Source organism: Cryptomeria japonica, chromosome 2 (assembly GCF_030272615.1).
Source record: "Cryptomeria japonica chromosome 2, Sugi_1.0, whole genome shotgun sequence".
NCBI lineage: Eukaryota > Viridiplantae > Streptophyta > Pinopsida > Cupressales > Cupressaceae > Cryptomeria > Cryptomeria japonica.
In genome coordinates, this window is record NC_081406.1 from 643,782,332 (window position 1) to 643,854,420 (window position 72,089).

General features: G+C 35.1%; 1 protein-coding gene across 1 annotated transcript; it reads left to right on the plus strand.

Annotated features, from left to right (window-relative positions):
* Positions 1–27,005: 27,005 nt before the first annotated feature.
* LOC131054951 (protein EDS1B) lies at positions 27,006–52,734 on the plus strand. Its single transcript, XM_057989559.1, has 4 exons — positions 27,006–27,478; positions 27,730–28,057; positions 49,576–50,316; positions 51,598–52,734. Exons 1-4 carry the CDS (start codon positions 27,447–27,449, stop codon positions 52,405–52,407), a joined length of 1,911 nt encoding a protein of 636 aa, XP_057845542.1. The 5' UTR covers positions 27,006–27,446; the 3' UTR covers positions 52,408–52,734.
* Positions 52,735–72,089: the final 19,355 nt, after the last annotated feature.

The window sequence follows — 72,089 nt, forward strand, 5'->3', positions numbered from 1 at the left end:
TCGGCATTAACGTGACATTCTCAGGGTCATTCCTCTTTGCTTGTAATTTACGTTTCCTTCATGCTCCAAAAGATCTTCCTCTCCAAACCATTTTCTATAAGCGCTTTTTCAATTTGAAAGACATATACCCATTTTCACTGAAACAAAAATTTACGTGGCCCTCATGCTGGAAGACACCTTCCTTCCTATACAAATAGTTGCTGTGTACAAAGAGTAAAGCTACATTAAAAATTAAAATTTGTATGGAATAATCTAGCTGCCTAAATTTAAACATGTAAAGCAATCGCATTGAAACATGAGGTTAGAAAACAACCTTTACCATTTAGATCTTATAATACAAGGTTCTTCTTGTTTTGTTGAGTCTTGACTTATGTTATTAGAAATGAGAAGCTAAAATAAAATATTTATATTCATCATAAAATTTTATCTCAAATAAGATAATCTATATTATGAACTATTTAACAATATATTATATTTGTTTATAAGGTTTCTAACCATAATTGTGTTTCTAACTCTAATTCCATCTCTAACACTAACCCTAACCTTATTGCTAACTCTAATTCTATCTCAAATCCTAACCTTGTCCTAATCTTAACCCTATCTATAACCCAAACCCTAACATTAAGACCAACCTTAACCCTGATCTATTTATAATCCTACCCCTAACCCTAACTTTATGTTTAACCTTATCTTTGACCCTAACCCTAACCCTAATTTTAACACTAACCCTAATTCATTTAATGTCTTACATGTTAGAATTAGTATTAGGGTTAGGATTTGTATTAAAGATAGGTTAGGGTTTAGATTAGTGTTAGAGTTCAATTAACTTTTCGTTAGGGTTAACTTATCAAACCCTAACCTATTGCTAACCACAATTTTATCTCTCACCCTAACCCTAACCCTAACCCTAAATCTAATTAATTCAATGTCTTACATGTCGTACACACACACTCATGTGTGTGTGTGTGTGCGCTAGTCTAGTTTATTTGTAGAGTTGGTGATCTCATGAATATTTAATATTTTCTTTGTATGAAAGAAATTAATCATCTCTCGAAAGAAGAGAAGAATGTTAGGCGAAAGAGGAAATATGAGAAAAGAGAAAAAGGGTTAGTAAGAAGTGAAGAATGTTAATTGATTGTAAAAAAGGGTTGACTGACATCAAATGAAGAAATTCTCGATTGAGTAGGTAGAATAGATAGCATGATCTTGGTTGACTTAATGAATAGATAGAATGGGATAAAAGAAATGCAAGTGAGAAGTGAAAAATGATTAGTGTGATGAAATCTTGCTTTCACAAATGCAAAAATGTAGGTGAGAACCTTTATTTGATACGGCAAAATGGATGTGGCGCGTCATGACATTGAAGGCCAGGGCGATAATGCAATCCCTTTCCGTAAAACAAACATGTCGCATACAAGGAATGGTTCGATCATGATAAGACATTTGGTGTGTCAAAAGTCGAGGTAAGTGCAACAACCACAATGTGAACATGCCAACACATACACCCAAAACATACTTGCCCTAGAATTTCAGAAACATCCCACAAACAAAAGGCAAAGCAAAAAATGACCATGAGACATCCAAACCTCTCTAAATCACTCAGTGACATCCTTGAGTAGCATAGGAACATGGTCAAAGAAAAAGATAAATCAATGAAAGATAAGACTTACAAATTCAAACAAGTTAAATAACCATTCTGATGTTGTTGTAAAAAGTGATAATGTTTGTTTGATGATAGGATGATCATGCTACCTGATTTCAAGGAATGCATTTCCCCATCTAGGATAGGACACAGCCTAGTTGCGAGTATACCACACCCTATATAAGACCCATGATAATTGACAAAGGACCAATAATGTTAATGTTGTTTAATTGATATGACAATTTTGATTAGGTTTGAATGCTTGGTTGATTGAAAAGTTCATCTATTGATATGTGATTCGTTAAGTGTAGTGGTTTTTGTGTTTTTTGTCTGATGTCCACTCAAATGTTTGTCTATGTACAAAAGGGACAATTTATTAATGAAATGAAAACGATTGTTTTGTAGTTTTAATATTTTCCAATTTTTAGGTTTTTTTGAACTTTTTTATTTTTTTGTGTTTTTTTCAGGACATTTTTTGAATTTTTTGGATTATTTTAGGATGTTTTTCGAATGTTTTTGGATTATTTCAAGATATTTTATGAATTTTTTTGGTTTTTTCAAGACTTTATTTGTTTTTTAGTGATTTTTTCAGGACATTATTTGATTTTTAGTGATTTTTGCCCCTAGTGTCTATCAAGGAAAGGAATATGATGAATGTATAAATAATCTTGTTGAAATGTTGGTGGATAGAGGGAAGACAGAGGCCATTTGGTATGGAGACAAAGCAGATTCAATTTTAAGGGCTATTGCATGATGGGATAAGGGACTGGATATGAAAATGTAAAGAAGTGGAATGGCATGAGGGACATGTCAAGAGGTTTTTGAAAACCATGTTTTGCATTTTACGTCCTTATGTCAAATCAAAGATCAAGGGATGAAAAAAGAGTGTATAGAGTGTAGTAGGATATGGATAGGATAAACAAAATAAAAAATAGATAAGGGATATGAATTGAAGGTTGTGATAGGATAAGAGATAGTGACAGAAGGTTGCAATCAACCAAGGAATATGGATGAAAGGTTGTAATAAGCCAATAGATAAAGACCCAAAACTGTGATAGATTGAAAGCTGCGAACAGGATGCATGACGTTTATGAAGATCCTCAACCTTGTCAAGATCAAAGGTGGGAAAGGGGATATGGGTATAGATAGGATAATGGAGGGTATGATAGGTGTACGACAGGATAGGATAAAATGGACAAAACCTTCCCCCAAGTGTGGAATGCAAGAAGATGAAGAACTATGCATGACGCCTGTTTGACATATTTTCATTATGGTACTTGCCCAAGGCGCTTGTTTTCCAGGTTTTCACTAGAGGACTAAATATTTTTCTTTACTCTTCTTTTTTTCTTTTTTTTTGACTTTTTTTAAAACTTTTTTTTAACATTTTTAACTTTTTAGCAGAAAATGGACACATGATAGGGGATGGAAGAAGGACTCAATAATCATGTTATGTGGATAGAAGCCTTGAAAAATGAACCATGACTATTGAAAGTATGCTCAATGATGTTGGTAGGATAATGCCATGGAAATGAGATGGGGTTAAGGTAAGGATTTATGCAAAAGATTGGATCAGAGGAACAAAAGGATGGAAAATATGCATTGGATAATGGATGGAATATTGGAAGAATTGTTTGTGAGTGGAGGAAAATGATAAGAAGATCAACATTGACACACACCTTGAGGGGTGGTGGATTGATGGAGAAAAAATGGATTTCAGATTTTGAGATTTGGATGGAGGAATAACTAGGTATTTTGGGACATAAGGACCCAAAATAGATAAAGGAGGTGATTGAGGAATAGAGTTGGAAGGTTTGGATGGAGGAATAGAAATTTTGAATGCCAATCTAGATTCTTCTGTAGACTGTTATGCTTCAAGGGAGCAACATGGTTTTTTTTTTTTTTTCATTCTTTTGTAGTTCCTTAGAATGCATTGCCTGTACAAGGGATTTAGGAACCCATATAGGTTTTGAATTTTCTTTTTGAGCAATGGGCCAATTTGGCCTTTTGGGTATTTCTTTTTCTTTTCAGATCATATTTTTCTTTGTTTTGACATGTCAATTAAACTGGACATGTTGATCCTTGAATACATGTGGATTGTTGGACTTATGACTTTTATGCTTGGCATGCAAATTGCTTGGAAAAGGAAAAGAATGTGTGAATGGGAAGGAATAAAATGGAGGTAATTTGGATGAATGGAAGGTGCTTGAAGATGTGTGCCTTTGCTGACCCTGCATAAGGGATGAAGGGATATAAGGACCTAAAATGGATGAAAAGAGATGAAGGGTTAAGTGTATATTTGGATTTAAGTTTGGTAGGGATACCAATGTCTTGAGGAATGTCACTAAGGCCATGACCATTAATATTTTCTTTGATATGAAGGGGTTCTTTCTTGTGAAGGTCTACCCCTTTGACTTTGTAAATATTTTGACATGTACGATACTCTTTGCTTTGGGAGGAAGATGTAGGTCTATTATGAGGTGGATATGATATGAAAGAAATGATGGGATCATGAAGTGGATTAGATTGGACCAAAGTAGAGGAACCCATTGTACATGTAGGGATTCGTGAACATCTTGCGTAGATATGTTAGAATCATGAGGGGGATGAAGATCAATGACAGGCTCTTTATGAGATGGAATGAGAGGAATAATGGGATGATAAAAATAAATGAGATCTTGGAGTGTATATGGAGGATTAGGACATGGAGATGAAGAAATGGTAAAATATTTTGGAGGATTTAAAGGGATGACAGGGTCTTGTGATGGACATGAATCTAAAAGAATAATTTGATCTTGACAAGGAGGAAGATCCTTGGATTCCTCTTTAAAGGTTTTCTGCTCTTGGATTTGAATGAGATCATTGGAAAGAATGGAGGGGATATCTTGATCTTTCTTAGGGATTGAAATTCCAACCAGACTTGAAAAGGTGTTGTGTTCTTGGATAGAATGGACAAGACTAGGGGGGTCATCATGAGTGTTTGGGAAGATGGGATCCTGGTCAACAGATGGATGGCTTGTTTATTCTTGGTATCTTGATTTTGATATGTTTTTAGGACTCATTTCTTCATGCTCTAAATTATTTTCTTGACATGGGGTTGGACTTTATGGATATGCATGGGGGATTCTGAGAAGGAATCAATGTTTTGACATGAGTGACATGGATTTTGAATGGGATCCTCTATAATAGTTTTGATAGGAAATGAAGCACATGGTGGCATTGGGTCTAGCATTTCTGAAGCATGACATTGAAGTGCATCATGAATTGGATTAGCATGGAAATTAATTATGGATAGCCCTTGGGTAATTTCATCCTTGGGTGTATTGTTTGATGATGATGATATGGAAGGTTCTTGCAAAGCTTCGAAAGGTGTAGGAATAGAGGCCACTAGATAATCAATTTGTTTATGAGGGGATGGTGAGCCATTGTTAGACATAGGTGCACATTTTTGTATCTTTCTTGGAAGAATCACTTAGAATTCTCTTTAAGAGATACATATAAAAGAGTTATCTTTCTTAGAAGAGGCATTTGAATCATTGCTAGATTTTGACATGGTTGAGTTTTGATTTTGGATTTGTTTGAAAGTGGTTTGGTGTTACATTTTGATTTTGATTCAAGGGTTTTGGTTGAATTTGGGACTTGGTGGAATTGGTATGACATGTTTGAAATTTGGTTTTGATTGAATGGTTTTGGATTTTGGACTTGGTTGAATTGGTCTGACATGCTAGCCTATTGAGGTTTGTGGAAAGGATGTGTGAGTTGGAAATTTTGTGTTGGAGGTTGGGATGATTGGAACATGGAGATTGGACAATTTTGAGCCATGTGTAAGTTGAATGGTAGGAAGAATAGATTACTTGTGAAGGTTGAGTCTCATAAGAACATGAAGGTTGGTATGACTCTAATATCGATTGAAATGGAGGAGAAATAATTTGATTGGAATGTGAAGGTTGATATGTTTGTCTAGCATCATAAGAAAATGAAGGTTGGCATGGTTCAAATTCTAAAATGGAAGATGAATAATTAGGATTAGTCGGTTAAGATCAAAGATTAATTAATTAGAAAGAGATAATGATGAATATTAATTAAATAATGAAGATTATTTAATTAATGGTTTAGGAGAACAATAATTAAATAATTAAGAATTATTTAATTATAGGAAATTAAAGAAGAAAATTACTACAATTAAATAATAAAAATTATAGACGAAAAAGGTTAGTAAAAAGTGTCATCAAAGACCTGGACAATTTTCAATGTCTACATTCTTTATTTTAAAAATTTGAAAAAAAAAACAAAAGAACCAAATGTTAAAAAAGAGGGAAAGAAATTTGTGGAACCACATCAAATTTTTGACAATATCACATTTTTCCATAACTTATTTTTTATTCCTAAAGAGCAGCTCCAATTTATCTTTTTCCCATAATTAAATATGTGCATGAAACACTCTAATTGCTTAAATTTAAACATAAACCACACATAAGAAATCACATAGAAAAATGAGATTACAAAACAATCTTTACTATTTAAACCTCATAAACACAAAGTTATTATTGTTTTGTTGAATTTTGATTTATGTTACTAGAAATGAGGATGACTAAAAATAAAATATTTAAATTTATTATAAAATGTCATCTCACATAAAACAATCCATATTATAAATTAATAAATAATATATTATAATTGTTTATAGTGATTTTTATTTTATAAAAATATAATTAAATAATTTTATATTTCTCTTAATTAGGGGAAGAGTACAAATAGCCGTCATAGTTCCAATATCCGCCATCTTATTGTCATAGTGACCCCCCAATAGTCGTCATAGTGAAAACACCATTAATAAATTTGTTTTGATAGTCGATCATTTTTTGTCATTTTTTGTAATTTTTTGTTCATAATTGGCCCATTTGTGCACCACTATTGGAACATTTGTGCAAAACTATTGGCACATTTGTCCACAAGTACTGGCAATTTTGAGTGGACGGTTACTGGAACATCTTTAGTTAGGTATCAAGCGACACTTTGAAATGTGTACTTCTTGACCTTTGTGCTCATAACTGATTCCACAACGTGCATTGTTACTACCCAAAAGCCAGATCAATAGCTTTAAGTAGTAAAGTCACATACGAAGACAACCAAAAAATAATAATCAAAATCCGATGTATTGTTTAAGATCTGTGGGTGCGTGAAGTTAGCTTTGACGGCTATTGGTGCTCCTCCCCTAAATTCATGTAGTTTCCACAATTTATAAAGATCATAAGTAAATTTGTAGATTCAATTGTGTGTAGATTTTTCTCATCAACGTTTCCCATCATACTACATGATCCATCATCAAATAAAAACAAGAAAAGAAAACAATGAGAATAACAACGGAACAAGAGGAATAAATTAATGTCAGACTTAAGTCCACATGTTTTTCATTAATAATCATAACTCCTCGAAGTAGGTAGGAAAAAAGCCTTTGACATTTTTGTGAGACTTCTGCAAAGGATTTTTAACAGCCTGGATGGCATAGAAAATGATCATTCACAACGGCAAAACGGGTTTTGTTGTTGTAATGCGAAATAACGCTTCACCCTTGTGTTTTTCTTACTAGAATTTGGAGCCTCATGATGGTTTACGTAGGTAGATTGAATATGCACCGGCTTCCTTTCGTCAACGTTTGCAAGAATGCTTGTTTGAGATTTTTCATTTTACCCTTTATTTGAAGGTAGAATTTATTCGATAATTCGGCTTTGATTAGGATCTGCTTGTCAACAAAAGAATATGCTACACATAGATTGATCAGATGGCTTAAATCACACACACTAAGCTTTAATTTTTAGACTTTAAAGTATTGAATGTTCAGAATTACTGGCATTCTCTAAAATTAATATATTGCTTAGTGTATAGTTTAAAAGCTCGTAATTAAGACCCGCTGTATTGCTGACCTCTATTAAAATGTATTTTGTTAGTTTTCATCATTTGTCTTTAATTTGACTAGATTTTGTAGCTGCTTGGTTTTCAGCACTTCTTTTGCTCAAGTTTATCTTCTTTTATTGGACACTTACATTGGTGACTTGATTTTAAAGCAGAATGATCATGCATTTCATGCCCTCAAAAGGGTGGAAGAGAAGAAAGGCACTTTTGAGATGAACATTGAAGAACCAAATGCCACATTGAGCAAGAACCAAAGTACCATGGCAGAGTTGGAATGGTATGAAGGGCTTTGCAAGGTCAAAGACATCGGTTATTATGATTATTTCAAACACCAAAACGACCAGAAGAATGTCAGGATATCTATGGATTCGATTGTTGAGATGGTGGAGCGATTGTTGAGATGGTGGAGAAGCATGAATTGCCCATTGACACCCAATTCCAAAACAATTGGATCAATGCTGGCACCGCATACGGAAGACTTGTGGAGCCTCTGGATATCGCATACTGGTATGGAAAACGAAAGGGTAATGACAGTTATCTGTCAGAGGGGATTAGACTACACCGTTCCATAGTCCTAGAAAAATGGATGAATGAAAAAGAACAAACTCGCATTGCAAGAGATGAGAAGCGCCGCACAAAGTTTGAATCCTTGACCCAGGACTCTTGTCTTTGGGCTCATGTAGAAGAGGCTTGTAAAGCCCTAAGAAAACTCCAAGAAGAAAAAGAGCAACAAAAGGTCACGAATGCCCAACTAAAAGAAAGCCTTGAAAAGTTTGAAGATTACGTGGGCAGCATATCAGAGATCGCAGTGTTTCTGTTGAGGTGTTCTGAATCAGAGTTATGCTATAGTGGCTGGAAATTCAGGAGAAATAAATTTTTCCAACTATGACAAAGATACTTCTAGAATTCCTAATTTCCACGCTTTCCTGGTGATCAGTTTTCGATTTTCACGCTTTGTTTGATGTTTAGAAGGCTTTTATTGAATCTTTCAAAGACTTTTTAAATTCAGTAGATTTTCCCTCGTTCAATTAAAAAAAGTAGTTCAAGTTTTATATTAAAAATTATATTTGAACGGGCCCTTGGTCTACTGGTGAAGTTGAATGGTTTCAAATGAGTGGGATCAAATTTTGCTTAGTGCAAGGCTCCGACATCATAAAGGATACTCCTCAATCCTTGGCTCTTAACCCTTACTGAGCTGTCCTGCTCGCAAGTCTAGACCTCCATCAAAAAAAAAATTATATTTGAAATTGTCTTGAGATTTTCTTGGACTGAAAACTAAATAAAGTAAGTGGTTCCAATATTTACTTGAACACAACTAGGCTGCAATTAAAACAAAAATTCAGAGTGGGAGAGAGAGCAATATGCGAGGAGTTAGTGAGCAAGAACTTTCCTTCTGGGCTTTTACCAAATTGTGTGGCTAATTGCTTTTTGAACAAATCTAACGGAGATTTCTCTGTGCATTTGAATGGGTGTTGTGATATACTTTTGCCTCCTGATAACAACCCTGCTTCTTTTTCAAAGACAAAGAGGAAAACTCACAGAGTGATATATACAGGAGTTCAGTTGGAAAACTTCTGTATATATCACTCTGTGAGTTTTGGAGGTGGGGATATTGGTCAGTGCTGAATACCCATCTGTGAATTTTGACGAAAGCACTGATTGTGAAGGCTTCGGTAAGTTTTCAGACTTCCTTTTTTGTTTTTTTGTTTTTAAAAACTGATTTTGAATAAATCTGGGAAATCAGCCCATCTCATGAAAAAATTATAGTTTTCAACTTTTGTCTTCGGATATGGTCTTTTTAAAAAAAAATTTATTAATGAAAAACCAGACTTGTCAATTCAGACCATGTTAATGGAGCGAGAGAAAAGGTATGACTCATTTGAATGACTGAAAAACTTCTTGATAACTCTCATTATAAATCTGTTGTTGCCTTCTCCAATGAATGGCTATAAACTATGCTCCAATGAATGGCTATAAACTATGTGGCTTAAATCACAAACATTTGAATTTTCTGCTTCTTTGCATTCTAAAATTTCTAAAATTTGAATTTTTTTATAAAAGAACATTTTTATTTATAATTATTATTTTCTACTTCTTTTCTTTAATAATAATTATATAAATATTTTTTTTTTAAATATATTAAAAAAATAGTAACAAATATAAAATAAAAAAACAACAATTTAAAAATATAATATATATTTTTTGAAGATATTTATTAGCGTTCTTGATATAGATTATTTATAAGATATATATACTACTGATACTTAGTAACCCTAATAGCTCTGATACCTTCTACACACCATATTAAATGAGGAAGTATTCCTATAATTTGTGTGTCTATAGTTGTTAATGGAACGTAACATCAATTCAAAGCATGGCATTATCAAATACTTGCAACATTGCAATTCCTTTCCGACATAAGGATGGTTAAATACATGCACAATGACACAAATTAAATACTTTGTTAGTGGGATATGAATTACATCATAAAGGATAAATACAAGAGCTAAATATGCATTAGAAAGGGATATGTAAGCATATAGGAATAACCAAAAATGTAAATTATGTTTGAATAAAGGTAACAAAAATATTTGTTAGGTTGGAAAGGGTGTGAAGAAGGGCCAAAAACAACTAGGAATACCTAAAATGAGTGCAAAACATAGTTAAAAATGTTGCAAAGTTTATAATTTATGTTATTACACCAAACAAAACAACAACTATTTCAAAAATAATTGGAAGGTAAAAAAGGCTAATACTTTGTATAAAGATAAAGATGTACAAAGAATTATTTTGTTCATTCTATAATTGATGGACATGTAAATTCCAAGTATTAGAAACTATATCCTAAAATACATCGTAAAAATAAAATAATATAAAAATAATCCAAAAATTTACATGTATAATATATAAGAGAAAAATTGAAATAGAGGATATAGTTCAAATGTAGATGAGAGGATAAGTTTCATGGTTCATGAACTTTAAGGAAAATGATAATGTTATGAACCTACATTAAATAATATAAGTTCTCTAGACGATATTTAGCATATCCAAAAATAGATTATCTTTTTGTTAGGGTTTCAAGCAGATCCGAAGCAAATATGAACTAACAATTATATGCAAATTTAAATACAAAAGATAAAGAAATAAAACAGGACACAGATAACACAGAGATTTAACGTGGTTCACCCAGAATGGGTTACGTCCACCATACACAGTCGTCCAATCTTTCTTATTATCCAGCAAAAATAGTACATCAACCTTACAATGCCTTAAGCATCCCAGCCGCTTATAACATGAGTTTCTAGGGCAACCAACAAAGTCGGCTTTTTTAGGGTTTTATTACAATGTCGGTTTTCATCAACAAAAAAAGGCAAAAAAAAAATTCTCGGGGGCTGCCGCCCCCAAACCCCTACCTGAGGCCCAGCCCAGTCCCAAACCCCGGCGAGGATACGTACTAAGTGTACAGTACTTTGCTAATCAGTCACCACATTTCAACAATCTCCCACTTGGAGACTGATCAGGCTCCACACCGAACAATCTCCCACTTGGTGACTGATACTACATGACACCACTGTACATGCAACATCCACTAGATAAAACACTAGGACTTGACTGGTATAAATTCCACAATTATCAATCAAAAAGACCAACAGAAACTGATGAAGAAATCAGCTTCTCCTATGGAACTGCCTTTGTGAACATATCAGCAGGATTCTCACTTGTGTGAATCTTCTCAAGCCGTAACTGACCCTCCTCCAAAACAGTCCGGATGAAGTGGTACATGAGCTGAATGTGCTTTGTCCTTGAATGAAAAGCAAAGTTCTTTGCAAGATGAATGGCACTCTAGCTATCAGTATACAATGGGCTATCCTCTTGTGTCTGACCCAATTCCTTCAGAAAACATTGCAACCAAATCATCTCCTTGCTGGCTTCTGTAGCAACAACATACTCAGCTTCAGTGGTTGAAAGTGCAACAACCTTTTGCAGCCTAGAAATCCAACTGACTGCAGTTCCTCCTATAGTAAAAACATACCCTGTAGTACTCCTCCGTGAATCAATATCACCCACCAAATCAGAGTCAACAAATCCACTCAGAGCAGCATTAGATCCTTTGAAACATAATGCCTTCGTAGTAGTTCCTTTCAAATACCGAAGAATCTATTTCACAGCATTCCAATGTTCCATACCCGGATTACTCATAAACCTGCTCACAACTCCCACTGCATGTGCAATATCTGGCCTTGCGCATACCATTGCATACATCAGACTGCCAACAGCTGATGAATACGGGATGTTAGACATTTTATTAACCTCTTCCCGTGCCTTTGGGCACATCTCCTTAGTCAATTTGAAATGACTAGCCAAAGATGTACTAACTGCTTTTGCATCCTACATGTTAAATCTTTTCAACACCTTCTTTATATACTCACTTTGGGACAAATTCAAGGTTCTATTTTTCCTGTCCCGTGTAATCCTCATACCGAGAATTTGCTTAGTTGCACCCAAATCCTTCATAGCAAATGACCTAGCTAATTTCTGTTTAAGATCATTTATATGTTGCATGTTAGACCCAACAACAAGCATGTCATCAACATAAAGTAACAGGATAATATAACTGCCATTATCAAATCTCTTAAAATATACACAATGATTAGAATGACATCTATGATAACCGTGTTCAACCATGAAACTATCAAATTTTAAATACCATTGTCGGGGTGCTTGCTTTAGGCCATACAGACTTTTCTTCAACCTGCACACCAAGTTCTCCTTACCTTTGACCTCATATCCCTATGGTTGCAACATGTAAATTTCCTCCTCCAAATCTCCATGGAGAAAAGCTGTTTTGACATCTAATTGTTCAAGATGTAAATCATCTGCAACCACAAGACTAAGTACAGTTCTAATTGAAGTCATTTTTACAACTGGAGAAAATATTTCATCATAATATATACCCTTTTTCTGTGCAAAACCTTTTACCACAAGTCTGGCCTTGTATCTTTTCTGACCTCCTTCCTCCTCCTTCAGCCAATAAATCCATTTGTTAGGCAAGGCTCTTTTTTTTGCAGGTAAAGGGACTAAGTCCCAAGTCTTATTTTTCATCAAGGAGTCCATCTCCTCTTTCATGCTTAGCTCCCACTGTTGTTTGGCATCTACCTGCATTGTTTCTTCATATTCTTCTAGTTCACCAAAATCAGTTAATAAAATAGAATACAAAGAAGGAGAAAATCTTTCAGGGGGTCTACTTGTCCTCGTAGAACGTCTAACACTTGCAGGAGTTTGTGGGACAATCTGTTGTTGCTGAGCATCAGGTACCTGTGGCATTTCATTTTCAGGAATCTCATCCAACACCACATATTCTTGTTTGTCATGTTCATGCTTCTTTTCCTGCATCTGTTCTTTATACATAACCTTCTCATTGAATATAACATCTCTACTTCTAATTATTTTCTTATTTTCAAAATCCCATAACCGATAGCCATATTCATCTATCCCATATCCAATGAAGGTACATTTATGAGATTTAGCATCAAGCTTGGTTCTATTTTCTTTATCAACATGGATAAAAGCTTCGCAACCAAAAGTTTTTAGAAAAGAATAATTTACCTTTTTACCAATCCATGTCTCCTCTAGAATACCACCATCCAAAGGGGTTGAAGGTCCTCTATTTATCAAATAGACAGCAGTATGTACAACATCTACTCAAAAATGTAAGGGCAATCCAGCATGCAATCTCATGCTCCTCGCACGTTCCATGATAGTCCTATTCATTCTCTCTGACACACCATTTTCCCGTGGAGTTCCTGGAATTGTCTTCTGCTTTCTAATCCCATTTAAAGAGCAGTAATCTTCAAATGCTTTGCTACAATACTCACCTCCATTATCCGATCTGAGATACTTCAACTTTTTTCTTGTCTCATTCTCAACCAAAGCTTTCCATTTCTTAAAAGTTTCAAAAGCATCTGATTTTTGTTTTAGGAAATATACCCATGTTTTTCTGGTTGAGTCATCAATAAAAATAACATAATAACAAGAGCCACCAAGAGATGATACCTGAGCCGATCCCCATACATCTGTATGTACAAGCTCTAACTTCTCACTCTTCTTCTCTTTCCCAACCTTGAGAAATCTGACTCTTTTCTGTTTACCATAAACACAGTTTTCACAGAACTCTAAATCAATCTTCTTTAGTCCTAGCAATAGATTTTTGGAGTGAAGAATTTTCATCCCTTTCTCACTCATGTGCCCAAGCCTATGGTGCCACATTATCGAATCTGTTCTTGCAACATTTATTGTTGTTGTCCCTGCAGTAACTTTATCTGTAGCAGCTAAGGTAGAGTAAGTGTTACCAGTACACAGATATAATGTGCCTACCTTCGCACCTTTAGCTACTACTAATGATCCTTTAGTAACCTTCCACATACTGTCTGAGAAGGTAACTATGCAACCTTCACTACCTAGTTGCCCTGCAGATATTAAATTTCTTCTTAGATTAGGAACATGTCTTACCTCCTGCAGAAACTACTCATTACCATTATGCAACTTGATCTTTATCTTTCCTTTTCCAACAATTTGACAGGGCTCATCATCACCCAAATATACCTGTCCAAAATCACCTTGAACATAATCTAAAAAATATTTTCTATAGGGTGTAGCATGAAATGAAGCCCCAAAATCTATTACCCAGGAATCATTAACATTATCCAAACATAAGATTAAAGCATCTTGTAAAGTATTACTTGCAATATTAGCTTCCTTACTGTCATTTTCATTTTTGTCTCCTTCTTTGTTTTTCCGAGACCAATAGTCTTTCTTTAGATGACTAGGCTTTCCGCAGTACCAGCAATCTTTCTTTCCTCTAGATTGAGAGCGTCCTTTCTTTGACTTCCCTCGTGACTTCTCATTCCCAAGGCCTTTTCCTTTTTCCTTTGATCTTCCTCTATTCTCCACATTCAAAACACTACCCGATGATGTTGGAGTCTCACCTGTGCTTTTCCTTCACATTTCCTCGCTTAGGATAACACCAAGAATATCATCAAATGCCAAAGTATTTTTACCAGAGATAGAGTTACTTACAGCCATAACCAAGCTATTCCAGCTTTCTGGCAAAGAACATAAAATCAAGAGAGCCCTAACCTCTTCTGCAAAGGTAATTTTTACCAAAGAAAATTGACTGGTAATTGTATTAAATTCATTTAAGTGCTCCGCTACAGATCCCCCCTCACTCATTTTCAAATTAAACAAATGCTTCATAAAAAATACCTTATTCGAAGTCGAGGGTTTCTCATACAACTTAGCCAATGTTGCCATCAAATCTATAGTCATTTTTGCTTCTGTTATATTGAATGCTACAGATGACGCAAAGCACAATCGAATGGATCCCAGTGCCTTTCTATCTAAAATGTCCCACTCTTCATCTGATATTGTGGTCGGTTTCTTTGCCTTTCCTTCCAATGGCCGCCACAAATCCTTTTGATACAGGTAATCCTCCATCTGCATTTTCCATAACTGATAATTCTGGCCGTTAAACTTTTCGACCTTGAATTTGGAATCCTCCATTGCTCCCACTCAAATCTAAAAGTCCTACCAATTTACAAAAAACCTCGCTCTGATACCAATTGTTAGGGTTTCAAGCAGATCCAAAGCAAATATGAACTAACAATTATATGCAGATTTAAATACAAAAGATAAAGAAATAAAACAGGACACAGATAACACAGAGATTTAATGTGGTTCACCTAGAATGGGTTACGTCCACCATACACAATCGTCCAATCTTTCTTATTATCCAGCAAAAATAGTACATCAACCTTACAATGCCTTAAGCATCCCAGCGGCTTATAACATGAGTTTTTAGGGCAACCAACAAAGTCAGCCTTTTTAGGGTTTTATTACAATGTCGATTTTCATCAACTAAAAATGGCAAAAAAAAAATTCTCGGGGGCTACCGCCCCCGGACCCCGGCGAGGATACGTGCTGAGTGTACAGTACTTTGCTGATTAGTCACCACATTTCAACACCTTTAAGGTAGTGCAATACCATACAATGGTCATTAAGAAACCACTCAATAGTATATCTCCATATGAGATCCCATACATATATAATAAACTTCAAATATCCTCCCTTACCTAACACCCATAATATATAAGAATCAACTACCTACAACTACCATTTCTCCACACATGTGAATAAATACCTTTATTCTAATTAGCTAGTGGAATGATTTATAATGCAATTAACAAAACAAATGTGTGTTGCATGTCAACATTCTATAATACACAAATAACCTATAATATCACAACCCTAGGTACCTAACAAAAAATCAAGACATGAACATATTTTTCTTCTTCTATAAGTTAAAAGTAAATAAGATAAGATTTAATGCATTAGTAGATCTTGGTTAAATTTTTTACTATGAAAACATATAAGCATCCTCACCATATCCATTGGTTGAGTGAAGAAGAGTGTAAAATAAATGTGTATAAAGTCAAGATAAGAGATAATGTTTGTCTTTCTTTAGGTAAGGAAATACTATTAGGAGAAGATAAGAAAAGTAGCATGTGCTAATGTATGGACCTTTGACTATTTTTGAGGCCATTGGTGAAAATATTTTTGGAAATGATCATAAGACCTTTCATGAAACTTATATACATCTACTTGAAAATTATAATATTGAAAATTATAATATTTGCATATTTATGATCATCTTATGCTGGATGAAGGAAGATGATACCTTTATGCAGTATTTTATTTCCTTAAAACTTTATAAACTTTAAGTTTATATAAATAAATATAATTAAGTAAAGCATTGTAAACATAAAAATATAATTATAAATATTTTCTTAAGATTATTTTCATGGTTTCAAAAAAATGTGGGCCATTACCATTTGTATTAAAGTTGAAAATATTACAAAACAAATTATTTTTAATAACAAAGGCTCATAGAAGTTTATATTTGAAACCAAGGAAAACTTGTCCAACTAACTACAACCTAATATAATAAAAAACTAGGTAAAAGCTATATGATTAGCCTACAACCATCAAAATAAAAACTTGTCTAACTAACAATGGCAAACTACTATAACAAAAAAACTAGGTAAAATTATAGTAATAGTTTTGAACCATCAAAATCCTTTAGTTCGATTCCACCTTTTCCTTGGTCTTGTTCTTAAATTATTGTCAAATTGTTGGCACCTCCTTTTGTTAGAAGCACCCCAATCATTCCCACTAGCTCCATTAAAGTTATGTGGGTTTGTTCTATGTAGGTTTTATCTAGAGAAAGAGAAGAAATATAGAACAAAGTGATGCAGAGGCACAAGGGAACACAAGAATTCTTGGACTCAACCCACACTAGACCCAAACCCTCAACTAGACAACCACTCGCTCACTTGGTCAACTCTCTAATGAGTCATTTGCAGACTCAAATACTCCAATATATCCCCTCCACAAGTTACAACTTGTGAAACAAAACTCAACATTTCATCCTAGACCTACCCTCCAAGACTAGGATCTTACCAAACACCATTAGATGAATAAACACTTAGGGAGAGTGAAATTTACAACATTTTATGTCACCTTTGACCATTTACAACCCAAATCCAATGGCAAATTGTGGTTTATGACTCCAACAGGGTGTCTGCTCTATAGTAGGCCTAGTTTCCTTGTAGCCCTACCAAACCGGTTTTTGCTCAATATCTTTTCTTCCAAAGGACCTACCAAAAAAATTAGGGTTTCAAATACCCTTTTGGGAGATACACAAAATACTGCGATTGTGGTTTCTGACTCTATGTTTTGATGTCTCAACCCGTACTAGGTTTCAGAGACCCAATAGGCCTAATAAGGCAGATTTACACAGCAACTGCTACTCTAAGGCTCAACCCAACCAAATAAATGCTTTCCAAAGGTGTCTCCTAGTTCATATACACCAATTCCAACACAAAATTCCATCGGTTCACTCTCCTTGTTCATTTACTCTTCAATTCTCAACCCTTCATAGGTCGGTCACATAGAGATGCCCGACGAGGTTCAATTTTTTTTTGCTTCCAAACAAAACCTCCCTGCCTCCAACCTCTGGAATCCTATAGTTCATTCGTCCTCCTTGCATCCTACCAATGGTCATGATTTGACATTGCATAGAATTCAAGGAAGAGGCGAATTCATGATAAAACCCTATGAACTTGAGGTTTTCAAACCCGGTCTGAGTAAAGCTCATATTTCTCCCTTCAAACACAAAAAAATGAATTCAAATCAAGTACTAGGAAATCTTAATTTATCACTCAACACTCCTCAATGAAAATCATTCACCATTCAATCCACACAAGAAAATGACAAACATGAATACACCAGAATTGTAGGAAAATTCAGTTTGCTTCAATTGCTTCAAACTCCAAAATCACATCAACATGAGCATTTTCACTCCAAGAGGCCTTAAATAGGCCCAGATCAACTTCCCCAACCGAATTTTGAACTTTCATGACCATTGGAGGAAGTTGAGCGTGCAACTTGAAAAGTTGCAAAATGTTGTCATGCAACATTTTGACACAATGACAACCTTTTGTGCAACATTGTAACTTTACATCCTAGAATCAAAACATATTTTCACTTGATCCAACATGACCAATTAGACTTCTTAACATTAAAACAACACATCCTACAATCTCATAGACCCTTTGACCAAGTTTGATCATGTTGGTTTATCAATCACCATACATGCCAATGGTCTAACAAATGGGCCTTATTAAATTGCAAAATGAGTCCAAAGGACTTCAACACAAATCAAAACCCATTTACATCATTTCTCTCATGGCATACCGTGAGTCTTCATGCTTCTTCACCAGGATCATGAGAATCTTGGGGTGCTCCTGCACCACAAAGCCTTAAGATGCTTCATATCAATCTAAGGGGCATAATCTTCATTTCCATAGATTAAACTACTTTTCATCCTCATCATTTTTTTTGAGTATAAGTTGGAAATATACTAAAAATACTACATAGATGCTTAACCCTTAATGTATTTACTTGTAATTAAAAGAGACTACGTATAAATAAACCTTTGTTTCCCTTAGAACTATGTTTATACCACCACAAAATTCCTATTTAATGTAGAAAACAACTATAACTCTTACTAGATTATTCTCCTTAAGTAGGTCTAAGAGGTTGGAAACAAATATGAAGAAGATATTAGGGTTAATTATATACTTTGATGTTCACCATAAAATCTCTACAAAGATATTTTTTAAAAACTTTTGCCATTGTTTCATTATAGGTCCATTCAAAAGCCTTACCTAATTGTAGGTCTATGATGGACCCACATAAAGAGATTTCACACTTTTTCATAATGTGATAAAATTGTGGCTTCATTATCACATCAAAGTAGTTGATTGCTAAAAACAAGGTTGAGCTTGTACTTGCCTTGTACATAGGTTACTTTGCTTGAGAAAGACTTAACGCACAACATGTTTTAGAGTAAGAAATATTTGTCAAGCGCTTTGCATGAGACTTGATTAAGGGGAGAGTCCTTCCCTCCAAGAGACATGAAAATCAATAATGACATCCTCTGGCATAATTTTAGCAAGAAAGTCAACAAGTTTCTTAGCCTCCCAATAGCAATGATGAAAATAACAAGAGGCCAATAAATCCAGTAATGGCCATGCAACTCTTAAAATATTTTCAAGGTAATAATTAGGAAACTTTTATTTCATATGATATAAAAATCACCATTTAATCCACTTCAATAATCCAAGGAACATTCCCACATCGCACAACCAAACTTAAGACTAAAAAACCTAACACCACAACCTCAACTTCTTAATTTAAACCAATTTTTAACTCGTAAAGTGTTAATTAGATTATAGATTAAGAGTTGTCTCAAATTACACACCTAATCCCATACACCTTTATAATATGTTGCAAGATACCATCAAAATTCAATTTAATAAACTTATTAAAAAAAAAAAACAAAACCAGCTTATACTGACCCTTGAAAATTATGCAAATTTAACCTTTTAAAATTAAGAAATGAAAAATAAATAATTTAAAAAATAATATTTTAAATAAAACACAAATTTTTCTTACCTCTAAAAAATTAATTAAACAAATTAAAAAATCAATAACATGTAGATATTTTCGAGACAAACTTATAAATTAGTTTTCAAGGTTTTCCCAACCGACGCACAAAAATAATCATGATTTTAAGAAATCTTGTGTACAGCTGGGCCCCTCTTTATATAATCCCAAAAATTAGTTGAGAATTGGTGTATTGTATAATCCGGCAAGCTGGATGCAACATTGCTATCATGGGGTTAATGATTTTGATTTCGATTATCACTTAAGATGTGCGATGTGATTTGGCAGGTACATCGATGATGATTAACACTAAAACTAGATAACTCGACTAATTGACAACCTACTATAACAAAAGAAAAAGAAAAGAAAAAGAAAAATTATAATAATACCTTAGAACCATCAAAATCTTTTAGTTCAATTCCACTACTTCCTTGGTCTTTGTTCCTAAATTATCGCCAAATTGTCGACACTTCCTTTTGTTAGAAGCACCCCAATCATTCTCACTAGTTTCATAAAAACTTATGTGGGCTTGTTTAGTGTAGGTTTTATCTAAAGAAAGAGAAGAAATATAGAACAAAGCCTTAAGACGCTTCAAATCAATCCTAGGGGCATAATATTCACTTCTATAGATTAAACTGCTTTGCATCCTCATTGCTTCTCTAAGTAGAAATTGAAAATTTACTAGAAATACTATGTAGATGCTTAACTCTTAACATCTTTACTTGCCATTAAAAGAGACTACCTATAGAAAACCTTTATTTCCATTAGAACCATGTCTATACCACCACAAAATTCCTCCTTAATGTAGAAAACAACTACATCTCTTACTAGATTCTTCTCCTTACGTAGGTCTAGAAGGTTGGAAACAAACATGGAGGATATGTTAGGGTTAATTGTATACTTTGAAGTTCACCCTAAAAAATTCTTGATAAGATTTTTTTTACTATTGTTGTTGTTGCATTATATATGTCCATTCAAAAGCCTTACCTAGTTGTAGGTCTACAATGGACCCACATAAAGACATTTCACACTTCCTCATAATGTAATAAAATTGTGGGTTCATTATTGCATGAAAGGTTTTGATTGATTAAAATGAAGGTTGAACTTGTACTTGTCTTGTACATAGATTACTTTTCCTGAACAACCAAATCACAACATACTTTAGAATAAGGAATATCTATAAGTTGGTTTGCATGACACTTGATTAAGAGGAGAGTCCTTCCCTCCAAGAGACACAATATTCAATTATGACATCCTCCTTCATATCAATCCCATAAATTTAGGAAAGAACATGACAAGTTTGTTAGGCTCTTCATAGCAATGATGAAAATAAAAAGAGGCCAATGAGTCTAGTAATGGCCATGCTTCTCTTAAAATATTTTCAATCTTCTAATTAAGAAACAGGTTTATTTCATACAACATCAAAAATCATGTCATTTAATCTACTTTAATGATTAAAGGAACAATCCCACATTGCACAACCCAACATAGACTAAAAACTAACGCCGCAATCTCAACCTCATAATTTAAATCAATTTTAGTTTGTAGGGCATTGATTAGATTAGAGACTAAGAAGAAACTTGAATTACACACCCAACCTTATACACCCTTAGATTTTATTGCAAGGTACCATCAATATTAAATTTAATAAACTTAAAAAAAAAAAAGAAGAAAAAACCACCTTATATTAAATCTTAAAAAATAGACAAATTTAATCTTTTAAAACAAAGAAACAAAACAAATATTTTTTAAAATACAAAAAGAATTAATTAGCAGATAGGTTATTTCATGGAGGGAACCTCCACCATAAAAGTCTCACGCAAAAATCTCACATCAGGATTTTTCTTACGTTGTCGTGAAAGATTTAGCCTTGTTATAATTTTTCAAAATACTAAGTGAAAAGGTTAATTTTGCAAAATTTAGTTGGGTACTACCCATTTGGCAATATAAATTTAGTCAAATTTAGCCGAAGCTCTGGTTAATTTAAGTCATAAGTTTAGTTGAAGCTCGAGTAAGTTTATTGAAGGGTGGTTAGATTTCTAAAATGGTAATTCCTTCTCTTTGGAATTATATGCTATAATGAATATGATGGTAATTAGATTTATATGCTCTCATTTAATATGGTTTTAGGATTTAAGAAAAGTTCATATTTTTTGGTTGTAGCAATAGATGATAAATATTGTAGATGAATATTTGAAAACTATATGTTTCACAAATTTTCAATAACCATTTCAAACATAGTAGATGAATACACCTAAAAATGGTAAGATAATTAATTGAATAAGCAATTATTTAATTAATCCCCCTTTCCAATTTAATTGAATTCATTAGCAATTTGATTAAAACCCCCCATTCACCTACTTATTAATAAATCTAAGGATTTATTAAAGAGTTCATTTCAATAATCCCCTTTGATTAATTAATCTGCATTAATTAATCCTCCCCCATTTAATTCATTATTCTAATCCCCTAATTAATTAAAACAAATCAATTTATGAGTTGTTGAAAGTTAATTAGCCTTTTCCTATTATTTGAATTTATTAATTCAAATTACCCACATGTCTCCTAACTTCTAACCACCTAACCTAACCACCCCCTAACCTAACCCATTCTATCTAAATCTGGGTTTAACTAACCCTATCCTATCTTGCACATCCTAACCTCCTATGGGTTGGATATTCTCCCCTTGAGACACATGGCACTTATGCCACATGTCTCCTCCATTGGACACTTGCCTTCTTATGAGCAAGGATCCTTGACACTTGTCACCACAGGGATGACAAGTGTCCCTCCCTCCAACCTCTTCTCCAACCTCTTCTCCAATTTAACCCTTGATATCTTCAGACTCAATCTTGACCGTTGATTCCTGCCACCTCACCCCTAGCCTTGGAAATCCTATAAATATCCCCATTTTGGAGCATAAAGGATCCCATCTCATCTAATGTCATCTCAAGCATAGTTATTATAGGCATACCATTTCTAGCTTAAGCATTGTTATTATAGGCAATTGCATCTTAGATTTAGCTTAATTTGATAATCTTCTAGCTTAATTGCATCTTCATCTAGCACAATCAATGCATATCATTAGCATAATTAGCTTCTTGGATCAATCTAGCATAATCAATCTCTCATCTAGCTTGCACATCATATCATTTTAAATCCTTCGTCTTGGTGTAGTCAAGTCACTGCGATTGTTCATCTAGATCTAAGAGCAAATCCACACTCGCATCTCTTAGGAGGCGATAGATCGCTTTGTCATGGTTTATCTTTTGTTTGATTTCAATTTGCTAACCATGCTTGTAATGATCTATTGAGTGTTTGTGTTGCAGCTGCAGGTACCCTACTTCACACTCATGACAATAGAACTATTAAAAACTAAAATTCAATTTAATTTTTATTGTTACTATAAAATAATTAATAATTGAAAGATCCAACCTTCTTGTAATTCCAAAAATAAATAAATAATTTAATAGTTCAAAATATAATAAAAAATTAAATTTGTGGATTATAACAAAATGCTTATAGCAACTCTAGAGACTTCGAGATGTGAACAATATTATGGAATTATAAGATAATGTAACCATAATATAATATAACAATAATACTATAATAATAAAATTAATATAATAATTTTATTTTTATTTCTAAATAATAATATTTTACTAATTATAATATAAATAAATATAATAGAGGAAATAATTTAATAATAATATAAAAAATAAGATAATAATAAGAATAATTTAATACTAATATCAACAATAATATATAAATATGTTAATAAATATATAAAATTAAAATAATAATATAATATAATATGATTTTACAATATAATAATAGTATGACAATAATACAATAATAACAATATATTATTTATCCTTATTAAAGATTAATCTTAAACTAAGTGAACATTAAATTCTAGTGAATACGACTCCTAATTGAAACATGATTCAAATTAAGAAATATCATTAGATTTACTATTACAATTGAGCTTTCTAAGTTTTATGGGTTCAATAATAATTAGAATTAGGTTTAGGGTTATGGTTATGGTTCTAGGATAAAGCATAGAATTAAGATTATGGTTTAATAAGTGTCCATTTCAGGTAAGGATGAAATTAGACATAAATATAATAATAAATATATAAAATAATAATTAAATTGTAGTATAAGTTATAAAAATATAATATAATATAATAATATCATTATAATAATTAAAAAAAAAATAGATAGAGATTTATACTCAAAACTAACTATATTTTGTGTAGGTGATCATTAAGTTGATTTTGCGGAACTTTTAGTTTTTCTCCAATGACCCTGCTAGAAATTCTCAATTTGGTTTTCAAACTATAGCTTCTTAGAAGTAAGCATTTTTTTCTTGCTTTAGTGTTGATTATATTGCAAATTTTAGGGTGCCGCTACTATTTCCTTGCTTATGGATACACAAGAAAACAAAGCATGAAGAATGAGTTAGGGCATGCTAACCTTGGTGGATTTGAATACTTGCTTAATCTTAGGGGCGTATGAGGTCTTAGGGATGCCTAGCTATATATGCAAAAATAGATTTTTTATTTGCTTACTTGACATACTAAAAATAACGTAATGTTTTTATAAGAGGTGAATATGTATATCATGGAGTTCAGTTTCTCTTGTAAATAAAGACATTTAGTTTTTAAAACAAAGTTATTAATAGCTTTAAATAGTTTTATGTAAATGTTATTCTTTTTTATAAAAAATGGAATATTGGATAGATAAATGAAGTGAATAAATAACATTAAATGTGGTATTTACATTTATTTATAAACATAGTCATCTACATGAATCTTAAGGACAAGTAGATAAAATGATTAAATACCATTAAATATGGTATTCATGTCCATTTATAAACATAGTCGTCTCTTAAGAATGTTAATTTTGAAAAAAATCAATACATAAACATTTCTTTTATGATTTTTATCCCTCTAATATATCATTTAAAGTATATTTTACTATTAGTGTAACCATTACACCTTATTTTGATACAAGTGCTAATTCTTCATTTTGATGTAAGTGCTAGTTAATTTAAAAACAAGACAATTTTCTAATCAATGTTGAATTTCTGGATTAGATTGAATGTTAGTTTTTGCAAACGTTTTGGATCACACTTTGTGATCCATCATCTGGATAGTAGAGAGAGCTAGGAGGCATAAAATGACTAGTAAAACTAGACTTAAAAGAAGAGGGGAGAGGAAGGTTGGCACAAGACTCAAAGCAACAACAATCAAAGCTAAAAAGTTTAAAATAATCAAGTAATAAAACAAGAACTAAAAAAGAAGGGGAAGAACACTTGAACACAAAAAAAAAGGTTGAAAAGATATAAATGAACCCCAAATGTATGGTGTAAATAGAGAAAGACCAAAGAGAAAACTATTTTTTTTAGAAAATAAGAAAATAAAAAAAAATTAAAAAGATCTGTATAAAAATATGAGACATATAAAATGGATCAAATGCCAAAATCTAGAAAGAAGAAACAAATACAAAAATACAAACAATCAAATATGCATGCAAGTAAGTAATAAGTATATAAACACACATACAAATAACAATAACAAAATAATAATAACAATATATATTTATACAAATGTAAATGAACATAAGAAAAATGACTAAAGATACTAAAAATAAAAACAAATGAAAATTTAGAAAGAAAAAAAAAAGAAAGAAAGAAAGAAAGAAAGAATGAAAATTAACTCAAATCCATGCTTATAAGTATTGATATAAATATAAAAAACTTATAATTATTAAAATTACTAATTAAAAAGTCCAAGGGGTTGAGCTTAAATGATTAAAACAATGGGTTCTCACTGTGGAGACCCAAGTTCAATTCCCAATAGGGACATCTGAAGTGGAATTCTAAGTTGTGACTCTTGGCCTTCCATAGGATGGGGAAGGTCTTGGGGTCAATCTAATCAAACATAATAATAATAATAATAATAATAATAATAATAATAATAATAATAATTCAAAGATATGTAATGGGGATGGGCCCCCCTACTGTGTCCCCACTGGTTCATAGCTTCGGTCAAAAGCTATTCAGGCTTCGGCCAATTACCGATCAAAAAAAAAAAAATTAAACGTAAAACTTAAACATATGAAAACTAATATTAATACCTAATACCTATATACATTTTAACTTTAAAGTATATATCTAAGCTTTAAGTGTTAATATATTCAACTATGTATTCACTTAGCAAGATAGAAACATGATTGAAATAAAAACTCTTAATTAGAAAGATTATCAGAGTTGATTACCAACAAGCTTAAGTTATATTTTCGATATATAGAGAGAGGTAGAGATGGATATAAAGGGCTATAGAGAGATGGAGAAATAAAATAAGAAATACGGAGAGAGAGATAAATAGACAAAGATATGTAGATATAAAGGCCTAGGAAGAGGGAGAGGGGTGGATAGAGAGAGGGAGACATGTCTAGATATAGAGGGAGAGAGTAAGATAGAGGTAGAGATGAAGATAGAGCAAGAGAAGAAGAGGGAGACATATAGATACACATAGGAAGAGATAAATATAGAGAGATACATGAGAAGATAGAGAGATGTAGAGGAAGAAGGAGACATAGAGATATAGAGAGATAGAGATAAAGATATAAGGAGACATCAAGAGAGGTTGTTTGAGTGAGTAAGAGAGAGATGCAAAGATAGAGATAGAGAGTGAGAGAAATAGTGTGAGGATAAAGAAGAAACAGAGAGATATATTCAGATAAAATGATGGAATAAAAAAGACAATTTTAAGCTCTAAAGTAACAAAATTGGTTTTTAGAGGCAAGAAAGTAGTGTTAAGGCAGATACTTAAAACAATTGTCTTCTCTGGATAAGATTTGAGTGTTTTCGAAGCAATTATGATGCTTGGTTGATAAGGAGTGATCAACCAAAACTGATTTGGAGACTCGATCATGCTTAATATTCGCACAATGCTCTTTGTTTCTGGCGATAAACGAGCAACTTATTTCACATATATAAGATAAACCACAAGAACACACAATCTTGTAGACTCTAGCTTTTAGAAAGATGTTCCTAAAGTCTTTGAAAGAGGGTGCAAGATTAGTTTGAAACGACAACCAAAGCCTTTCTTGAAAAGGACCTTGTTGAGTTTGTGGAAGATACCTCCAATATAAGGTAGGGACCCACATGGAGGGAGAAGGGTTTTGGTTTGGAGAGGGACCAAGACAATTTTTTATTAACTAATGAAACAAATTAAAAAATCAATAACATCTACATATTTTGGAGACAACTTATAAATTAGTACTCAAGGTTTTCCCCAACGACGCACAAAAGTAATCTTGGTTTTAAGAAATCCTATGTAGAAATGGGGTCCCTGTCCGAAGAATTAGTTGAGAATTGGCGTATTGTATAATCCGGCAAGCTGGACGCACATTGCTATCATGGGGTTATCATGATTTCGATACCAATTAATTAATGTTTACAGTCAAACTTTGTTGAAAGCGCATTTGCCGGATCCTCTCTTTCCTGGTAGCGTCCTCTGGAAAAAAGCTGACTTACCTATCGCTTGTGATGTGCGATCTTATCTGGAAGGCACATGTATTGTGATTAACGTGACAATCTCAGGTTCCTCTCTCTTTCCTCGTGCTCTACGTTTAGGTTGTCCGGATGCTGCAACACACATTCCTCACAGCTTCTTTGCTCTCCTCGGATGCTGCAGTACACTTTCCTCCTTTGTGCTCTGTAAGGTCTCTTCAATTTGAAACACAGATACCATTTTCACTGGAACAAAGATAGCCATTTTTTTCGAAACAGAAATTGAGCTGCAGATTGCAAGTTATGGATGAAGAGTTGTCCAACCGAGTTCCACTGTAAGTATTGGCTGATGAAATCCCAAATTAGTTTTTGATTTTGTAAGACACGATATATACTTCTGCTGTGAGTTTTTATTATGCTCAGTGAAACTTATTTGCTTTTTAGTTTCTGAGATGAGCTTAGTTTAAGCTGAAATCAGGTTTTTTTTGTTGGGTAATTAAAGTAACATTCAAATTAGGGCTTTTGTTTCAGAAGTTTTAGCTACTGACTTTCATGGTTCCCCCATGGTGCTAATTTGTTGTTCCAGGTTCACTACTGGTCAGGAATTTGCAACTTTTGTTGCTTCTTGTGGAATCCTGCACAAGGCTTGGGAAGAGATATGTAAAGCTCATGTAAATCGTGTAGATACTTTTGTTGTGAAGGAGGACGAAGGTGTTGTATATGTGACCTTCCCTTCTCTGTATACAGAAGATTTCATTGTCAAAGATAGCAAATATGGAGAGTGCAAGATACAGGATGAGAATACGGTCTTCTCTCACAGCTTGAAGAGCAATGATGATAAGCCTGCACTTGTTCACAAGGGAGCTCTTAGGCGTTTCCTCCGTATCCTCGAAATTTCAGATTTTAACAGCCGGGTAAAATACCAATTAATCTCGTTCATTTGTCAGTCTAGTACAATCTCTATTTTCTTGTGCTTTATGTTTTTGGGTTTTAATTAACGGACCCCAGCCCTAAGCATAACCCTAACAACAAGCACCATTTAGAACTGTAAGCTTGTATGAACAGCCTAAACTGGGTAGAACAGGGACAACCGAAGTAAAGAAACATAGCAACAAGCAAATATAACAATAAAACTAGATAACTCAACAAAAACCAGCATGAACAGATCTACAGGTATAGCTGGACCAAACTGAGCATTCTATGTCCCAAAGACACTCCCTCACAACCCTAGAACATTTTTTATCTTCGAGGTCAGGGATTTGGGCAAACGGGGTTTCATCAACAAATTTGAGTTGGGTTCATGGGGGTTTCGTCCAGGGTTCTTCTAAATCACTGTGGGTTCATTTGGGACAAACCCAGGCGAACCCTGTCACAAATTTTCGACCTATTTTCTTCTGCTCCCACAACAAACCCTCGCCTTTACTCTGCAAATTGTTAATTCCTTACAATCCTATGCTGACCCACAAGAAGAGAAACAAAACGATCACCATATTTTTTTTCCCGCATATTTTATGATTTCGACTCGAATTTCATGTTGGGGAGGTAAGGGATGGAGAATCCACTGGATCGACAGGCAAAAGAGTTCTGTGTACGACATCAAAGAGAGAGGTGCGAGAGGGACTCACGGTAGTCAATGAATGCTTTTTTTTTTTTAAATGTCTACTTTTTCCTTTTTCTTTTAAAAAAAAAAAATGTTTACTTTTTAGATTTTATGTTTTAGGTTAGTTGTTTTATGTTTTAGTTTAGTCGATTTATGTTTTATGTTTAATTATTATTATTATTATTATTTTATGGTTTAAAAATGAATTTTAATCAATGTTAAAATTAGGAGGTTTAACTTTATATCAAAATTATTTTTACTTAAAATAATAAATTTTAATTACAAATGCAATTTTTAATTATATTATTTTATTAATTTTTAAGGTTGGGATCACATATAATTAAAATACATAAAAAATTTAAATAATAAATGTTATTTAATCAATTTCTCACATAGACATTTTATATAGATTTTTGAAAGATATATATGCTACTTTTAGTGCATCTATATATCATATCTTGTAGGAATTTAAAAAGGGTAAATAATATTTATAGAGGAAAAATGAAGGTTTATAATTCTATTATTAGATTTTAATATTATGTATGAATTTTATTAATATTGTATGACTTATAAGTACATTAATATATTAAATGTATATGTTTTTTAAAAAATTTTTTAGTATGTTTTTGTATAGATGAACCCAAAACAAAACTAACCCCATTTTTTAGTTTGAACCCAAACCCGAACTAGTAACTCAGGATGACAATAGTATTACAATCCCATTAAATGATTTCATTTAGTGTTTCACTTTCATATAGAATGGCTAGGTGCAACCATGCTAGATATGATGCTTTGATGATTTAACAATTTGGGGTTTGCTTGAGATTTGTTCCGTGGTTTGTGTTGTGATGTATTCACACATCGCCCCATTGCAAATGGGGACCCCTACCTTTTGCTTTATGGGGTTTGCTTTCTAGGTTTTTAGGGTTTTGTCTGTTAACCTTTGCATTTTGAGTGTCGCTAAGGGGGATCACTAGGATGGTAGGCTCTGCTTGAGCCAAGGGGAGTCAACAGGTGCTCCAGGTTAGGGTTTCTTTGAAAGTCTCCCTTAGGCCTAGTTTTGCTCTTGTTGCTAATAGTGTCTTGTTTGAGTTTCAGGAGGTCAATGAAGCTTGGTGAGTGAATATACTCTTTGAAGGTCTGAGTTAGGTCAAGTTGGTGAGTGATGAAGTCTGGAATGTCATCCTGATCTTCAAATTTCCTGAGATTTGGCTAAGTCTGGAATGTCATCCTGATCGTGAAATTTGACTAAGTCTGGAAAATTGAAGAATCCTCCAAAAACTAGATTTTGCATTATAACTCTTGGAGGTCCGAAACCACTCTCAAACATCCTGACAGTATATATGGAATATAACTTGAAGTATAAGATACTTAAATGTTATATTCCATATATGAATCTTGACGGAGAGACCAAAATGTCAAATTTTGCTCCTGACCCTTCCAAAGGGTCCAAAGCGAATTTCAATTTCGCTCTTGACCCTTCCAAAGGGTCCAGAGCGAATTCCTCTATAGGACATTCTACTTTGGTCCAAACTTAGAACTAACTCATTCCTAGGCATTATTGACGGCAAAACACTTATTTGGAGTGAAGAAATATGAAAATGAAGTCAGGATTTGAGCATAAGGAAGAATTTCGCTCCTGACCCTTCCAAAGGGTCCAGAGCGAAATTCATATTTCCTCTATTTTGCTCTTTAACTTGACCAAGTTTGGAACTTCTAAGGCATGGTTTGGAGGACTTGGACGCATATTTACCTTGGAGAGGAGGTTTGAGGCAATGAAATGATGGAAATCAACCTGGAAGGAGAATTTCGCTCCTGACCCTTCCAAAGGGTCCAGAGCGAAATCCTCAATTTGACCTTCTTTTTTGCCTTAAGCCCTAGGTTGACTTTGTCTTGAGCTAGTTTGATGGTGGATTGCCTTGATTATGGTGAAAGGAGTTTGAAATTGAGCAAGTTTGAGGGAGAATTGGATGAATGAAGTGGAAAATCAACCAAGAATGAGGATTTCGCTCCTGACCCTTCCAAAGGGTCCAGAGCAAAAATCCCCATAGCTCTCATTTTCTTCCTTGTTTTGGCCAAGTTTTTGGTTTCTAAGGAATTTTGGAAGGTGGATTGGTATGTTCTTGCCTTGGGAAGTGATTGAAAGCATTAAAAGGTGAAGATTTTGCCTAGAATATAAATTTCGCTCCCGACCCTTCCAAAGGGTCCAGAGCGAAATTCTTCATAAACCTCGTTTACTTCCTTGCTTAGGCTACAAACCTTGTTCCTTGGGCGAAGAGTGATGTATTTTTGCCTTGCAAAGAAGATTGGAGTTGAAAAGACGAAGAGTCAAGCCTAGAGTGTGGATCTTGCTTCTGACCCTTCCAAAGGGTCCAGAGCGAAATTCCCCAAAACCTCTTTTTTCTCTCAATTTTATGCCAAGACAAGTGTGGGTCAGGGTGAATTAGGATTGGAGATGTCCTTAGGCATGACTTTGAGTTGCTAGTAATCAACAAATGTGAAGGAATTGAGCAAAAACTAGGATTTCGCTCTCGACCCTTCCAAAGGGTCCAGAGCGAAATTCCTAAGAACACCTATTTCCCCTTCAAAACAAGTCAAACTTTTGATTTTTATGGCCTAGAGAGGAATGGAGTAACGTTTCCTTGACCTTCGAGGTGAATCGAAGTGGGAGAATGAAGGAATGAGCTCAAGAGCAAGGATTTCGCTCCTGACCCTTCCAAAGGGTCCAAACCGAAAATCCTAAAACCTATTCTATCTTCCAAAATTTGTGTCAAGACAAGCCTTGACCAAGGTGAGATAAGTTGGGAGATGCCCCTAGGATTGCCCTTGAATGGATTATGGTCACCAAAAATGAAGATTTTAGGCTAGGACAAGGATTTCGCTCCTGACCCTTCCAAAGGGTCCAGAGCGAAATCCTAGATAGGTCTTGTCCCTGGCCATGATTTTGAGCGAATTTCCCCTTTCAGGCCTTTTGGGGGTCAAGCAAGTGTTGTTAGGTTGAGAGATGGATCCAAATGAGGGAGTCAAGGGGGAACAAAGTGAGAAGAATGGAGCTAAGTAAGAGAAAACAAGCAAGGAATGAATTTCTCTCTTGACCCTTCCAAAGGGTCCAGATCAAAATTCTTCAAACCACCTATTTTCTCCTTGAGTGAAGCCAAAACTTTGATCCCTATGGCATGGTTGAAGGTGGAGTGAGGTATTCTTGCCTTGTAAGGTGAATTGAAGTGAAGGAAGTAAAGAAATAAGTCTAAAACTTGAATTTTGCTCTTGACCCTTCCAAAGGGTCCAGAGTGAAATTCTCAATTTCACTTAATTTGCTCATGATGAAGGTCAAGGTATGGATCCCTAAGCCTAGGTAGAAAGAAGACTAGTGTATGCTTGCCTTGGGTGGCATTTTGGAGTGGAGAAATGATAGAACTTGAGCCTAGAATGTGAATTTTGCTCCTGACCCTTCCAAAGGGTCCAGAGCGAAATCCTTAAAAACTCCATTTTGCTCCAATTTTGCATCAAACTTGATGTTGGTTGAGATTAAGGGGATCCTTAGACATGCATCTTAGCAAGTATGGTCACAATGAGAAGAATTTGAGCCAAGAATGCAAATTTCGCTCTTGACCCTTCTAGAGCGAAATTCCCTATAGGACCTGTCCTTGGCCTAGGTCCAAAGCAAAATCCTCTTTTTGGTCTTTTTGGGGGTCAAATCAACGATGTCTTCAGGAGAAAGCGATTCAAAGGTCAAGAGAAGTTCAAGGCAAGGAGATGATGAAATTTGAGCTAAAATGCAAATTTTGCTCTTGACCCTTCCAAAGGGTCCAAAGTGAAATTATTATAGGGCCTGTCCTTGGAGAGGATCTTGAGCGAATTTCACTCTAATGCCTTCTTGTTGATGATTTAAGGTAGGAAATGCTATGTTGGAATGAATTTATTATGTGTCCTTTATCACCTTTTGGTTTGTTTTGCAGATGGAAGAAGATCAAGGCAAGGTCGACCTATTCCAGTCCATCACCATCAAGGACATTCCAAAGGCATAAAGGTGGACTCAAGGTGTTTTGAAGCATTGAAAGCCTACATGTGTTCAAGGAATTGCCAGCTATCTCTAAAACCTTCACTTCGCCACACAAAGAAACCACATGATGACAAAGAAGAATGACACTTCAAGGCGAGGTATGCTACCGGAGAAAAGAACATTTGACAATGAGGAAGCCTCATCAAGCACATAGAGAATCAAGGAGTGCATCATTCATCACATCAAGGACAAAGGAGGATCAACCAAGATACAAACGTCAGACAAGGTGGCATCCTAGTCACTGCTCCTCCAGTCGGATTGGTCCACCTCAGCATGTCCAGATTCAATGTACCTGACTCATCGGAGGCGGCACAAACTTCGATGTACCTACCCCTGCTTCCTATTGGTACTCGCTCCGAGAATGTAATTTTCTAATTGGCTAAGGAAGTTTGTTTTAACAAACCCTAATTAGGGTTTCTATCTTGTAATCCTAGCCATTGATTTAAGTCAACCAGAGCCATCTATTTGTAAAGGGTTCTCTATATAAAGCCCTGGCTCCTCATTTATAAAGGTTAATAGTGAATAGTCAGAGAATAGGAAATAGTTAGAGTAGAGTAGAAAGAAAAGACAAAGATTGTTGCCAAGATATTGTTGCAAAAGACTTGTAAACTTCATTGAAGAAATGGTGAATTCTATGGGTCGATTCAACAATTTGCATGGTCTCTATACTTCTCAAATTTGATTTCATGTTATTAGGTGAATGGAAGAAATTTGTATGATCAACGGTGAAATTCGTATATCCATACTACTAGCGGTTTGTTGATTGCAGACTTGCCTTGCGTAGTCAACTAGAATCATTCAGCTCAAGCTTAACTTCAATTATCGCTTCTTCATTGATATGCATCAACCTGACGGTGTCCATGCTTGTAGCAGTGATCTAAACATCATAAACTTTCCTCAGAAGATCGCACTAATCTTGTGGAGATGATCCTAGGATGTCAAAGCAAGACTTAGTTAGATTTTCATCAAAGGTCATTCATTGCTCTTACATTCTTAGTGTTAGAAATAGATCCTGTTCCAACCCTTGTCCTTTTTCCTTTTTTCAAAATCAAGGGTTGGTGAAATTCCACGTTCCAGTAATATCCAAAGCAAATCGGACGTTCAGGTCGTCAAAAGTCCACGTTCCAATAATATCCAAAGCAAATCGGACGTTTAGGTTGTCAAAAGTAAGTCCCCTTGTGATTCTAGCAAAATCACATCGTATCGCAAAGAGCTTATCCACATGTAGAGAGCCTACATATAAAAACCTTGGAGTTACTCCGACTGATCCTTCGGCGAGATCTTCAGCAGTCGGGAAACTTTGTTCAAGAGAGGATAAGCTACCTTTAGGTATTTTATTCTGTGTTTGGTCGTGTACAAAAGACACATCAACAGTTTGTAACACTAAATCATAAACAACAAACACTTTAAACTACTCTTATTCTACCCCTATAATTAACCTAATGGAGGGTGCTTTAATGGAAGTTGTTTGATTCTTCATCAATGTGGATTGGTGTCTATTCCATTGGGCAAGAGAGTCATGAACAACAAAGAGGAAAGAAGCGGCATTATGGAAAGTATCAACGAAACTAGATTTTATGTACATGGCAATCAAAGATCACATCCATGCTATAAACATACTTAATAATCCATAACTAGATTTAGAATGACTCACATGGAATAAATGAGTGATCATTACAAAGCATTTGTAATACATTAGGTGTTGTCACACCATCAAACCCTCATTACATTCATGCCAACAAATGTGGCAAGGGAAAACACATAACTGTGATTACATATTTCCTAGCATCACTATAAACAACCATGGGGGCATTACATTACTTGGAATTGTGCATCACAAAGCCTTTCTACTTTTTATAGGATGCATTCTTTTGTTTGCAACTTCGATGTTTAGTGTTTGATGCCTTGGAATCATTTGTAGACCTTTCTTGATCTAAAAATTGCTAAGAGACAAATTGTTTGAAAGTAGAATGAGTTGGAATTTATAGATCTTCAAAATTTGGTGGCTAGCAGCCTAGGAGGACTTTGGGAGGGTGGAATCTACTAATGTGGTGTGTTGGAATCATCCAAATTGTGGTTGTGATGTGTGGGAAGTGTCCAAGTCTATAAAACAATCAACAGTGACAATAGAGATCGATTGTGGGTCAATCTAGGTGGCAAAGCTCCTAAAGACCATATTTATGGTGACATGGTCACTCTTGCAAGTTTTAATTGAAACTCCCTGTGAAAACATTCCCATCAGATTAAATAGATGTATTTCAGACGAGAAAGGGCGAATAGGTAGCTGCTTGTATCAATGGAGTGCTGGGTGAGCTGTGGAGATAGATGAAACTGTATCTTAAGGGTTTCAAGAAGTGAAATGATGAATCAATGAGTTTTCAAGTCCAAGCGAGGTCTTGGTGTTAAGTAATTAGACAAATTGAGAACCCATAGGTTGCACAGAGACCCATGAATTTATTGTTCACCAATATGGCTACATCCACAGGAAAGCATAACATTAATCTTTATTGTTCATTGCAGCTTACATGCATAAGGTTTTTCCCTCATATATATACAATAGTGAAGAGAAGACGGAGGGACACAAAAGGGAAGATGAAATGAACAATCAAACCACATTTGTACAACCTCCCACTTAATGTTTGCTTTCCATGGTCTATTGTACCTTGAACAATGATATCACCTACTTTCCATTCTCAACCAATATCCAAACATAATCTCCAAATCCCATGGTAATAAATAGGCCAAGAATCAATCACCATAGTTGGAATAGTAACCATAGCCAGTTGCTAATCACATCCAACTAACCACATGACATATTCAGCCCATACAACAACTCGTCATTGTATAATCCGTTGTTTTGCTCAAAAATTACCATCTTCCAAGATAACAAAACACCAAAAAACCATTGATGCGCAAAAAATCTGAAGACCCTTATAGTGTAGTCCATTGAAAAAATCATACACGTGTTGCATAAGCAATGTCAACCAAAACAACTCCAGTCTACAATTTAGCACTTACATACAAGGTGTGGCAATAATCAAGGCACAATGATCTACAAACTTCAACCAAAATGTTGCAAAAGGGAGCTTATTTGTACAAATTTGCTGCTCAATTTTCTCACCTTTGATCTCACTTTACTTTTTCCAAGTCCTCACTAAAAGACCACATATTGCTGTTAAAAAACAATAAAGTACAACAACAATAGATGACCACAAACCAGTGAATAAGAGACACTAGGAAGAAACATAAAGCTAAAAGAGAAGTTGCAAACCATATCTCATTCTTCTACCAACACCCCCAAGTGCTAGGTTGTGCCAAGTGTGATCTCCTTTACCTCCCTAAATGAAAGCATTAACAACACCCAACCAACGTGCATGTAAGCCTTTCTAACTAAGGAAGATCAAACACAATCATTCAAAAACTAGGAACCAACCCAATCAACATTTCTTATTAGAACTTAAACTTGTCAAGTAGACCAAGAGTGGGGAGTGAGAATGCTTCTCCAAGATACACCAAGTTAGAAGGACTCTTTCCAAGAACAATCTCCTCTAGGTCCATAATGAACTCACGTCCATCACTAGGTGTGTTAGTTAACAGATTTGTCTTTTCAAAATAACAATTGAAATAACTCTTAATGCTCAATTGAAAGACAAGTAAGTAATTAATAGTTGGAGAAATTGCTTATTGGATTTGCAATTGTCCTCTGAATTTTAGAGTTACAACTCCCATATATGATGTAATTTGGGTTTTTGTGTAAATATTGTTCAATTTACAATTCAATATGCAAGATGTATTCTAATTTTATTCTTTATATTTATGTTATGTATTATCTATCTCTATTATAATTCTGACTATCTTCTTTGTTTGGCAAGTAAGAGGAGTATTTATCGATTTCAATATCCTCTTCACAAATACCAAATGATATATATATGCAAAAGAGGGGGGATCAAGTAGTGCCTTGACCGGTCATGTCTTATGGACATGATCGATCAAGACACTACTTGATCACACCCTTTGATATATGTTATCAACCGGTGTTTAATTATTTACCAACCCGATATTAATCGGGGTTCACGTAACATAGTGTATATGCCAATCGGTATTTACGATGGTGTTGGCGTGGCATATTATCGATGTGAATGGGTGTCTATGTTAACCGACACCGATCACTAACTAAAGGTTATATACATTAAACGGTGCATGCTTCGCCACTCGATAGCAACTCGATAATCATTATTTTATTTGCTGGGAACACATCCGATATAGATCGGGATAGATGGTTAACCTGATAACTATCGTTGATCACCAATGTGCCATGCTATAATATGATTATCGATATTGATATAAATGAGGGATGATTATCAAATAAAATAGCTTGAAGTTTTTCTTAATGGTTCAATCGATAGGATAAATGATTGAATGAGAGACTTCATTTATCTCTCATTCAATCATTTATCTTACCGTAGCTACCATGCATTAACATTTTGGGGGTATGCTTTTAACTAGAAAGCAAGAAAGGCAAACTGACATCCATACATAACCATGACAAAGATGCAATTATGGATTTATAATTAAAGGGGAACAAATATAAATGACACAAAGTTCACTCACTTAGGACCCACTGAAAAGATTGGGAAAATATGCTGTAGTTTCTTTTAGATGATATGAATATTTCAAGACTCAAAGTTCTTATGATAAGCACACTCGTGATCTGATATAAAAGATGGAAATATTTGTGAGTAATAAAAAATCACAAAGGATAATGACAATAGAAAAGAAATACAAATAAACACGAAGTTTCAAAAGATTTATTTTATTTCCTGGACAAAATCTGAGAGTTCAAAGACTATATTTCTGTACAAAAGATCATGCTTCCAAAAGAACAACACTGCTATCTTCCTATTTCATAGAAAATTAAATCGCAAAACCTCTTCTAGAAATTACTTTTGATTGAGTCTCACTCATGTTTCAAAGTACAAGAGGGATTAGAAAATTTGGACCCCTTCCATAATTTGTTAATTGCATATTTAAAGACTCCCCAATGAGCTTTTTCAGTTTCTGTAATTGCTTCTTTTTAAAGAATAAAAAATAAAAAATATATTCTCTTCACTTTCATGTGAAGTTGCTGCTCTAAAAATGATTTAAAACATTTCAAATTTTTTTAAATTATTACACAAACTATAGAGAAATTGAGAAATTTTAATTTCCCTTGTGGCTATTTTAGAGTATTTCTCTACAAGTTAACTGGGCGTCTTGGGGCCATGAAAATTTGCAAGTAGCTATGATAATTAAAATAAAACATGGGTTTATTATCCATTTTTGAGCAGCTCACAAAATTGAAGTACTTATTTTGTAAACTGGCCCTACTAGCCATATCGCTCCACAAAGAAAATATTAAAATAACATATCATATGGAGCTCATATGACCACCAAATTAAAATTGCAGGCATTTGAAGCCAAAATATCAAGTGGGTTGCCTTCAGATTTATGTAATTTGCAATATCGCTCCACATAGAAAATATTAAAATAACATATCATATGAGCTCGTACAACCATCAAATTAAAACTGCAGGCATTTGAAGCTAAAATATCAAGTGGGTTGCCATCAGATTTATGTAATTCACAATTCTTTTTTGATGCATTTTTTGAATTTGAAATCCTTTGAAGTCAGCAAATCGGAGATTTTTGGAACATTGGAACCTTGAAATCCTTTGAAGTCGGCAAATCAAGGATTTGTGGAACATTGGAACCTTGAAATTCTTCAAAGTCGGCAAATTGAGGATTGTTGTAACACTGGAACTTTGAAATCCTTTGAAGTTGATAAATTAGGAATTTTTGGAACATTGGAACCTTGAAATCCTTTGAATTCGGCAAATTGGGGATTTTTGGAACACTGGAACCTTGGAATCCTTTGAAGTCGGCAATTCGGGGATTTTTGGAACACTGGAACCCGAAAACTTAACAAAGGCCGACTTTGAGCATAAGACTTGGCAAAAATTATGGGAAGGATTTTGCAAATAAGGGACATAATATGGGGAAGAGGCTTTAGACTCAAAAGAGAAGACAAAAATTTTCAAATTTTGGGGTAACAAGGTGTAGGGTCCTCAATGTTCTTGTTGAAACCTACAAAGAGAAACCATCTCAACAAATGTTATCTAATCCCAAGAGAACTCCAACCTCACCCAAGTCTCCTAGTACTCCTAGTATTCAAGAGCACCTCCATGATCAATCCATTGGTAAGCTTCAAAAAACAGCATTGTGTCATCATGAATCTCCCCAAGCAAATAACCAATGTACTCATTACCAAGAGGATGAACAAGAACATTGTCCAAAATCCCATTGCACCTTTGCATAACTTGGGAATACAACATGACAACAGGATCTAACATCTCCACAAAGGAAGACCACATGCTTCAAAGAGCATACCTTGTCAAGGGAACTTCTATAATGCCAATACTGTAAGCTAGAGTCAAGAGTCCATCGTAGTGAAATAACAAACATCTTGTAAACAAAAATCAACATCTTCAATCACATGAAGATAATCATTTTGTGACAACAAAATTCTCATTACCAATAACTCCCACTAAAAAGTGTGATATCAGACTATTCATGGTATCATGATAAGCATGCTATGAGTCCAACAGAGACACCCTATTTATCCATCCTTTGAGGATAATTTGTAGACTTAGGACGCAAACACCAGATCCATCTTAGATCTGATTTGCCAACCTACAACAAGTAATCATGTTCATGAACCTCATAAACAAAATATGTAAAATGATACCAACAACTTCACACTGAGTGGTTATACTTTATAGTTGCAATTCATTATTAGTCTTGCTGGTTGCCACAACCTCTCCAATGAAATTCCTTGCCCAATAATTATCGTAGATCTCTTGCTTATTCTAGCTATTACTTGTGCACTTCTAGGACATAGATTATGATTTGCTTACACACTCTATTGAGGATTGGTATGATAACACCTGCTTTTTCCCTTCAGGCAACTGTGTCAACTCACTGTCCACTATTACATAGGTCCTTGTTGGTGTAAGCTAACCTAAAGAGAAAACCTCCGCATATACCAACACTTGAAGATTTTTGGTGGAAGACTCATCTTTCACTTCGAGAAAAGCAAACGTCTTTCTATGGGCTCTAGATGTCTTGACCCATCCACTTGCAACAACATTTTGTCCAACTAGGCCCTACCCCTTACTTGGACGTCCTATTATGAATTTGATTAGCACCCTCGTCGAATACTTTGCCTGAGCAACTTTGGAGGCAACACCCATGTTCGACATGGCACTTGTGAGGGATTCTTTAGGGCCCATGAACAACAACAACACACATTGTGATATGTTAACACATGCCTCTTGATTGGTTATTACTCTTGTTGATGTATGGCTTTCACAATTTCTTCTCATGGATGAAAATTGCAGTAAAATTTGGACATCCTCCTTTAGATTGTGGGTTTGTAAATTTGCTTTGAAACCTCACTTCCAGACTGTAGATTTGCTGAAAAGTGCCTAACAATTTGCAGTTCAGTGCAAATCTCTGATTACGAACCATGAGAACCTTTTACCTCATTTGATAGGCACTTGGTGTTGAATGCCCCCTTCTTTTTCATTGAAGACCACCGTTTATAAATTGTTTAGCACAAAGCTTGCTTACTCCTCTTCCTTCGGTATGAATGGGGCCTTAATATTCTCCTTGATGATTACTTTGATCTAGAGTCTCCAGACCCAAATCTAACGCAATGATGACATTAGCTAGGGAATTAATGCTTAATTTCTAGGTTGTTCATGTAATTTTATAGCAAGCAATTTATGGGAAAAAAGGATAAAAAAATATTTAAGGCTACTTGCCAAAGTTAGCACAAAGGCTGCCAAAGCATAACTACAACTTGTTAGTATCGTTACAATTCACGAAAAAGAAAAACAAAAAAATATCCCGCTTAAGTCTCCCCTAAAGTAGGATTGCCAAAAGTCAGGCAATAGAGGCTTGGGCTTCCAATTCTCGTTTCCTTGGGACCTTGGTTGTTTCCATTTTGAATTTCTACATCATTCTTAATTTTCGTGCCCATGTCCGCAACTCTTCCCTTAACATAATCAAAAGCCTATTTAGTAATCTCCTTAATATTTTGCCGAGCACCAGAAAGTTTACATTTGGCGGAATCGTAGGTGTCATCAACACTTTCTTTAAATATCTCACCAAGATGAAAAATTGTAGGAGTTGGTGTTCTTGTGCAAGAAGAGGAAGATTCTCATGGCTAAGATAATCGTTAACCTACTGTCCTTGGATCTCATAAGCTTTGATACCAATTGTTAAGTAATTAGACAAATTGAGAACCCATGAATTGCACAAAGATACAATAATTTAACATGGTTCACCAATTTGACTACATCCACGGGAAAGCATAGCATTAATCTTTATTATTCATTGCAGCTTACATATATAAGATTTTTTCCTCATATATATACAATAGTCTTCAAGAGAAGACAGAGGGACACAAAAGGGAAGATGAAATGAATAGTCGAACTTCACATCCAACACTTGGAACTAGGCTTGGAAGTGCAAGGGAAGACCACATATTTGATGGGAGAATATGAGTGAGTGAAACTGACGAGAGTTGAGGGGTAGAAGGTAATAGGGAATTATACCAAATGTAGATGTGCAAGGTTCTCTTGAAGGTACAAGCTCGTGGAAGGGAAAGGGAGATGAAGAAAGTTAATCTGGTGTTAGGTGTTGAGAGGAAGTTGGGATTGGAGGAGGGAAAGAAATCAGCATGAGGGAGAGGAAGAAAATAGTGGAACTAGGGTGTGGAGAGATTTTGGCATTGGGGAAATGGTGCCAAAGTTTAAGGCTCACTTGCAAGCCCAAGGCCTTATGGTCATTGTGGAAGGAATCGAGGATTCAAAGCAAGGCTTATTGGGTACTAAGATAAGGGTAACCTCGAAACTTAAGGGGTAGAAGGTAATAGGGAATTATACCAAATGTAGACGTGCAAGGTTCTCTTGAAGGTCCAAGCTCTTGGGAGTGAAAGGGAGATGAAGAAAGTCAAATCTGGTGTTAGGTGTTGAGAGGAAGTTGGGATTGGAAGAGGGAAAGGAATCAACATGAGGGAGTGTGGGAGAGGAAGAAAATAGTGGAACTAGGGTGTGGAGAGGACTTGGCATTGGGGAAATGGTGCCAAAGTCTAAGGCTCACTTGCAAGCCTGAGGTCTTATGGGCATTGTAATAGGAATCGAGGATTTAGAGCAAGGCTTATTGGGTACAGAGATAAGGGTAACCTTGAAAGTTTGATGCCAAAGGTAAAGTAGGAGGAGCTGGGTTTGGAGAATAGGGGGAACAAGAAAAAGGTTCTTGAGGAAGGGAAACTCCAAAACTTCGATAAAAGTAGGAACACAAGGTAAATGGTCAAGGTTTCAAGGAGCAGATGAAAACATATCTCAAGAAAGGGAAAGCCAAAAGTTTGATGCTAATAGAAAACTAAACGCAAGAATGGGGAAGTTGGAGTTCGAGCATTGGGGTGCCAAGGAAACGGTACCTAAGGAAGAAAATGCTTGAAAGTTTGATGCACTAAAGGACTTAACACAAAGGATTGGAGTTTCTGGGGGGCAAATAAAACCTCGAAGGCCCAAAACCTTGACAAACAAAGAGAAATGACCCAACAATATCACATAGTTAGCAATTTCTTGGATTTTTGCAATTGCTTACGCATTGATAGGCACGTGGGGGATGAAGGGGACAACACCTATGCAAACTTTGACCAAACATCTCATATATAACAAGGCCAAAGTGGCAACTAAAGGGGTTGTGACTCCACTGCTTTGGGGATTCGGGGCCTGCAAATCTAGGCACTAACATTCCTCACCAACGTCAGCAAATTTTCATTTTCTAGCCACAAGAGAGTGAGCTTAATAACCATTTGGCTTAGTTAGGCCTTGAGTGAGCTTATGGGAGTTAACAAGATGTTTATTAACCAAAATGCAAATCCTGCATGAAATGTTAAGAGTTCTTAGATAATGTCGAGGGCAAAATTTTTGTTTCTCATGGCCTTGATTTTGAGGGTTGTCATCACATCTTGAGGCTAAAGAAAGCCTACTACCTCATTAATTGGTCCTTCCAATTGGTCATCTAGCGAATGAATCAATAACTCTTCAATACTCATGAACCTCAGCATTCTACCTTGCCTTCTCTAGTTTCTTCTTAAAATTTGTGCAAATTGAAGCCCTAGATTTCAACTTACTATTATCATTTTTCCATCCTGCACAAGGATTGTCTTCACCACATTAAGCATGGAGGAGCTAGGACAATTGAAAAACTTCATGATGGTTCAAGAGACAACCCCCATAACAAAGAGTATCTTTTCTTGCAACCCCGATTCAACTAAACACTACACATGGCCATGTATTCCTTGGTAACATGTGTCACTCATCAATGCAAACAACAACAAGGATTCGAGTTGCAAGAGGAACCCAACACCAAGTTACCAAATGAGAAAAGTCAAGACACCGCCTTCATATGGTCATCATATGGCTGTTGAAATGGTTGAATGAACCGGAATATTGAGATGGGGGGTGAATCAGTATTCCCACACTTATAAAAACTTTACCAATAAATTAATCTTAGCAATCAATCACATCAATATGAATCTGCAATTGCATGATAAGCAAACAACACAACCACAAAAGAACACCAAATTTTTATGTGGAAAACCAAATGGGAAAAACCACGGAGAGGGTTAGCTCTCAAGATAATATAACTAGTTATATGGTGTTTACAAAAAGGGGTGGCTCACTGCCAGATACAATGCGGCTCACTGTCGGAAGACAATAAGGCTCACTGTCGGAATGCTCACTGCATTAGGAAAGAATGAACTAAAGAAAATTGCATCTCCAAATGCATGAAGTCAATTCCAATGATAGCTCAGATAACAAAATCACCTCATAGTAGATCCGGTGAGGGATCTCTGCACCACTTTCTCCAATCTGCTACTCACAACTGATTGTCACAGATCCGGTAAAGGATTAGTGCAACATTGTTTGCACTTTGTTCCTTCTTCAAACATACCTCCGCTATGCTATTCACCACATATTGCATAAACTGCTTTACTGCTTGCTCTTTTACATATTCTCATCCACATATATTTCACATGCACAACTTCCTTCTAAATATATATACCGGTAAGCACATGCACCGAGATAGTATGACGACCAAGCACAAAATGAATTATTCAATAATGCATTGCTTGAATCAACATGTTACCAAAATATGCCTCGTCCATAAAGCAAGATAACCAAGTCAGTCTTCACCAAACTTCTACACTCTTCCTTAACATACTCCACTTACTGAAACAAACGCCTCAATTACCAAGACAAAACAAGAATTACCAAGTCAATCTTCACCAAACTTCTACATGCTTCCTTAACATACTCCACTTACCGAAAAAACGCCTCAATTACCGGGACAAAACAAGAATCAACCGGGCCCATAGATATGGATCCATGAGCACAACTTCCAAACACAACAACATCCAACTCCAAGATACTGATACCACAGATTTCCATGAACGTTTAGCAACATAACAGATACAACTGGAACTAGATGTGATCCATGATAAACAAAACACAACATTCCGAGAAGAGAAATTTTCGGAAATGACTCTAGTAGATCATATATACTTCACTGCAACACATCACATACATACCTATCTTCCATTGCTTCTCAACAAGCCTTATTGCTCAACACACCTCATCCAGTCCAACTGGGTAAACGGGTTTGACATCAATGACAACAATCACATAAGTCTAACAATCTACCCCTTGTCATTGATGGCAAAACATCTCAAAAGAATAATAATGCATGAAACTCCCCTTTATTGATATGATTGATATCTCTGACTCTTTACCTTTCTCTATATCTCCCCCATTCTTTGCTTCTTTGTCCCTTTAACATCAAGGACAAAGGGTGCTTGGTTTAAATCACAAGCAAAAATAGATGGTCAAAATTGTATAACAATTGAAAAAAATCCTTAACCGCCCTTTTTCTGAAAAATCTGCTTGTATTTCTCCTTCAGTTTCAGAAGAAGAACCTTCTAGGACTGCACAACTAATTTAATGCTAATAGATAAACTTCTGCATTCGATCAACACATCAACAATTTGCAAACAATTGTTCGGAGTGGATGGATTCTACTCATACTCAACTGCATCACTAAGCAACGTTGAGAAATGTTCTAATTTAGCCTCAACAATCTCCTTCACTTTCCAAAAATACTCACATGGTCTTCCTTCTGCTTCTGCAAGGATAACTACTCAGATTGCAGGGAATTTACTTTCTTCCTTTGCTCACCATCTTTGTCGCTTAGAAAACCAAATGTCTTGCCTATAGAATTCAATTCCTCTTCTCAACAAATTCAACTTTTGCCTTGAACATTACCATAGCTGCCGACCACTGTAAGCAATATCTGTAAACTTTATTTGCATTGCTGATAGAGTCTCTTATTTCATTTATACATTCGGATAGAGTCCTCTGTGCATCACTGCATTTCTCCAACATACTCTGAATGTTATCAGTTTTCTGCCTTTGAATCATCTATACTAACAGATTCCTCAATCAATTTCTCTTTTATTAACCCAGATAAAGCTTTCGGAAGCTCATTACTAACATTTTCAACTTTAACATTATTCTGAATCAAATAATCTTCTTTATTCCATGTTTTCTGTCCATAATTTCCAGCAAGTCAGGCTCATCATTTCAGAATTAGATATATTTACTTTTTGCTCTTCAACAACCAATTCTCCCTTAGCCACAGGGGATTCCGGATCTTCAATCTCAACAATGTCTTTCTCCTTCTGATCCATCTTTCGCTTCTTAGATTCCAAAGTACTAGTGGACACAATTTCTTTCCTTTTTCTCTTCCTGGAGGAAGAACCCTCCTTAACCGAACCGGTAGCATGGGATATCGAGCCAATACACCAAGCGTCCAGAAATGATTTAAAGTAACTATCACAAGCTTCTTCTCTCTTTTCCAAAACATTCAAATATTGAAAGATTTGTCTAGCAATTGGAACACAAGATTACCACAACACATTTTCTTTTGCCGGTAAAGATGTTTGGCAATACATAGCCAAATAGACAAGCAATGATCCAAATCAGAAGGGGTAACCTTGTTCTTTTGACATTTTGATGTTCTCTAGCAATAGATTTTGTAACAATTCACACAAGTCAAATACTCTATCTTCCATAACAAGTTGCGTCATATATACAACAATAGCTGATGTAGAACCTTCTCTATCTCTGAAATAAATCTTATAAGAAATGCCATACGCAACATACCTCACAACGGGATTCAAGATTTTGTCGATCAATAACACTCTGATCTCCTGTCACATTGGTTAGGGTTTCAACTTCCTTGTTCTTTATAGATTTTTTAATCGGGACAGATCCACTATCGCACAAACCAGTAATTGCTGAAATAATCTCCTTCGAGATTGGATAGGATTTATCCAATATGATACAATCATTTTGTACACGACTTAGAATTGCTTTGATCACATCCTCATTGTCAAACCAAGGAAACTCAGTCCATAAATCCAATCCTTTATGCTGAAATTCCTTAATCTTCTGCAAATGTGTTTCACTTAGACTCTTTTCTACCTTTTTAATCTTTTCAGGGTCAAATTCGTCTAGCCGCACCTTCTCCAAAATCTGAAACTCTTTGCTGCTCGATTCTCCAACGATCATCTTGGAGGATCGAGCACTACTAGGTCTATTTCTCTGCTCTTCTCTTCAATTGCACACAACTTCTTCAAGCACTTCTATTCGCATAATAAAGAAATAACCTCAAACATCGATACTTATCTTGCCAAAATCTTTTCTAGGGTTTCTTCTATCTTGTTCTTCTCCTTAATCTTTTCCATCAGATCTTAAACTGTTTCATTTGCCTGCTTCAATTGATTGTTAACTTCCTTGTGCCTCAATTTGAATTTCCAGATTTGTTCTTGTAGCTTCACCACAAAACCATTTGCTATTTTGATTCTCTTTCAATTTCTCATTTTCTGATTCCACACTTTCCAAATCTTCAAGAGTCGTCATCAATTCCTCATCTAGATGAAGTTCTCCGGTCAAACTCATCGGGGCCGTGATTCAACCAACACGGATCTGCCTCAAGTGGTTAAGCTTTCAACGAAGGGACCGAGCTTTGATGCTAATTGTTGAAATGGTTGAATGAACCGAAATACTGAGGGGGGGGTGAATTAGTATTCCCACACTAATAAAAACTTTACCAATAAATTAATCTTAGCAATCAATCACATCAATATGCATCTGCAATTGCATTATAAGCAAACAACACAACCACAAAAGAACACCAGATTTTTATGTGGAAAATTCAAATGGGAAAAACCATGGAGAGAGTTAGCTCTCAAGAAAATATAACTAGTTATATGGTGTTTACAAAAAGGGGTGGCTCACTGCCGGATGGGTCATTGCCAGATACAATGCAGCTCACTGTCAGAAGACAATAAGGCTCACTGTCAGAATGCTCACTGCAATAGGAAAGAATGAATTGAAGAAAATTGCATCTCCAAATGCATGAAGTCAGTTCCAATGAAAGCTCAGACAAAATCAACTCATAGTAGATCCGGTGAGGGATCTCTGCACCACTTTCTCCAATCTGCTACTCACAACTGATTGTCACAGATCCGGTAAAGGATTACTGCAACACTATCTGCACTTTGTTCCTTCTTCACACATACCTTCGCTATGCTATTCACCACACACTACACACATTGCTTTACTGCTCGCTCTCTCACATATCCTCATCCACATATATTTCACATACACAACTTCCTTCTATATATATATACCGGTAAGCACATGCACCGAGATAGCATGTTGGCCTAGCACAAAATGAATTATTCAAGAATGCATTGCTTGAATCAACATGTTCCCAAAATATGCCTCGACTATAAAACAAGATAACCAAGTCGGTCTTCACCAAACTTCTACACGCTTCCTTAACATACTCCACTTACCAAAACAAACGGCTCAATTACTGAGACAAAACAAGAATCAACCGAACCCATAGATACGGATCCGTAAGCACAACTTCCAAACACAACAACATCCAACTCCAAGATGCTGATACCACAGATTTCCATGAATGTTCAGCAACACAACAGATACAGCTAGAACTAGGTGTGAACCATAATAAACAAAACACAACATTCTGGAGAAGAGAAACTTCCGGAAATGACTCTAGTAGATCATATACTTCACCGCAACACATCACATACATACTTATCTTCCATTGCTGCTCAACACGCCTCATCCTGTCTAACCGGGTAACCAGTTTTGATATCAATGACAACAATCACACAAGTCTAACAATAACACATGTGCCCAAGGACACACAATCTTGCAAGATATATACATGTGCAAGACATCGACTTCTGAAGTTGCCTGTCAAAAAATGTTAATTCTGCCACTGTAGCAAGCAATGGAATAGAAGGGGGAACATCATACACTCAAGGGGGATGATCATTGTCCGCAAGACTAACTAAGCCATCCCAAGTTGACAAGAAGGAAGAAATATTAATCATGTCAATGCTGTGTTTTGCCGAAGTATATAATCAAATTATTTGAACCATAATAGAATTTCCTCCAGGATTGAACATAATGTCTAGTTTAGATAAAATTACTTTTTGAGGGCATTAATGCAAATATTTGAGTCTCATTCCAAAGTAATCCTATGGAAACCAGCTAAATTAACCATCACCAACCGAGCAAGAAAAGCCTCCCTCTCTTGTTCATCCTTTGTTTTATAATCCATCAATAACTTGCCCTCAGCATCTTGTAGAACATACCCAGCACTGGCTGGGCCAGGTTGCCCTCTAAAGGCACTGTCAAAATTTAGCTACCATTCCCAATCTAGAGCCTCCGACTTCTCATTTCTACTAGCATGCTTATGGACTATTAATCCTTGAACAGGGCTTGTAGTACTCTGTTATTACATCCCTAAAAATACTATTCTCATACCCAATTGCAATGCCAAATCTAATTTTCTTTGACTTGACATCTATGATTTGTGGGATATTTGAATGTTTAGAATTTAGACTAACATCCTAGGGTTTTCTAATTCTACGCATATATATTAGGGCTGGTACTCATCCATAATTTTTTCTCATGAAATATAAAGAGATATAAGCTATGAAACCTTCTCACAAAATTTACCAGGTACTCTAGAATCACCTAAAACCACTGGACTTCATTGTTGACTCTAAATCCTCAAGTAAATTTCTCTTCACAAACTGCTGACCTTATCTGACCTAAGTTAGAGCCATAGAAGAAAAGGTTACAGATGATATTTATCATCATTTCTTCACATTCAAGAAATCTGTTACTTGAGATCTGAAACTCATGCCCTATGAAAGCAGCGAACCGAAGAAGCAGCACTTGTCATTTTGAAAATAGTAACCATAGAAACTGATGATATATGTCATGTTGTTCCAAACTCTACACAAAGCTTTATGATTATAAATGATATTTTAAAATCATCCTTATCTGTCTTATTCATCAATTGTTTTGACTTTTGTTTGCAATGCTTACAACTTTGCAATTACAAGTTTTGTATGTTTGAAAAGCAATTTCCTCCTATATAATAAAAAAGAAGAAAATATAGTTTTTAATTACAATGGAATTAGAAAGCAATTATTGGTTTTCTTAAATCCCATATTTCATATAACCCAGCTTAATTGTCTGTCCCAGATGAGCAGTTTTATGAGCTTAAAAAGGGAACAAACTGTTGTGTTTGTGGGTCATTCCTTGGGAGGTGCTGTGGCAACCTTGGCGACAATCTGGTTTCTGGAAAAGAGGATCAGACAAATATCTCCTTTTTGCATTACGTTCGGTTCTCCTTTTGTTGGAGATGCTAGTCTTGGGGAAGCAATTGGTCGAGAAGATTGGTCAGGATGTTTTTTTAATGTGGTCTCCAAGTATGATATTGTTCCTCGGATGCTTCTTGCACCATCTGAATCAATCGCCCAACCTTTGACTGTGATTTTGGCTTACTGGGGCAGCATAATGGGCAAAGCTTCCATGGAAGTATCAAGTCCACCTGATCAAGAGGCTTGCAAAAGTCTTCTTAAAAATGTTCTGCAACACACATCTACAACATCAAGCAATTACACTGAAGAATCTGGTCTTAGAAGCATGTATAGACCAATTGGTACTTACATGTTCTGTTCAACCCATGGTGCGGCTTGTATTGGAGACCCTGAAGCTGTCTTGAAGATGCTGCATTTTACCATACAGTGCAATGAAGGAAAGACTTTTGATGAAATTGCGAGTGTTTGTATCTTGGAGCACACTGATTATGGCAATTTGCTGGAGTATATCACTGAACACCTACTTAACACAATCGCAATGGGAATCACAAATGCCATTTCAGATTCGTCCTATGAGACGGGAATAGCACTGGAATTGGATGCAATGGGTATTGAGGCTCAGGTAATCTCATTATTTCTACTTATTTTGTGTGTACGTGATAGTCACATTGCTCAGGCTCTGCAAAGCATACTCAAAATCTTCAAACCTTAATTTAATATTTTTATTAAATATTAACAACTTGTGAGGTAAACGGTAAGAAATTGCCTTTTGGTCATATGCCAAATTGTTGCTTGGCTTGGGCATGACTTAGAAAACAATCTTTACCATTTAAACCTTGTAGGTGCAAGGTTATCGTTGTTTTGTTAATCTTGCCAGAGTTTAGACTTCAGTCTTTCTGTGTTTTTGTGCAAGTATTTTGGAGTAAATTGCGAGTATTTTCCATAATTAAGATGATAAAAGTGAAGATCTCAGAAACTAACCCAGCTTCTATAATGTACAAGTTGTCCAGAAAGTGGGGTTTATGGCTCAGGTAATGTGGGGTGAAGGTAGTTATATTCTATAGCAATGAGGTAAGGAGAAAAAAGAAGGATAAAGTTATAGAAGACAAATATTGAAAATCAAAATTAAGGTAAATACTAAAATTTTTACTTAGAAGAGAAGTTAATTATAAACGATAATAATAAATAATGATAATCAGGCTAATAATAATAGTAATATTATTAATATAATTTAAACTGGGGGGAAATGAGAGAAAACAGGGGTGGGGGATAGTTAGGCCACATGACAACAAAGGGAACCATGAAGAATGTTGAACCTCAGGATCTGGGTTTAATTGGGGAGTGAATGATAGGACGCACACAGTGAACTCTGTAAAGTTTAATTCTTTGAATCAGAAAAATATACAGAGCACGTGAATCATGATTATTTTATTATCATGCTCTTCCATGTTAGAATTCTGATAAAGATGATTAAAGACAGCAGAAAAAATACTAACATAATTGAATATGCACTGGTTTCCTTTCGTCATCTTTTGCAGGGGTGGTTGTTAGAGATTTTAACCCTTTATATCAAGGGAGAATTTATTTGGTAATTTGGCTTTGGCCAGGACCTGCTTGCCAACCACCCCTCCTGTAAATTATTCCTCTTAGTGTGGGACCTTAATAACTGTGAGATCACATCAACAACTCAGAAACAGATACAAAGGAATATGCCACACATAGATCGACAGCTTGTAATTAAGACTCGCTCTATTGCTGACCTCTATTAAATGTATTTTGCTAGTTGTCATCATTTGCCTTTAATTTGACTAGATTTTGTGGCTGCTTGGTTTTGAGCACTTCCTTGGCTCAAGTTTGTCTCCTTTTATTGGACACTTACATTGGTGACTTGATTTTTGAGCAGAATGATGATGCATTTCATGCCCTCAAAAAGGTGGAAGAGAAGAAAGGCACTTTTGAGATGAACATTGAAGAACTAAATGTCACATTGAGCAAGAACCAAAGTGCCATGGCAGAGTTGGAATGGTTTAAAGGGCTTTGTAAAGTCCAAGGCATCGGCTATTATGATTTTTTCAAACACCAAAATGACCAGAAGACTGTCAGAATAGAAATGCTTCGCACATCTCTGGAAACATTCTGGGATTCGATTGTTGAGATGGTGGAGAAGCATGAATTGCCAATTGACATACAATTCCAAAATAAATGGATCAATGCTGGCACCGCTTACAGAAGACTTGTGGAGCCTCTGGATATTGCATACTTTTATGGCAAACAGAAGGGTAATGACCCCTATCTGTCACAGGGGATTCGACCACGCCGTCACATTGTCCTAGAAAAATGGATGAATGAAAAAGAACAAACTCGCATTGGGACAAATAAGAAGCCTCGCACAAAGTTTGCATCCTTGACTCAGGACTCTTGTTTTTGGGCTCATGTAGAAGAGGCTTGTAAAGACCTAAGGAAACTCCAACAGAAAAAAGAGCAACAAAAGGTCATGAATGCCCAACTAAAAGAAAGCCTTGAAAAGTTTGAAGATTATGTGTGGAGCATGATCAGAGATCGCAGTATTTCTGTTGAGGTGTTCTTGGAACAGAGTAGCTTCATGCAATGGTGGCAACAATACAGGCATCTTCAACTTCAATCTGAACAGTGGAAATCAAGCTCTTCTTTGTTGAAGTTCATGGAAGATGAGAATTGGAAGCTGGAAATTTAGAAGCTGACTTTTTTCAACTGGTACAAAGATGTTAGAACTGTTTCTAATTTTCATGTTTTCTTGGTGACTGGTTTTCGACTCTCATATTTGCACATCCTGCCATGCTTTATTGTAGTAAGTTAGAAATATGCATATCACCACCATTAGCTATAATGACCTATGATAGTGATTTTGCAATTTGTCAAAAACAGGTGTACTTTGAAAGCCTTTTGTTTGATCTTTAGAAGACTTGTAGCAGTGAAGGTTTAAATATTTTCGTGGCCTAATAATCTTGTATATTTACTCTAGTTAATTTTCTGACAAGGTTTGTAGTGTAGGTTTCAAATATTTTCCTGGCCTAACAATGTTGTATATTAACTTTAGTTACATCTCTGACACTCTTTATCTTTATTTACTATAGTTAACTCTTATATGAATTAATATATTTTTGAAGTAACTGTCTATTGAATTTTAGAAATTTTACAAAATACAATAATATGCTAATATTTTTATGTGTTATCTTGGAGTATATTGGCACTAAATAATTTCAACTTAAATAGCATTTAAATGCCTCTTTAATTTTAGATTTAGATATTTTCATATTTCCTTGGACAGGAACTTAAATAAATTAACTCGAATATTTACTTAAACACAGGTTTTTAGTTGGATTCCTGTACATAGCAAAGTCTATCATAGAAAAATATTTTTGTTTTCAATCATCGCATATTGCTCATTAAACTATACGCATTGCTTTATATCCACAAATAATCTGTAGGTTCCATTACTTTCTATTGTTTGGCTTTTATCTTGTGTTTGTTATAATACATTTGGACATTGTACACATGAATGTCTAAATGTATTAATAACAGGAAAATGTGATACGACATAAAAAGGAGGGTTTGTTTTAAAAAAAAAATTAAATATGCAGATTGATTTTAATTTTTAAAGAAAAGAAAGAAATATGAGAATCGGAAGCTGGAAATTTAAAAGATTTTTTTTTCCAACTGTGACAAAGATACTTGTACAGTTTCTAATTTTCATGCTTTCTTCATGATTAGTTTCTATTATTTTAACTTCCGTGTTAACCAAGATCCTAATACTCGTTTTTGGAGAAGTTAATGGAAGATGAGAATTAGAAGCTGGAAATTTAGAAGAAATGACGTTTTCCAACTGTGACAGATACTTGCATAGTTTGTAATTTTCTGTTTTATGCTTTCTTCGTGAATAGTTTTCAACTTTCATGTTAACCTAGATTCTGATACTCATTATAGAAAGTTAGAAACATGTATATTAACACCATTGGCTATTGTGACTTATGATAGTGATTTTGTAATTTGTCAAAAACACATTTACTTTGGAGCTGTTTTGTTTGATCTTTTAAAGGTTTGCACTGAAGGTTTCAAATTTTTTTGTGCGCTGACAATCTTTTGTTTATTTACTTAATTTTCTGACAATCTCATGTATATTTACTATAGTTCTTTTTCATATGAAAAGTTATATTTGTCTCTTTGAATTTTACAAAATTTTACAAAATACAATAATATACCAATTTTTCTATGCATTGTCCGAAGTCTATTGGCATTAAATAATTTCAACCTACTTAGCATTTAAATTTTTCTATGCATTGTCCGAAGTCTATTGGCATTAAATAATTTCAACCTACTTAGCATTTAAATGTCTCTTTTTTTGACATTTCAATATTACCTTGGACTGAAACTTAAAAAAATTGATTCGAATATGTATTTAAACAGACTTTTATTTGCATTATTGTACATAGAAAAGTCTGCTATGAAAAAGTTTTTTGTTTTTTCCATAGTTACCAAGAGACCCGTTCCTACCTCGGTTGCATCTATTCTGGCTCCAAAACGGACCTTTCGTACAGCGTGTTAGCAACAGGTTAGTCAATCGCAGGCATTAATTGCATAATCGATGGTGTAAAACGCGCGACTAACATGCATGCTAGTCAATCTGTACTGTGGTTTTGGAGCCAGAACAGACAAGTCCTACCCCTGGAGACCCGTACCGGCACTGGAGACATACCGGAGACACGTCTCCAGTACTGGATACTTGTCCGGAAACTTCTCGACGCATGCTTTTGGCTGTCGTCTCCGAAGTCTCCCGACTAAAAATTGATGTCATCTCCTAGAAAACTTAGGGCAAAATACAGTAAAAAGACCAAAAAAAAAAAGCAAACAAATAAAATAAGCTTGCAACAAAGCAAAGTTGTAGGGAAATAACTAATAAGGAAACTGTTTCACAAAGACAAAAATCCATTCAAAGTTATTGTGATTGGATCTATTGACAGTGTAGGCTTTTTGAGAGAACTGATTTCTTATCATTGTAATAGTCTAAAGAGAAATTGCCTTTACTATTTAGCCGACAATATTGAGTGTGCTCAACATCTATGTTACCTTACTTTCACTGAACAATTTAGACTGGCTATGATATCAGCAATATAAGCAATTTTGATTTCAATTTTTGTTCAATTTTGAAGTTAATGTTAAACTTTACCACTGTTGTTTTCAAAATTCTTTGTGACATGTTTTGGAAATTATTAAATATCATTTATTAAAAAAATTGACATCTCCATGTACCCTCATCTCCTATTTTTGAAAATTAGTCTTACCAGGACCGGTACCAGTCTCCAAAGTTTCCTAAATACCCCGTCTCCTGGTAACCCTGGTTTTTTCTATACATTGCATCTAGCTCATTAAATTATACGCATTGCTTTATATCCAAAAATAATCTGCATGTACCATTACTTTCTATTGTTCGGCTTTTATCTTATGTTTGCTTAAAGATTCCGCATGGTGTAATAGATTATAATACATATGGACACTTGAATGTCCAAATGTATTAATAACAACAAAATGTAATATAAATTAATAAAAAGGAGGGTCTGATTTAAAAAAAAATTGAATTATGCAATTTTATCTTAAAGAAAAGAAAGAAAGATACAATAGATCAATAAGCAGTTCAGAGTCTAATCCAAGCCACGAGTAGGTCACATACCCTAATATAGAACCATGACTATAAATCGAAAACATATAGCATAATCATGTTACAGTTTGAAGCTTTGAACGATGGCACACGTGGGGTTCTATTTCATTCTTCATCTAAACGAGACTGTTTATTATACTGCTCATTCTTCAATTGCAGGTAGGTTCCCTCGTTGATCTGACCTTCATCGTGAAGTCTCTCCTAGAGTCGACAGAAATTTGACATCATTGATTAGATCGTCCACTTTTTGTGCCAGATATTTATGGTCCTTGAATAATTTAGCAACCTTAGTTTGCAGTGATTCCAGTAGGTTCTTCACATCAGCATTGATTTTCTGGGTAACGTGCAGCACCCTGCCAAGAATGGCCATCTGAAAAGAATGTTAGTGAAGGGACCAGGCAAAATAATCTCTAAAGGTGGAAAGAGGTTTTGAAAAAAAAGTGTTACATCTTAAGTGCCATATATACTTCAGAATGCATTGTCAAAAAGGTTCCAAGAAGAGTTGTTTTAACACTTAATGATCCAGTTACAGACACAACATGGAGGGAGGAAAAGCCCAACTTGCTAGATTTGCTGAGCTTGCTTTCAGACCTAAAAGACAGGCTTGACTTTTTCTTTCCTGAGGCAGAAGGGGCACATGACCAAGAGTGAAGGGAGTGCAGACATTTTCCCACAAAGGTAGTGAAGGATTTTCCATGCCAGGAATCATGCTTGAGCATCTACTTCAGATTTCTAAATGGAGGGGCCTAGTTTGCACCACAGGGAGGAATTGTGCTAGAACATCCGCTTTAGATTTTCCAAATAGCGGCTCAGTTTGTACCACCTGAAGTCAGGCGTACTGGGATACTGGGTTAACACTTGATGGTAAGTGTCTTATCTGGATGCAGTTTAGGAAGAAGCCCGTTGAAGATGGCTTTAAGGGAGAAGCAGCTAATCTTGCAACCAGTGACCCATGACCAGTTTGAAAAAAATTTGCATTGTCTCTGGGAAGAGAGCTTGATCTGCAAATTGGTGGGAATTAAGAATTGGACAATATGCACACTTGACAACTGCGCATTACTGAGAGGAATAATTTTTTCTTAAGCTGATTGTCACCCTTCCATGAGAGGTGAAGTCTTATAAATCTCCGAATTCACGAATACCCGTTTTGAAGAGGGGCTTGCTGCAGAGTTGTTTGTAGAGAAAAAGGGGAGATCATCTACTTGCAGAAGTCTGTTCCACCAAATGGAGGTGGAAAAACTTATTTCATGTCTCATGGATTTGTCAGGCTATTCCAAGAAGGGTGCAACTAATTGGCAAGCCTTCCATATGCTGTTGAATTGAATTGATGCATGGAGTTTGAAGTGTTGTGCCATGATATTCATGTCTTTCCATCCAATCCCAAGATCCTTTAGCTTTGGCAGTGAGGATTCTATGCCTGACAAGTGATTTCCCTGGGGCTGAACAGTGCATTGCCCTTAAAATCCTCGTAGCTATCAGACAAGTGCCTTGAGTGAATGGATCTATGGTTCCTGGTTCTCCTTTTTCTATGAGGGCACATGGAACCCATTGTTCTCTGCCCAATTAGTTCCAAGGAACCCTCTCATCAGTTGAGCGAGTTTACTGTAACAGGCTTTTGAAAGATAGCCAACATGAAGAAATGTATATGGCAGGCCACAAGAGTCCTTGTTAGCGACTTAGCCCTGAAAATTGAGGCGAATCTATGGGTCCAAGGTAGCAACTTGGATTTCAACCTATTCGGTTATCATTTCCATGTCTCAGACAAGGAAACTCTAATGCCAAAGGTTATTCGTGGACATCTCACCATGCTTTGACTTGTTTATGTTGGTTGAAAATTTTGTACACTTGAGGAAATATACAAAATTGTGGTTTCAACCACAGCACGTGAATAAAACTCTCCTAAATAAAGGAAGGCTTCTCCTATCTAACTACAACTTTGAAACTAAAATAGGATGGGACAACAATCTTTCTTCTTCTTTCAAGAAAGACAATATCCCTTTCTCTTTACAGAAAATGATAGCGATTGAATATAAACAACAGTACCCACTTTCAAATGAAATGAGAGAAAGAAAATGAAGTTCTTTGAAAGCGCAAAGATTTCCGTCACTTCTTTCGGGATGGGACATCAATATCAAGCTCAAAGACTTGATTATGTGAAGTCCTATCTACCCTTTTCTATACTAATGCTATAAAGGACAAGTTACAACAACTCAAAGACTGAAAAACACTATTCTTTTCTTCTTTAAAATAATGAGAAGTAGTGTAAGTTCAAAGACACTCAACTATTTCCCACAAAATATTTATTTTAATCTATATTAACTTCAACTTCTTGCAGCACAAAGACTACAAATCAGATGTGATTAAGCTATTTAGAAACACTTGCAAGAAAGATAATATAGAACACTAACTCAAGAATGTGGCACAAAGACTCAAAGCTTGAACAATTTCCTTCTATTCCTTTCAATTCTTGAATTTACACATGAAAGCTCAAAGACTTCTTTGCTGTAAATTTGGCAGAGTTTTTGCTTGCTTTCCCCAAAGATAAAGATTACAATAGACCTTTCAAGTATTTATAGAAGAGGAGTCTTGAGAAAAAGGTGGGAGGATCCTAACTAACTTGAGAGATTCTCTCAACCACCAAGACTTATTCAATAACTAATTAAGACTTCAATAACTAACTAAGACTTATTCCAACTACAGTCCTAATTGGACACAACTTGTAGGTGCCTTTCATGTAATTACAAAAGTGTAAGTAATGTGTAACTTGCATTTTACAAAAAATACTTTTACATGTAACTTGTCCAAACAAAATTACAACTAAAGATTGCAAAGGTGGAAAAATACAACTAAGTGTTGAAAAACACTTAAGTTGCATTACGTGAAGACACGAATCCTTTAAATTTTTGGAAGCTCGTTTGTAGTTCCTCGGGATTTGGTTCATGGGTATTCTTGGCAACAACCATGGTCTTCACAATAGTGTCATGACACTGGAGGAGCACATAGTTGTTTTTATTCAGGATAGACTGAATTTCATGCAAAAAAGCTTGGTGTTTCATCAATATTTGAATTGAAGCGGTCGAGAATCGTTCGCTCCTCCATTCATTATGAATCCTCATCTGTAAATCAGCAAGAACTTCTTCTTCTGGAATTAGCTCTCCATCCCGACTTACTATGTTGCAAGAGGCCCTTTCACAATGTGAGGCAATATCTCGGAAAACTTCACCCCAGAATCTCTTTGCATCACTGATCTCCTCAATGAGGGATTTAAGAACAAGGGCCTTGTTTTCCAGGAGTTCTTCAAATTCCAAGAATATGATCCTGGAAGAGATGATGGCATGCTCCTGCAAAACACTCAGCTGTTGTTGGGGCATGGTACGCCAGATTGTCAAACTTTCTTCAACACTTTTCAGGTTCTTTTTGAAAGTATTAGAAGTCTGATCCAGTTTCTCTTCAATGGTCTCTAACTTAGACATCATCTGAAAAATGTCTTTCATTACTTGTGCACATAGATCATGAAGTTGATAAACCCAGGATTATAGTGCTTGTACCTTCTGAGCAACCCTTTCCACTCCACGAATTGATTCTTGGGAACCAGAAGAACCTATGGAGTTACTCCCTTCAGCAACAGATTTTGTGATTTTACGAACGACTGCCATAAGTTGTCAGTTTTCCTCTTCTAGCTTGTCTTTCTTTGCTAGAAGTTCATCACACCTTTGTACCATCAAAACTACAAAAAACTGAGCATCATGTTTAATGACCTCATGCGTTTGTTTGCCCAACTCTATCCTTGTAACCTTATAATCAGCAGCTGACATTTCCTCAAGTGGCTTATCTGCAATGGGTTCTACAATTTCAACTACCTTCATCTTGTTGCTATCAACAGCTACTCTGGAGATAGTCTTGGCCTTCTTAGCAACTTTGGATCTGGACTGTTTCAGTTGCTGATAGTCAAAGGCATCAGGTGAGATTTCTTGCTTCTTCCTTTTCAGAGTAAAAGAACTAAGCAATGGAGGCAAAGTCATCGACTCCCCTTCAGTAGCAACTGTAGGCAAAGGAGAAGCAGTTTCTGTTTGAATCACTGTGGTCATCCTGAGAGGAATATTTGTTTGGACAGCGACCACGTTTTGCTCAGTTACCAACGGGCAGGCATATTGCCTCATAAAGTCTTCAAAATCAGAAGTGGAAGTATCAATTTCTGATAACTGGATGCAAGTAAGAATATCCTTAGGAATTTCCAACATAGTCTCTTGTTGATGATTAGGAGATGGCTCGTATGCTGAAATGGGAATATCATTCTGAGGTGATTTATCCACAAGCAAATCAGGAGGAGAAAGAGGCGTCTCAATGGAAACAGGAGGAATGATCTCATGAGGCAAGTCTGAAACTGGAGACTTAGGAGCATCATCAAATTGCTGCCCTTCTTCTGGGTTATCGAGATCGATCACCTGACATGAAATCGTGATTTTTCCTTCCCACGAATTGTCATCTCTTCAAGAGGAAGCACTACTGCCTGACTAACTCGCAACTTGATTCTTGTGCTCGAAAATGATGCACCTTCCTTGTTGTCAACCTGGATCTCAGACTTACGTCCAAGAGGCCCCGTACACGTGCCCTATTTTCATATCTTTGATATGATCCAAAGGGGAAGAAACTTGGGAAGGTGCTACCTCGTTATGATATTTTTCATATTTGTACTTCATCTTTTTTGAAACTGGAGATGCTGACAAATCTGACATTGATTGAGAACCTGGAATACTGTGATGAAGACTTAAAAGAGTTAAGGCAACATCATAGTTAGTTACAAATATCATTCTTCCTTCTTCAAATGAGAATTCAAATGGGAAAAACTTCGATTCTTGAACTTCATGATTTTGTGAGAGGAAGAGGGGACATATATAGAAATGGGAAAATCTTGACTTTTAACCAATTTCGGATCTTCGGGAAATTTTTGCAAGTATACAAGTTGGAAAGAACATACATGCAATCGAGGTTTTAAAACCCGAATGCATTTACACTTGTAAATTTGCAAATGGAGAAATGGATGGAAAATAAGAATTTGATTTGCGGAAAATGACGAAAATGGAAAGTACGGATATGGGAAACATGAATGGATAGAAATGGGAAAATCCGGGAATGCCATTTTCATGAAAATGGGAAGGACTTTTCAACATGTAATCCGGTTTTTAAAACCCAAATTTGAAAGGGTGAGGAGGGGGGTATTCCACCCTTTTCAACTTGGAATTTTATCAAAAAATGATTAAATTTCTTAACCGTAAGGGAAGAACAAGAAATTCCAGCGAACTTGTAATCGGGATTAAAAATCCAGAATACAAGTAAAGAGGGAATTTGGGGAAGAACAATGCAATTCAAAAAATGCATACCAAGGGGAAGATCTCTCTCACAAAAACCGATTTTTGGGGTAAGAACAACATATTTACAAAAAATGCAACTAAGAAGGAAAACTAAGAAAACAAGAAAATAATAAAATGAAACAAAGAAAGAAACAAGAACATACCTTGAATGAAACTGAAAATGCTTCTCCAAAAGATGCAACCAATCTTTGGAATGAAGAAGACAAACCAATAAATAGAAAAAATTCGCAATGCTAAACCCTTGTCATGTTTTTGCAAAAATGTCACAAACTGAAAAACTTGACAGCAATCCCAAATGTGGAGGGCCAAAATGCCAATGAGAGAGCACACCCAAGAGAGTTAAAGCAAAACGCCTAAGGAGGAGATGGAGATATGGCGTCAAATCTTTTCAAAATGCAGCCAAAGGAGGGTCAAGTGGTGAAAAACGTGGCATTAAAACCTTCTTGAATGGCTCATTAAATGACTGAAAACTTGTCACAAACTCCACGCCTAGGTAAGAGAGGTAAAAACGAACTAGGAGATTGCAACTTCGTGGAGTCTTGATCCCCCAAAATGTGGCTTCAAAGAAACATGTGGTTGCTGATTTAGGCCAAAAAATCAGTAAATGCAAACCCCAAGTGGCGTGATAAGTGTTTACAAATGCATAAGAATAGGGTGAAATCCAAAACGCCTCTCCTTCCTAGAAGATCTCCACAAAAATCGCTTGAAAATTTCAACAAATTTGCTTCCAAATGAAAATCGGGTTTTTTGGAGACAAAGACAAGTTCGAATTTGCATAAGTATGTGAAAATCGAGTTTTTTAGAAGATATAACAAGTTCTAATTTTCAGTTTTTCCTCAACAAAGCCAAATTCGGGTTTTTGGGAATGAATTGCAAGTTTAAAATTGTTAAAAATGCTCTTTATGAGCAAAATCGGGTTTTTTAAACCAAAGTGCAAGTTTTAAATTGTCACTTTTTCACTTACAAGGCAAAATCGAGATTTTTGGAGAGATATGCAAGTTTAAAATTACTTGCAAAGGGGAAATAAAACCCCTACAACAAGTTATAATTTACTTGCACACATGTAATAGGGTTTTAAAATCCCTATTACATGTAAAAACCATTAAAGTAGGGGTTTTTGGAAAGAACTACAAGTTTACTTGTAACTTGGCCAAAAAATCCCTATTTTAACTGAAAAAAGCCAAAAAACAATAAAAATAATAAAAACAATAAAGGAGAAATTTAAAACAAATTACAAGTATTCATCTTTTAATAAAAATGCACATGTAATAAGCTAAAAATTTCCCTACAAAGACCAAAACAATGGACATCATTAAAACTTGCAGTTTGAAGAAAATTCTCCACTTGCAGTCGAGATTTTAAAACCCGAAATTGAAGGAAGACATAGCAAACGAACCCAAAATGTGACGAAATTTGAAACATAGTTCGAGGATGGACTGAGGATTAAGCTAGTCCAAGGATTAGTCAAAATTATGTCTCGAGAAGCGTGCCATAGAGTAATTTTTTTCCTTCATTTTTTCACAAATTTTTTATGTAATGGTCCTTTATTTTTGGAAACAAAAATGAGGACAACAGTTTCCATTGAGGGGGGTTCTAGAGGGGAGGGTGTTATCCATGTAGTTATACGCTGACCTGCAATGTTTTAAATTTTAAAAGAAAACTAGTGTACCTCTCAATTGAGAACATTTGAAGTAGAGGAGTGGTTTCGGACATGATCAATGTAGAGGAATTCAAAGAAATAATATCAGGGAAGAAAACTTTATATATGACTGCTTTCTTAATTTTATGTATCACAGTTTTTTTCCTTTCTAAAATTTGAATTTTATTTATTTTCTTCAATGCTCTGTATTGTAGGCCTATCTTGTTGATAGCTAATTTTTTAATAAAACTTAAATAAGTTTTGGCTGTCCCTTTACAATAGGGGGAACCTCAAATGCGTAATGGGCAAATACACTTCAATTTATAAAATAGCCCTAGCTTGAAGATGATAATCTCCATGTTACATATATTTATCTTTTATAACTACTTTTTTAATTTATCAGAGGAAAAAATATAAGGAATGAGCTTTTGCCTTTTGAGAAATCAAAAAGTACTCAATATGCTAGGATTAGAACCTAGGCATTTGCCTAACAATCCCCTTGTAATGCTGAAAACTGCGTGCCTAGCACTTTTTTCCTTTGTTATAGATTTGTTTTAATTTGTTTGTTCAAGTGCAATTACTTGCATACAAGCGACAATTCTATGTAAAACCTCACAATTAGTTAAGGCTTTTATTAAACTTGACTCCTTTAATCCCAAGGATCTGGATTCAATTTGTATATATTTAATTGCTTGACCTAGGTAATTTCTCTAGGTGTGGATCAACTTTGGTTTTGATATGTAATTATGGTTTTAACCTTTGAATTTTTACTTTCATATTTCAAAATGTATCCAAGTCAACTCACTTCCTACTAGTAGTTAATTATCAACTTGAGCACATGATGTGTGGTTTGCACTCTAGGGTGTTGTGTACAAGAACAAACCCTAATTCATCATTGAAAGAACAAACTGTAATTCATTATTGGCTATCTAAGATTTGCCAAACATCTGTCTCATAATTGTATTATTAATTAACATAACATATAGTTGTATCTTTAGCTAGCACCAACATCATAGGTAATAGATTGTTCATATTTCAATACTTGTTCATATTGATATATTAGAGCAAGTTGTTTGGTTAAGGAGAATAACCATGAATAGAAAACTAATAGTATCTATGGATGTCACCAAGTTGTAGACAATTTTTTGAAGTTTGATATTGAGCAGTTCATTTCTACAAAGAAAAGTCATTTTTGTAGATCCAAGATTGAATTAATGTGCAAAGACTACTTATGTAGCAATAGAATTGGACTAGAATATAGAATAGATCATCTCATAGTTTGTTAGATCACTATAGTTCTAAATTTGATCATATAGCATCATTTTGGATAATTCGGCATAGTCCACAATGAAAAGTCTACAAGTCACCCCTAAAGCTATGTTCCTATTCCTTCTTTGTCATTTTGAAAAGTGTACTTATCTTTAAGTTATGGCCTTTGTTGATATATTTAGGGTTACTATTCTTTGCTCATATATCTAGCATGATTTGCACCCTAGGGTGTTGTATAAAAGGACAACCCCTAATTCACTACTAGAAATTTAAGATCAATGGAGCATCTTTGAGTCCCATAATTGTATTATCACTTAACATAACATATACTTGCATCATTAGCTAGCAACACATTGTGCATATTGTATGGTTTCTTAACTTGTCTACAATACTTGTTCATACTATTGAATTAGTTCAAGCAATATAAATAAGGACACTAACCTTGTATAGAAAACTAATAGGGATAGAGATAATTTTAAATAAAGTCATTTTTGTAGATCCAAGGTTGAATCTATAGGCATGGAGATCAAATATGCAACCATAGAATTAGACTACAATAGATAATAGATCATCCCATAGTTTGTTAAAGTAATATAATTCTAAATATGAGTATAGAGTGATTTTTTATAATTGAGCCCACTCAACAAGTTACACGTGAAGCTAAGTTCTTGTTCCTTTGTCATTTTGAAAAGTGTGATTATCCCTAAATATTTATGTATAGTTTGCTTTATTCCCTTTCACCAAGCTATATCTATTAATTAACTTAACCCAATAGATGTGATTTTTTTCCCCTAGCTATTGCATACCTTCTAGGATATAAAGAAATGCCATATGTAGAATGTAAAAGAATCCAATCACATTTTTACTGACCATCTTTAGGAATATTTAATTAATATCAAAACTTGATTTATTTGGTATCTTTATTCACATGAGGATTGTACGAGGAAAATTAAGTGCTACCCTTCTGTCCCTATAATGATTTAGATCTAATTGAAATGATAAAACTATTAGAGTATAATATGAAAATCACCTAATTAATTAATTAATTTCACCAAATAATTAATTAGGTCCCTTTATCACACTTAAGCTAAACTCATGAGAGTGATTTTCTTTTTTTTTTAAGTCATGACTTATGAGAGTGCTTTTCTATTTTTAGGTCACGTGTTTTTTTGAAGACACTTTTCATGATCTAATTTTAATACTCACCTAGGGATGCTTTGTTTTTTAATTTAAAAAATAAAAGATTTATTATTGTAGATGAGGTAGATGATAATTCCATGTGGAAATAACTCTCAAAGCCCTAAAGAATATAAAAAACGACCTAAGTGCTAATATACAAATAAAGAATTAGTCAATAATTAGTTTTAAGAGCAACATGAAGTGAAAATACTAAATGTCAAAACAAGGGTGGATAAGGTGAGACAAAAAAGAAGATCAAGCAATGTTCAAAATCTAGAGGAAGAGAGAAATTGATGAACACTCATGAGCACAATCAAACCCTAAGTAAATATATTATGAATAATAAGCAATCAAATATGAAAACCATAGATATTTATTCAAAAAATATTGGGTTTACTAAAATTATATGCACAAAATTTACACCTCACATAAAGTTTGCCCTAGATTAATTAATAAATACGGATTACCATCAAATTAATATAGAAAAAAAAATGCGACTAATAATAATACTAAAATAAATATGAAAACGGGTTCGCTCTAGGATTTCTGATGCATAAATGATAATTTTCATTCTAGAGTGATTAGCCATTATCATAATATTTATCTACCTAAATTTGGTAAGTGTCTCAGTGTTTAAAATGATACATAAAATAGATCATAGATCAAGATTGCACTTGTGGGATTGAGCCTCTTTTGATGTGAATAACTAATTTGGGATGCATTAGAATAATCTCATAGAAAGCAACCTCCTAGAATCTATTCACCGTTGTTCGTTTAGTATTTGGGAACTCAATGCAATATTTATAAGCACATTTGAGGAGTTTGCTAACTCAATAGGGGAAGGGATTCTCCTAGGTCAAACTCCTTGGTAGACCAAACCAACAACAATGAGAAGTATTAAAAACATTTGGAAACTTGTAGATGACCTATTAATCGATAATGCAAATTTGATTCCTTCAATACCATTGAATTCAAGGTAAATATTTTATTATCCTCCAATTCCTCCATCATGTGTTTTAGTGCTAAATGAATGACCTTGAATACCATGACAACAATAGCCACATGAAAACATGTGCTAGTGAAAAGAGGGGGAGTATTTAGACTTGAATCCGAAGCTTTGAAATCTAAGGATCACTCAAATGCTCCTTTGATTTGGACATGGGTCAATATCGTGTCTCACAAAGACAACATTAAGTGAAAAAGTGATGATTTTGATGTGAAGAATGAACATCTAAGAATTAATGCACATGATGTGAATTACAAAAGAATAAAGATGAATAGGTATAAGATTGTGAGACAAATCTAATACATGAATATACCATTTATGCAAATATCACTACACTAAAACATTTCCATCAAAACAAACACAAAATTACACACAAAACAAGAAATTTTACCAATACACTTTCTTTCTCAAAACTAACAGTCAAATTACCACTTTCTTTCCCAATTAACCTTATACATGAATTATGAGACCAAATTATTACACTTAAAATTTAAATATAAATTTGCCTATTTGTCAAAATTGAAAGGAGGGGACCTCATGAAACAGTATCAAAAGGGTGACCCTAGTATCAAATGGGTGACACCATTATGAGAGCTCCAAGATTCCAGAGTTACATGGCACCCACTATGAAAGATTCCTTGGAGTAGTGTCATAGGGGGCCCACCCAATGAACCTAGTTGTTGTTTGAAATAGAGGTGGAATTCAATGCAAATAATTTGAATCATGTGCATGCCTCTATCACCAACTTTAAAGTTGTTCTCATGCCATGTGCTTTGCTTCTCTAATTATCACGTTTCATTCTCCTTCTCGCCTGTCACATCTTCACATGCATTGCATGGCGAACCACCCGGCGGCTAGCAAGTTAGGGTTTCGTAATCATAGCGGGAAACCGGCAATTCCTCTCATTTTGACCGGGAAACCCGGTAGCAGTGACGTGGGCCCTACACATTACACACAATCCTTTGTGGACTTAATAATTTTGATGGGAGATACTTTGCCACCAACATTGGGAACCTAATATTATATATAGAAAAACAAAGTTATATTTATGAGATTGTATTCATTATTGGATGATTGTAACTTGGTCAATTAGTCTAATTGTATTCATTTATGTGTTTGCTAAAATTTGCTAATTAGGATAGAGATTGAATTATTGATTTGACAAGCAGTAATATGAAAGTTATATTTATGAGATTGTATTCATTATTGGATGATTGTAACTTGGTCAATTAGTCTAATTGTATTTATTTATGTGTTTGCTAAAATTTGCTAATTAGGATAGAGATTGATTTATTGATTTGACAAGCAGTAATATGAAAGTTATATTTATGAGATTGTATTCATTATTATTGGATGATTGTAACTTGGTCAATTAGTCTAATTGTATTTATTTATGTGTTTGCTAAAATTTGCTAATTAGGATAGAGATTGATTTATTGATTTGACAAGCAGTAATATGAAAGTTATATTGACTATATTATCTAATGGATACTGACTCTTAATAATCATTTAAGTTTCTTGGAATTATGAAAAGCATATGAGATTTGGAGGGGTGGTTATGAAGATATTTATAATCAATCTTACATTGATGAAGATGCGTGTATCTGTCATTATATAGGAAACTTTCTAAACTCACATGGAATGCCTTGACATTTTAAAACAAAACAACGATTAAATGAATCAAGACTTATATGTAGTTAAGGAAGTATGATAGCTTCATTTTTGTCATCACTTACATGAGAAAAATAAGGTTGTCATCTCTTACATGAGAAAAGTAAGGTTGTCATCTCTTATATGAGAAAAATAAGGTTGCCCACATAATAACAATTAAGATTATAACTCCAAATTGAGTCAAGGGAACATGATCATATAAAGAAGCACACCATCAACGTTGCAATGGAATAATTACAAACAAAATTGCATACAACTACTTTTGTGGCCAAATCATGTAATTTCATTTAATGGTTGTAAGCTTTTAAGATGTTGAAACTTTTAATAAATGATGTAAATTAAGCCAACAACTAGAAAGTTGCCTTAAACATAATTTTTCAAGTTTTAAGTATATTGATTAGTTTTTCTTGAACTATATATATTCAACATTAATAAAACTAGTTAATTAAAAAATTATGGAGAAGATACAGATGCAAATGGTCTTTGAACCATGGTAAATGAATTGAAATGTATTAGAGAATATGAAACAAATGAGTCACCATTCTCATCAACACTACATCTTTGATTTATGAGAGAGAGTTGTTAGAGTATTCAGGTATTTACTTGATTAAATAAATATTTGTTTAATTATTTAAGTTCCCTTTATCTCTTTTACACTTAAGCTAACTTTAGGTGCATATAATTAATTATTATGTGCAAACCTAGGTTTTCCCTTTTAGGGTTTCTTGACCTATTAAAGGTTGAGTTCTTTCTTTTCATTGTAAGAATCACATTACATATTTTTGTGAGTATTGAGCTCTCTCTTTTTTGAGCATATTCTCTGTGTATTTTGTTTTTCTGTATTTGCTTCGTTGCTTCTCCTTGTAACAATTTTTTCAGCTTGCAGAGATTATTTGGGCTCCTGTGGTGTTGTATTTTCTCAACTCCTATATGGTATCAGAGCTTCAGATCTGCATCTGCCTGTTCTTGTTTTGAGAATTTTTGTTTTGGAAGCAGATCTGGGGTTTCAAGAATTTTTTATGTACCTAGGGTTTGAACTTTTTTTTCTGAGCACTTTGGGCCTAAACGGACCTCACCATCGTGCTCAGAAGGCCTGAAAACCCCTATGGTCATATAAAATTCGACCTATTTTGGTTCCTGAGCCTCTAGGTGAATTTTTTTCTCAGATCTAGGTCGTACGACCCTGGCACGCAGATCGAGAAAAAAATTCCCCCCTTTTTACGGCATGCAGGCCGAAATTTGCTTTTAAAAAAAAAAAATTATTAAAAAAAGCCAGTAAAAAAATATAGAATTTTTTGGGAAAAGTTTTTTTTTTTTTTTTTTTTGGGGGGGGGGGATCCCACGGTACGCAGGGTACCATGGGCCCCTTGGCTCCGCCCCGCACCCCCTGCCAGCCTCCCTGCACTTTCCGGCACCGACCCCTGCCGACCCTCGCCGACCCCCTTCCGGCCTCCCTCTGGCGACCCCCGCCGGCCCCACGGTCGTCGCCTACGACCCCCCGCTCCCCGGCTACCGCCTCCTGGCCCCACGGTCACCACTTGTAGCCCCTTGCTCCCTGGCTACCGCCTCCCGGCCCCCGTCGGCCCCACGGCTGCCGCCTGCGGCCCCCGCCGCCCAACCCCCTGCCGTCGGCTCTCCTCGGCCTCCTTTGCCGCCCAGCCGGCTCCATCACCTGCCGGAAACCACCACCAGGCTCGGGCGCCGCTCAGACTCAGCCGCCCAGCCACCGGGGAGCCACCGGAGCGCCGCCCACTGGCCACCAGACCACCCACTGGCCACTAGACCCCCTTTTTTGGCTTTTTCAGGAGGGGTTTGGTTTTTTTGCCCTATCTTGGGCATACAGAGTCATTTTTTCGAAAATGAATAGGCATTGGAAAGCTGGTTCCGAGGCCGACCTCATGGTGTTGGTAATTTTTTCTAATTTTTCTGTTTGACTATATTTTTTTTGCAGTCAAAGTGAGGTCTCTTTTTTGTACTTCGGGAGACGTAGAATGAGCATCCGACCTCCGTTTTTCGAAAACTTTATATTTTCGGAAAGCTTGTGCTATGTAATTTCCAGAAATATGAGGTTTTTTTTTTCAGATTATGCTCCATGCATATTTTATTCAGTTTTTTTCTTTTCAACACTCTGGTGGATATCGTGGTTGTTTCAGGTCCTGGGATCTCTTTTCTGAGCAGGGTGTCTCTATTTTGATTTTAGTTTCTATTTCTAGTCTTCTTATCATTGTAGCATTGTATATGTGCAAACACACTGAGATAAAGTGCCATCATGCATTGTTTACTTGGAATCTTGCATATCTTGTGTCTTGTTGTACATGCACTATTGATCAAGTGCCATGAGGGGGTTGATGTTTGCCTGTTGTTTGCCATCTTCCTTTGTCAAGTGAGTGTTCCTTCCATGAAATTCACCTCATGATGATGTGTCTCAGCACCTTTGACGTTCTTGGTTCTTCGTCATGCAGTTTTTTTTTGGCTGTCATTTTCAGTGTTCCTGTCCCTCTCCCTCTTCCGCATTATGGGGAGGTTTATCCTGTTGGTTCTACTGCTTTCGTGGTTCGATTGATCAACTCTTCAGGCTTTGGTGTCTCATGCCATCTGTATCTTCAATTTCAATTGTTTTTGCCTTGTTTGCCTCCTGATTCAAGTAGTGTCATTTGAGTGCACTCATGCAGATTACAGTCTTCTCTACTTGGTCATGTTCTAGTTCAGTGGATGTTCTTCAGATCAACAGTTATTCTTCGACAGAGTTTACAGGTTCTTCATGCTTCAGTGGTGTTCTTTTTCATCTCTTTTTGGAGTAGAGTTTTGTTCCCACATGGTTTTCTCTATTTCTCCAGTTCATAGAGATTTCATTGTATTTGGGTACTTGATCAAGTCTTGTTGTCGGGACCCATCTTTATTGCTTTCAGTAGCTGTTCTAGGTTTTAGCTTCTCCCTAAGTCTAGCTTAAGGGGGGGTGTTAGAGTATTCGGGTATTTACTTGATTAATTAAATATTATTTATTTAATTATTTAAGTTCCCTTTATCTCTTTTACACTTAAGCTAACTTTAGGTGCATATAATTAATTATTATGTGCAAACCTAGGTTTTCCTTTTAGGGTTTCTTGACCTATTAAAGGTTGAGTTCTTTCTTTTCATTGTAAGAATCACATTACATATTTTTGTGAATATTGAGCTCTCTCTTTTTTGAGCATATTCTCTGTGTATTTTGTTTTTCTGTATTTGCTTCCTTGCTTCTCCTTGTAACAGGTTTTTCAGCTTGCAGAGATTATTTGGGCTCCTGTGGTGTTGTATTTTCTCAACTCCTATAGTTATGTCTAGTATTTGTGAAATGTGAGCCTCACCCAACAACACATTTGTACAATTATTAGTTTAAATGCAACCATTACTATTCAAAACACCCACCAAAATTGTTCTCTTCATTACAATTTAAGAGTTGTCCACTTAGATTTTGATAACTATAACTTAGAAAGTTTTACCTATCTTGGTAAGCTTCCATGTTTAATCTAGTATAAGAGATTATTCATATCTAATTTTTTTCTACTACCCATGATCTCGAGCAACACCACACCAACATAAGTAACAATGTGCTCTCTTATTCTTATAGTGAGGTGTGACTAGTCTTGTGTAGTCATCTTGACAAATCCAAAATCTACAACATAGACATTCATTACATCCTCAAGTAGAATGTTTGTGACCTTGACATCTCAAAAATATGAACTATTAATAATAAACTCACAACTCTTGCAAGAGGAAGAAACAAAATAGAGTCTATTGTGGGAATATTATACCATAATAAGAAACCTAGACATCACCAAACATTAATTGCATGCTTGGACTATGCAATGAATTGTGTTCTATTGTAGACTTTGGTGAATAATAACATTTATTTCCCTAGTTTTGTTTGCAGTCACAATCAAATAGATAGAATAAATTGCATTTACTATCATTCATATAATTGTATATGCAAATATAATGCATTTCTATCTCCTTAGAATGAATCCTTGTCTGAAATATTTGGTGATATTAATAATATTGCTTTTGTAGACACCCTTAGCACACACCATATGAAAGAGTTGTTAAGCAAGTTATATGTGGGTAAAGTATATGCACTACCAACTCTTTTGAAGGAATCCACACTATACACATTGGGTGATTTGGGTTCCCTTAGTAATTGTATTTTTTACCTTGTAAGCCCTAACAAAATACTACACCATATTACAATATTATTGTTCAATAATAATACAAACTAGTGAAGTCTAGAAATACAACAATCAACAATTAGATATCATAGCACATCCCTTTTATCCCTAATGACATGATAATATTATTACATAAGAAAGATAATATTTGGTGATGTGTGTCAATTCTATGCTTCCTTATTTCTTGATGATGTGTGTCATTCTGCTCTACAAAAACTTATTTTGGAGAAAGGGAAACATGGATACAACTACATGGCATTTCCACCCCTATTATAGTTGTTGGGCATGTTACTTACTATAGCTACCAGTATCTTTTTTTGATATTTTAAACCTACTCGCTATATGTCCTCAACAATAGTGTGCTA

What these genes read in the sequence shown, in the direction of transcription:
- LOC131054951 (XM_057989559.1), top strand. Translation starts at nt 27,447, where the DNA reads ATGGATGAAGAGTTGTCCAACCGAGTTCCACT. An exon ending in TTGTCCAACCGAGTTCCACT is followed by an intron (nt 27,479 to 27,729) that starts GTAAGTATTGGC and finishes TTGTTGTTCCAG; the next exon opens with GTTCACTACTGGTCAGGAAT. An exon ending in CAATGGGTATTGAGGCTCAG is followed by an intron (nt 50,317 to 51,597) that starts GTAATCTCATTA and finishes ATTTTTGAGCAG; the next exon opens with AATGATGATGCATTTCATGC.